The sequence below is a fragment of the Apodemus sylvaticus genome, chromosome 14, assembly GCF_947179515.1.
Source record: "Apodemus sylvaticus chromosome 14, mApoSyl1.1, whole genome shotgun sequence".
NCBI classification, from domain to species: Eukaryota; Metazoa; Chordata; class Mammalia; order Rodentia; family Muridae; genus Apodemus; species Apodemus sylvaticus.
This window is the reverse complement of record NC_067485.1, coordinates 62,866,724-62,938,812: the sequence shown is the minus strand read 5'-3', so window position 1 is coordinate 62,938,812 and position 72,089 is coordinate 62,866,724. Positions and strand designations below refer to the sequence as shown.

General features: G+C 41.7%; 2 protein-coding genes across 5 annotated transcripts in view; both read left to right on the top strand.

Moving 5' to 3' along the window:
* The window catches only part of Bmi1 (BMI1 proto-oncogene, polycomb ring finger), a 9,275-nt gene extending 4,287 nt beyond the window's left edge, over positions 1 to 4,988 (top strand). For all 4 annotated transcript variants that reach the window (XM_052156728.1, XM_052156729.1, XM_052156730.1 and 1 more), the window contains exons 2-10: positions 122 to 252; positions 547 to 643; positions 1,170 to 1,225; positions 1,313 to 1,363; positions 1,508 to 1,616; positions 1,697 to 1,736; positions 2,013 to 2,111; positions 2,340 to 2,420; positions 2,506 to 4,988. In XM_052156728.1, coding sequence (XP_052012688.1) covers positions 141 to 252; positions 547 to 643; positions 1,170 to 1,225; positions 1,313 to 1,363; positions 1,508 to 1,616; positions 1,697 to 1,736; positions 2,013 to 2,111; positions 2,340 to 2,420; positions 2,506 to 2,835 — 975 coding nt within the window. In that variant the 5' untranslated portion in view covers positions 122 to 140 and the 3' untranslated portion in view covers positions 2,836 to 4,988. The remainder of the gene's footprint in view (positions 1 to 121; positions 253 to 546; positions 644 to 1,169; positions 1,226 to 1,312; positions 1,364 to 1,507; positions 1,617 to 1,696; positions 1,737 to 2,012; positions 2,112 to 2,339; positions 2,421 to 2,505) is intronic.
* An 11,783-nt stretch (positions 4,989 to 16,771) lies between these two features.
* Positions 16,772 to 66,768, top strand: Spag6 (sperm associated antigen 6). Its single transcript, XM_052157582.1, has 11 exons — positions 16,772 to 17,077; positions 17,152 to 17,247; positions 27,552 to 27,718; positions 32,702 to 32,885; positions 50,102 to 50,307; positions 51,143 to 51,316; positions 52,612 to 52,764; positions 55,292 to 55,483; positions 61,160 to 61,276; positions 63,539 to 63,684; positions 66,613 to 66,768. Exons 1-11 carry the CDS (start codon positions 17,053 to 17,055, stop codon positions 66,680 to 66,682), a joined length of 1,530 nt encoding a protein of 509 aa, XP_052013542.1. The 5' UTR covers positions 16,772 to 17,052; the 3' UTR covers positions 66,683 to 66,768.
* Positions 66,769 to 72,089: the final 5,321 nt, after the last annotated feature.

Sequence of the window (72,089 nt, the reverse complement as noted above, 5' to 3'; positions counted from 1 at the left end):
AGTGTTAAACAAGTTTTATGAACTGCTTGGCGTTTCAGGGTATCAGTTACTTGGAGTTGTGGAGATAATCTCAGTTCTCTTTTTTTGAATTATAGCCAATACTTTTTTTTGTGTCTTGCAGGAACTTTTATCAGGCAGAAATGCATCGAACAACCAGAATCAAGATCACTGAGCTAAATCCCCACTTAATGTGTGTCCTGTGTGGAGGGTACTTCATTGATGCCACTACCATAATAGAATGTCTACATTCCTGTAAGTAGTGTCAGCCTGCCGTCTTGGGTCTGTACATTTCACAGCTCATCCTGGCCATTAAAACTAGCACCACCCACATTCCTTGGAAATGTTAGTTCCAAATTGTGAGGTTTACTTGCTTTTATATGTAGTGATTTGTTACAATTAGGCAGTGTATAGATGTCAGGTATTAATTGGTTTCACTTTTCTACTTTGAGAAATACCCTGTCATTTCCCATCCTTGAATTTTCCATTCTGACACTATTAACCTATACTTTCTAATCTCACAAAACCTTTTTATGTTCCTATTTGTAGTCTGTAAAACATGTATTGTGCGTTACTTGGAGACCAGCAAGTATTGTCCTATTTGTGATGTCCAAGTTCACAAAACTCGACCACTCCTGAACATAAGGTAGGAAGATGCTGATGTGCCCTGGTGGGGATTGCTACTGCCTCCCTGGTTTTGCTTTGCAGGACGTTTATTCCTGATATGTGTGCTTTATAGGGGGCAGAACTTTAATTTCTTGTTATTTTAATGACTGTGTTTAGACACAGTGTTTGGTTTTATTTCAGTATTTTAAAGGTGTCCTTTAAAACTGAGTTAGTTTCCTTTTTTTGTGCATAGCTTTATTGACTTAATGACAGACAAGATTAGGGTTTTTTTTTTCCCCAACACTTCCATGTTCTTTATTCTTACTAGTGAGAGTTAGAATTCCCTGTGTTACATGAAAGGCCTACCTCTCTTGACTCTTGGCTGTGAAGAGTTAATTACCAACTCCAGAGCATCTGCAGGGTGGAGAACAGCTGCATAGGCCTCACTGGCTTTCTCAGCAGAGCTCTCTGACACTCTGTCACAGCCAAGAATGCCTCAAAACTGAAACACCCAAACTTAGGAACAGTTCTAGTTTTGCTATATTAATTGATTCTTACTTTTTCAGGTCAGATAAAACTCTTCAAGATATTGTATACAAATTAGTTCCAGGGCTTTTCAAAAGTGAGTAAACTGATTTAATGAATTTATTAAGTTGTTGATTTTACCCGCTGCAGCAAATTCCCACATTGCCCTTCTCACATGTTTCAGATGAGATGAAGAGAAGAAGAGACTTTTACGCAGCTCACCCTTCAGCAGATGGTAAACTTGTGGGGGCAAAGGACACTTTATGTGGGGAAGAAAATCTATTTTGTAATTTAAATTATTGTGTTTCAATTATCCCTTCTATCCTTTTATAGGCAAAATATTCAGTTTTTAAAATTGACTTTCAAACTATCTTTGTAGCTGCCAATGGCTCCAATGAAGACAGAGGAGAAGTCGCGGACGAGGAGAAGCGGATGATAACTGATGATGAGATAATAAGCTTGTCTATCGAGTTCTGTGATCAGAGCAGGTGAGCTCTCGGAAGCTACTTCATGCCCCTGTGGGTGCCAGGGCCTTTGTATCACCAGTAATTCTCTCTCTCTCTCTTAGATTGGATCGGAAAGTAAACAAAGAGAAGCCTAAGGAAGAGGTATGTTCTATCCAACAAAGATACAAGGGGGACACTGCAGATGTCATGTTGTCCTTTAGATAGTAAGGGGTTATATGATAGTAAATGACCATGTTGTGGTTGGAGTTTGCTGACTTAGTATTTTTAATAGTAAATCCAAAATGTAGCTAGCTGAGAGTTGTTGCATTTTGGTATATTAGTACCTTTTTTATCATATTTAGGTAATTCAGGCTTTTTTTTTCTACCTGAAAGTTAGGAATTGGAAAAAAAATTACTTTTGTAAATGTGCTCTCCTAGGTGAATGACAAAAGGTACCTCCGATGCCCAGCAGCAATGACTGTGATGCACTTGAGGAAGTTTCTGAGGAGTAAAATGGACATACCTAATACTTTCCAGGTACCTACCTCATACAGTTTATGTAGATTTTCAATTTTCAATTTTTTTTTTATTCTGGACCTTAAGCAATACAGAGACATTTTAAATTTGGTGCCAAAGTTTAAGATACCTCTTAAAATGATTGGTGAAGATGTTTTTTAAAGCATTTGGGATTAGATTTGGATGACAAAAACATACGTATTTATCTTTGTTCTTTTGTCACTGAATACATGAACTATATTTCAATAGATTGATGTCATGTATGAAGAGGAGCCTTTAAAGGATTACTACACACTAATGGACATTGCCTACATTTATACCTGGAGAAGAGTAAGTAGCTCTCTACCCAGAGGCTGTGTTGGTCCAGTGCATATAAAGAATTGAGTGGTTTTTCTTTTTCCTTTTAATGTTGCAGAATGGCCCACTACCTTTGAAATACAGAGTTCGGCCAACTTGCAAAAGAATGAAGATGAGTCACCAGAGAGATGGACTGACACATGCTGGAGAGCTAGAAAGTGACTCTGGGAGTGACAAGGCCAGCAGCCCAGCTGGAGGTGTCCCCTCCACTTCTTCCTGTTTGCCCAGCCCCAGCACTCCAGTGCAGTCTCCTCACCCACAGTTCCCTCACATTTCCAGTACTATGAATGGAACCAGCAACAGCCCCAGTGGTAACCACCAATCTTCCTTTGCCAGTAGACCTCGAAAACCATCAATAAATGGGTCATCAGCAACTTCATCTGGTTAAGACTGTTAAGGAAAAGATTTTTCAACCCCTGACTTAGATACCTTCATCCATTACAGCTTTATAGATGCTAATACATGTGACTGTCGTCCAGTTTGCTTCCTTTTGTAGTGACATTAAATTTGGCCATAAAAGATGGACTAGATGTGATACTTCATGTGGATGTTAAGTGAAAGGAAAGAATCTTTCTCTAAAGTATTGGATTCTGAGAAGGCTTCTGTGTTAGGAAAGATGTGAAATGGTCTCTGTGACCACTGTTTGGATCTAGAGCTGTTCTGCAGTGGACAGACACTGGGCCATAGTTTGTTAATCTCAACTAACGCCTACATTACATTCTCTTTGATTGTTCTTGTTATTATGCTGTTTTTGTGAACCTGTAGGAAACAAGTGCTTTTTATCTTGAAATTCAGCAAATGGAAAGAATAAGCATAGAATACTGCATTCTGTGCAGCCATGTCACTGTGAATATCAATTTCTTGCATATTTAGCCATTTTAATTCCTGTTTGATTTTTACTTCTCTGTTGCTACGCAAAATGATCAAAGGAAACTTGTTTTACAATCTGTATGCCTAAAAAGCGGGTACTACCGTTTATTTTACTGACTTGTTTAAATGATTCACTTTTGTAAGAATCAGATGGTATTGTGCTTGTTGTACAATGCCATATTGGTATATGACATAACAGGAAACAGTATTGTATGATATATTTATAAATACTATGAAAATATTGTTTCATGCATTCAAAACAGTTGTAAACTTCTCCAAATGGGTTCGACCTTTGCAGATACCACAGTGTGCACCCTATGCTGAAGCTCACCACCAGCACAGAATTTGTTTTAATGCTGATAACTAGTTTCAATTTTTTTTCCACTTAGAAGCAAATGGCAGATCTTCATAGTTCTGGCTTTTCTCCAATAATACTTTCAAAATTAATATTGCAGTAAAGAAAAATTTTAACCAAGGTAAATATAGTGTTTTCATTTTCCATTGGTTAAAATAGAATTAATGTGTTTTTAAATACTATTTATCAGTGGAATTCTAAAACAGATTTTAAAGTCAGCAAATTGCTGAAGTAAAGCATTTTATCTACAGTTTTATTTTAGTGTATGCGGCACAATTGTAATTTCAAATTTAAGAGTTGTTTTTATAGTTAAAGGAATCTGCCTTCTATGTGATGTCTGGAAATAAAAGCAATTTATTATGAGTTTCTACAGGTGTTTTTAAATAGAGCGAACATGTTGAATTTAAACTATGAATGACCCCTGCAAGTCTCATTTCTGCTTTGGTCGAACTTAGTGTGTGTTTATCAGCCCTCAGTTATTGGTGAGGATGTTTATTCCATGTGAATATTGTTTAATGTTTGTGTGGAAACTGTCGCTAAGCATTTCATTGTCTGCAGTCTGCAAAAGAAGCACAATTCTATTGCTTTGTCTTGCTTATAGCCATTAAATCATTACTTTTACATATATTGCTGTTACTTCTGCTTTCTTTAAAGATTTAGTAAATGATGTTTTATGAAGCCACAAAATACATATATTTTTATTTTGACCTAAATTTGTACAGTCCCATTGTGTGTGTCATTTCTAATTATAGATGTAAAATTAAATTTCATTTTTAATTGGAAACATTCAATAAAATGATATTCGTTTAGAAAATAGCTATGATCTTTAATTAAAATTTTGCTATGAAAAGCACAATGTGCAGAAGTTTTGGGAACCCTGTAGTGGATTGTAAGAGCTAAAACCTAAGGAAAATACGATTTTGTCTTCAAATGATGTTAGTAAACGCTTTGTTGTACATTGCTTGGAAGCCCAATGAGAGAAGTATCTGTTTATTTACAATCTTTGAGGCAAAAGTTACCAATGTTTGCCAATTTTGGTGAATCTAACTCATTTTTCTAGGCTTTTCTCGAGGTTTTCATGGTGTTATCTAAGACAAAAGACATCTCACCTTCTATGATGGACTTCTGAGAGTACTTTTGTTAAAAATAAGTCAGAGGTACTTAGGGCTTACTAAGCAGTGTGTCACCATACTTGAAAACATTTCCATTTAATGTATCTGGGAAGAGGCTTTTTACCCTTACTCAATTTGAAAATTGCTTAAGCTTAAAGGATATTTCAGTCAAAATTTGTCTTTTAATAAAACAACAGAAAGATGCATCGTGGTTTGCTTCTTAAATGACCAGTCATTGCTGCTCTTATCGTTGAGATTTAAAACCTTTCCCAATTTACCACTTTTAAAATCTTCACCTTAAGAAAGCCCCTATCAAATCTCCTAACTTTGTAATTTACCAAATTAGAGTACCTGAAAAGTTGGCTTTAAAGTTTGACTTTTACTCCTAAAGGTATTCTAGCATCCTAGAATACAAAGATAATAACCAAGTGGTCTACAGAAAGTGCCTAAATTGATCCCACAGATACTTAGCTTAAAGATAGAAAGAGCAATGGGGCCGGCTGCTGTTGTGTAAATAGTGATCTATCTTGTTTTACACATGCATAACACTTTACAAGTACTTTTACCTCCTAAATTGCCGGCCGTTAATTGCCCGGAGTAGAAAGGGGTTGCCCTTCAGTTGACTTAACTAGTTAAGCACATTGCTTCATTTCCATATGCGCATGTTCAGATGTTAGGTTCCCTGGAAGTAAAATACAACAAAAGCAAAACTTTCCTTCATCTTCTCCTGTTTTCCCAGGGGTTGGAATTTCTTTCCACTGTACTTGTTAAGTGGCCTATCAAGAACACATTTTCTTCTGAAACCTTTAAATGCCTACATGAAATACTCCTTGCATAGATCAGCAAGAAGTAAAGACATCATCTTTTTTATGTTGTTTAGAACGTTTAGATGGAATAGGATTCAGAGGCATGTAGCACCAGGAACCCACACAGCATCCTGGGCTGAAGGAAGTTGTTTCAATTTTCTCTTTGTGTTCAAAAGATTTAAGACATTTTCCTACCACTGCTCCAGGAATAGTGCTTACATGAAAGACTGAAACAACAAAAGGCCCATAGTCAAATTGTATTTAAAGTAACTGGATTTCCAGCATGTTAGACCTGTGCATTTTCAAGCCACACACAAAAAACCCTTCTCAAAAAGTGCACATCCCTTTTATATACCTAAAGAAGTGGAACATGGATCCTGACTCTAATTTACAGGTCTTACATATTTATCACTTAAGGAAATTATCTTCATGTATAAAATGAACAGTACAACAGGTGGCTATTTCCAAAATCAGCCCCCTCCCATTCCGACTTCTGTAACAATGGCATCCCCCCACCCCTTCCTTCTTCCGAAGTGTGACCAAAGGATCAGGATAGGAAGAGAAACAAGTCATCACACATTCTGGCTTCCAGTAAGCCTGATGAGAAACAGTCAGGAGGAGTCCTTGAACCAGAGAATCGCCCTGAAAATCTCAAGATAACCCAGCTTTGATTATGAAAGTCTGAAAAATGTTTACACAGTCGAGTGTTTCCTGTTTCCGCAGTTAATTTTTAAAACGTTTTTTCTTTTGGTTCCTAAAACGGATTTCCTTTATTTGCATCAGTTTCTTTTTCTTAGTGTGTAATTTCTGGAGGTATTTGTCACACGAAGAACTTCACTAAAACTGCCTTCACCAAGACAAAAATCATCCATCACTCCAGGATCCTTATGAGATTTCTGAAACTGTTCAAGTAAAGAGCTCATCTTGAAATCTCATTTAGTTCCTTGAAAAAAATAATAAAGCACCCAATAAAAACTTTTGAATTAAATTCCCTTTTCTCTGACCCTTGCCATTAAAAAAAAACAAAAACAAAAAACAAAAAACTACTTCCAGAGATTATCAAAAGAACTTAAAAAAAAATACTGCTGTTCCCTTGGCTACCTACATGTCAATAAAAAAAATCCCTGCTTGGTATTAATTTGAGGCCATCATAAAATACCAACTTCAAATTTTAAGGTTTATGCAGTTGGAAGATCTCCAGCTCTGTTCTAAATCAGGTAGAAGCCAAGCTGACAGGAGTGACTTTAAAAGCTACGGATCTTGGTATGAGGGAAACACGTCGAACGTTGGGGGCGAGAAAGAGATTGCTGCAAACAGTGTTCCGTCCAGAGGACGCAGAAACCGGGGAAATGATTCCAATAAAAGGAAACAATAGCAGAAAATACAGACAGGGACCAGAATGATTGTCCGGATTGTCACACCTGTCCCCTTCCCCGCAAAGTCTCCAGTTATGGGGTGTTGGGGAGCGGGATGCCTAAGGAAACTGCTTCGCTTGGACGGCAGCACCGCGTTCCACGTCAGGGGCGGGTTAGAGGCCGTGTCCCTCCTTCTGTCCCTTTCCTTGGTCTTGTCCTTGAGCAGCAGCCGGAGCTCCGGGTCCAAGCTGGGCGGCGCTCCACCTCTCCCCGCGCAAGCCGGCGAGCGGGCGAGCGCAGGCCCCGAGGACCCGGGAGGCCATTTTGCGCGTGCGCCGCTCGCCTCGCACCGCCCCCAGCTTGGCAGACGCGGCTCCCGCCAAATTTGAATGCGAGCTCTGCAGGCCGGGCCGGGCTCCGGAGGCCAACGGACCTTGCAGGCTTGCCGACCCGGAGCTCGGGGCGACGGGCGGCCAGAGCCACGGGGCTGCAGCCTCGGGACGTGGCCTTCTCCCTGAAACCGTCCACGTTTCGGGACCCCGCAGCCGTCAGGGTGCGGACGGGAGTCCCGCGTGGACCCCCCCCCCACCGAGGCTGCAGGACAGTCACCCCTTTGTCCCCTCCTCTCTGCATACTTTAGTTGCAAAGCCATTGCCCCTTCACCAAGGAGGTGTCCTTGGAGCTTGGAGTCCTGGTTTTGTTGGACGGATTTGAAGCAAAGTTATTAACAGCCTGGGAAGCTGCCCAGGTCCCCGCAGGTGACCAGGAGCGGGAGGATGGCGTGATCGCTTTGAGCGTGTCCATCTCCTGGGTGGATGCCCTGATGGTGGAGCGGGCGAGGGCAACACAGGCGGGCACCTCGGGCTCTGGGCGAAGGGTCATCCAAGGGGACACCCATCCTCTGCAGGGGTCGTGGAGCCGGGGAAGGTGGCGCGAGGACGCGAGGGCACAAGCGCTTCTCTGATCCCTGAGAAGCGAAAGTGGCTTGCCAGGGGCAAGGAGAGCAGGCCGATCGACTCATCCGTGCAGCGGGCGGCAGAAGCCGCCCTTGGGGGACGGATTTCGGCGTGTCTGTAGCACGCTGTGCGGGGCAGCACGGCTAGTTGGCCCACGTGGCTCTGGTTTTTAACCCTCCCCCATTTTAGCGAATGCAAGTTCTCTCCCTGGCTTTCTTCTTCTGGGATCTGGGAGGGACCGTCCTTCGGACCCAGGGACCGGTGTGACAGAGAATGGAGCCCAGCTGTCCTCTGCCCACTCGTGAGGGTCTTATTTCTCTGTTGTTGAGGAGCGTGTCTAGGTCCCCGCCCGTGGTCCCCTTCCCGTTCTCCCGCCTCACACCTTCGAGGTGTGAGCAGGGGAAATGGGAACCTAAACTGCAGGAGAGAAAAGCCACCCACCCGGCCAGTGGTGGCCCGCAGGGGACAGAGGATTTTGCTTGCACTATCGATCGATCCCCCGCCCTCCCCCGTGAAGGCGTCACGGGGACGCCATTCAGACTCCCGGGGCGAGAGTCGGCCACCCGGCGGAGAACAAAGGGCGACTCCCGAGCCACCCTCGGCTTGGTGGCTGCGGGTTGCGGCGGGGGCGGGGGTGGGGGACAGCACCCTGCTCGAGGCGCGGACCCGGGGACAGGCGCGATCCCGGTGCCGAGGGGCTGCAGACAGACCGGGCTGCCATGTTGCTTTCACGGAGGGCGCGGGGATTTTTTTGACGCTTGCGGGGCCGCGCCACCGCCGAGCGCAGAGGCCTCCGGCTCCTCGGCGAGCACAGCTGCGGTATCGCGGGTGGAAGGCCTCGGGGCGCTGGCGGGGGCGACCGTCCCGTGGGCGGCCAGGATTGAGCGCCCGCCGTGCGGAAGCCGCTTCCCTCGCCAACAAATCCCAAGGCTGCAGGCTGCGCTCGGCGGAGGCTCGGTTGCCAGTAGCAACCATGCGACGGCGATTCGCAGCCCGGGCCGTCGCTGCAGCCGCGGGGACCGTCGCCTCCTTGGATGGCTTCAGGATTGAGCATCTGTATCTGGGGGTGGGCTTCGGTGACAGCTCTCTCCCGGACCCTGGCCCTCACCCACCCACCCTAGGCTGGGCTCAAAAGCCAGAGTCTGGGGCTTAGCCCTACCCCCACGGCAGACAATAGGGGCAGCTGCCAACACACACCGCCCCGCAGGGCGGAACCCACACTTTCTTGGAGTTGAGGGCGCTTTCCTGAGCACTAGGCATAGGTTCCCTCTTCTCTGATTTAAGTCAAAATCCCCTTTCAAAAGCCAGTAAAATGGAACAAGGATGGTGTCAAATATGATCGGTACCTTTCTAGCACAGCTGACATAAAGCCGAGGTCATGGTATTTGCTCTTGGTAAGGGGTGGCTTTCCTGGAGACATAAATACACCCACGGGTTTCCTTCTTTATGTATCACAAATATTTAATTACTCGCATTGACTCAAACACTGCAGGCAGGTTCTTGGTTCTTGTTACTTATTAAATGGATAGAGCACCTCTACTCGATTTTATTTGATGAACCATAGGCTTTTAATCAGTGAAGACTCGGGGATTGCATAAAGTTTCGCTCCCCCGCCCTGCCCCTGTGTGTGTGTGTGTGTGTGTGTGTGTGTGTGTGTTTCTAGGACACTGACTTTTCAAAACAAAAATCTTAGTGTTTCACACCAGTATTACCATTACCGAGGAAAGATCTTTAAAGTATGCTGCCTAGTATTATATTTAACTACAATTGTGTAATATACATTGCCAAATTTCTTTGGGTCTTAATGCTTGCCTTGACCTTAAGTAGCGATTTCCTTTAGCTGAGTGGGTTTGCGGATTGAAATTTCACCTAAGTCGCAAATGACGTGACTAAGTTCGGAGTTCCTGGGGGACAAACGCCTGTCTCATTTCCCTTTGTACGCTCAGGAACCCAGTCTATAACAGCAAATATTTGTCAGGTTTCCAGAGGAAATCAGCTATCTTTAGTAGAAAACAAAAACTTAGTATTAAAGATCACAGTCTTGAATATGTTTAATAGACTCACTGAAAAACTCAGCATCTTTCTCAGTTAAAGGCATTAACCAGATTAAACCTCATCTATACATATTTTAACTTAATTGCATTTCAAACGCGGTGGGTTAAAGAGCCGGGATCCTGAGATACCCTGCGAGTAAGTATTTGTAACATTGCTCATTTCTCAGTCAAAATGTCTAAAAATGTGTTTAAATGGTCATTAATACGATTTTAAAATTGGGCTTCATACTTTGATAGTTTCTCACCAACTGTCTCTACAGTTTTATGAGACTGCGCAAAGGGCTAGTACTGTGTATCTTCTAAGACCTGGCACTTTGAAATGCCTATGCAATAAACTTTAAAGTATACTAAATTGCAATGTCTTACTCACATATGATGGTAAATTCAATATATTCCAAAATGACTCAGACATAGAAAGTAGTTCTCATTCAAGCCTCCCAAATGCCAAATTCTTTAAGAGAGTGTACTTCCAAAATAGAAAATCAGCCCTCCTTGGTTCCTAGAGGCAACTTAAACCTGTGTTTTGCCCAACCACTCCAGTCACACCTTAAAAATAGGAAGGCAAAGCTATAATGAAAAGTTCTTTTCTGCCACCCCCTTTCAAGAAAGGAAAGTGCCAACTTGAGATTATCTTCCCTTTTTCTCACAATTGGGTCTCTGAGAGAACTGAAGGATGGGATCAGTGCTTTCATGTTCCCGTGAATTATCGCTTTGGACTTGAATTATGCTGGATTTTACTGTTATATTTACACTATTGCTTTTGAGGCTCTATTCTCACAGCTGTGGGACGTCTATGAGGACTCAAATACCAAATAGTGAGGACTGATAAACCAGGCATTTCCAGACGGTCTGCACAAAGGACTCTCAATAAGACAAAGTAATAAAATAAAACGGAGCAGCTCCATTTCTCTAGAGCCTTTCCATTCAGTGTTGACTCCTTTCCAGCCCTCCTAATAAAACTCCCATGCTCAGCAAGTTCATTTCCCAGAGAGCCAAAGTTTCATCTTAATGGGAAGATGCAATGGCACACCCTTCAGCTGTTCAGGAATCAGACACATTAGTGTTATCAGTAATTAGCTCATGGGAGTGATTCTTGTCCTGATCATGATTCATTACAGTTTGTTCCCCAGTGTAACTGAAGAACTCAAGTGAGTGCAAGCTTGAGAAAATGTGTTTACCAGCTGTTTCTATATATGCCTCATGACGATTTTCTTAAAGTATTTTTTTTCACTTGGGTTTTCCTCAAACTCATCATTTTTCAGAGGAGAAAAAGGCTACCAGATTCAGTGGAACCTGCTTAGTTTTACCAAATGGTCATTTCTGATCAAAGAATTCCTTTATTAGCATACCTTCACTTCAGAGAACACATTTTAGTTAGTCCATTACAATAGAGTAGCCTTACACTGGATAATTGGAGGAATCTTTAATCTAGGCTTAGGAAAACGCATTTTTACGCTCTTTTATATAGCACATGCAGTCTTTCTGAACTTAAAGGTGTACACCAGGGCATCTCAAGCTCCCTCTGTTATCTTGGTTTGCACTGTTTCTGGGAACATCCTTTCCCAGAAAGAGAACTAATGTCACTCTTTCTAACCTTCTGTCCCATATTTGTATTTTACACATTTAAAAAATGGATTTTACAAGTTGCTCTCCACTCTGGACATCAAATGTCCTTGGTTTGGCCAAGATTTCATCAGCTGCTTCTATTTGGGATGTGTCTAAAAAAAATGCTGAGATTATTTGGAAACTTTCAGGAACTGTAGCTTTGCTTTATAAATAAAACGATAAGCAATTCCACATTGTTTCACCAAGAAAGCAAGGCTTGCAGATGATAAACTATTCCTTTGCAATTGTTTTCTTTAATACATTTCCCCTCATCAATGGGAAAGGTAATCATACTTTCTTCACATGAATGACTTTTGTGTTGTTTGTATGAGAATAACACAAATGACGTTTATTCCTTCACTGTAAAATTAAAAATGGGTTAATAGTGGGATAGAATATAAATTTAAATAATTCCGTTTAGAATATTTACATTACTTCTGAAACAATGATTAATGACAGTGTATGTTCTTTGTAGGAATGAGATGTGCTATAGGGTCCTCGGATTCACCCTCTACATTTCAGCGGAGTTCACTGCCTGACCATTTCTGTTAGAGAACCGGACCTGCAGAACTGATAAACAAGAGAAGCTATTTTTACTTCAAAGGTTTCAGAAACCTCGCAAACCCTTTCTGTACGTTTGCAGTGACTTTCAGGAGTCAGCTCACACAGTCAATCAGTTTCTGAAATAATCAGAGTACAGGACATTTTGGCTTGAGACTAGTCACAGAGAAAGAACCGCAAAAGTTAAAAAAAAAAAAAATGGAACCTCGCACATGCGCATTGAGGTGCAGCTGCACCGTCACCCTTCTCCTCCTATTTCCCCCCCTAAATAAGCTACTGTGCCCCGTCCCTGCCTCTGGGACCCAGTGTTCGCCACTGGTGAACTGAGCTGGCTGCAGGGGACCTCGCAGGGTTCTCACACAGTCCTAGCAAACGGACCTGGAGCGCTTCCCCACCCTGCCCGCGGCTCGGGAGCGTCCCTGGAGGAGACCGGCCCGGCAGGCCCAGCCTAGCCGCCCGCGGGGCGTTTCTCGGTTGCTCGCAGGCTGCGGCCTGGCCGCTCGGTTCCGGGCCGGGTCAGCGGAGGCCTCGGCCGCGCTTTTCCCAGGCGCACCGCCGGGAAGGTTGGGGGTGGGGGGCGACTCCTGCCGAGACCCCTCGCGGCCTGCGGGGGAGGCCTGGCCGCAGAACCCAAGCGGAAGGACAGGCCTCTCTCGGGTCAGCCCCGCAGGCTCCGAGGCCCGAGCGCGGCCGGAGGACAGAGCGGGCACCGGAGGCCGTGGAACCAGGCCGGGTGCGCGGCCAGGCGCTTCCGCACTCCGCTCGCGCGCTCCCTCCCTTCCCGGGGCCCCGCGCGTCCCCGTGTCCTCGTGGGTTGTCCTTCCCACTCTGCCCACACGTCCCCGCCCCGCTGCTCTCTTTTGGGCCTGAGGTTCCGAGGATGTTCCTGGGAGCTTGAGAAACTTTGGGCGAGCGAGAACGCAGAGGCCGGGCCTTGCCCTCAGCCCAATCGGGCATGTCACGAGCTGGTCACGAGCCACGGGCGCGCTCCTCTCTTCCTAGACCCTAGCTCACTGGTGGCACTTGGTGACATCCACCGGCAACCCCCACCCCACTCCCATCACCTTGGGTCTAGACGGCACCGCCTAGTCTGGGAGACCTGCACTTGAGTGGTGCATGCCCTCCCATCAGTAGACGCCGGGGTAGTCTGCAGCGAAGCTCCTTCCAGGGTCGTCTCCTGTGTTTTGTACAATAATAAGGTGCGGATTTTAAGCACCGGAGTGCAAATTCCCACACGATTTCAACAATAAAATTTGAGAGACACGGGGCGAGAGGCGGATTTCTTGAGATGGTGGCAGATAATTTTAAATGTAGAGAGTCCACAGAGTTTTCTTTCTAACCATGATGGCTTTGGAGCAACTTTTAATTGAGAAAGCTCACGTAAGTAGGATGCTTACATGCATGTACTGCGCAGCAATAAATTGTTTTGCTCTGCATGTTACAGCATGAGACATTACACCGGTTGACTCCTACATTTAAAACATAGATTTTTAGTTATCACCACTGTGCCCCTTGGTTTTTCCGGGGTGGGGTGGGGGGGGGGACAATGAAGTCATCACTCTGATCATAGCTTTCCTTGGGAGGGAACCAAACCAGATGCCTTGAAGTTCTGCATCCACTCAGACACTTGGGGGTGGGCAGGGGAGCCAGGTGTAGGTGATTCTAGATCTGTCGGACTAGTCACTGTCACCTTGACATTGTACTGGCCTGAAAAGCTCTACTAGGACCCTTAAGACATATGAGGTCGACTGTAAAATATTTGAGAAGCAAAGTCAAATATGTATAAAATAAAAGTACAACAAACACTTAGAAAAGTCAGCCTTCCACTCCCTGGGGAAGTTCTACATCTCTTTTGCTCTGGGGGCAAATCTGTTGGCACACCTGAACGGTCTGCTCACACCGAACTGCAAAGCTCTGGCACTTATACTTCAAACAAGGACTATGCCATAATTCAGATAGCCCAAGGTTTGCTTTCTTCATTGTAGATCACACTTAAGCCCACCAATTTGGCTGCTGCGGACCACACAGTGCTTCTATCAACTGGAGTGAGGAAACTTGAAGCTACCTCAGTGATTTTACACTTGGCAAAAGGATTGTTGAAGTTCACAAACTGACAAATGACAGTTACCAATGGAATGCCTTTGAAAAATGCTAACATGTTTGAAATGAAAAGATTTCATATATATATATAAAGCATATAACATTCTGTTAATAAGTTTTTTCTAGTTTTAAACTGTCTCAATAGTTTGCCAATTCCTACTTTACCCAAACCCTCTCATCTTTGCTTCCCAAACACAATATTTGGAATTATTATAGACCTGAATTCAATGGTAGGCACACACATGTTGAGTTAATACAGACTGAATTACATGGAGAATGAATTATTTTCCTCCTTCGTGTTCTGGAAGACAGGCACATTCGCTCAAGAGCAAAGTGTCTGAAACACAGGGATATTATTATATGTTCAGCTTAAAAGGAGAATATTTGCACACTTCAAGTACCTCAACAGGTTTCTGGAATAGAGAACTTCACCTTGTAGAATTCAGCTATGAACTGGGAAACAGACATGTTAAAACTACCAAAGGATCTTTTACGCATGAGTAGCACATTGCCCCACAATAGTGGAATTTTCTGGATTCACAGAGGAGATTTGTAAAGAAAAACAGAACAAGATAAAAAAAAAACTGGTTTTTATATTTTTGGGTTTTCAGTATCATTTTCATAAATAAGTAGGGAATAAGTTTGAAAATGTATTTCTAGCCTTTCCTGAAAGGAGGCGAAGACTTCCAAACTCTTCATTGAAACAGTTTTTCAAGTTAATATTTCACTACCAGTCAAATGCATAATTTTATTTGGTAAGTTCATGGTACACCTGTAAATTCCACTGGTGCTTTAAGAACAACAATCTTAGTTTGATAATACCTTAAGTAGTCTTTTGAGTAGTTCTTCATTTAACCGTTAGCCTAAAGGTTTATATGTGGTCTTGGAATCTTCATGTAACTATGTAAAACAGAGATGCATTTTGTCTTAAAGTTAGTAAATTGAAAATGGATCAGGAAATCTAGAAAGGCTCTCTTTTCAGTTACATAATCTCTTCACTATATTTTATATTTAAATTACCAACAATTCCACTTATGGGTACATTGTGATCATTATCTTTCTTCATTGAACTTTAAAGGGCTTGGGAAAAATACTGATAAAAACAAAGATATAACTTCTTTACTCCATCAAACTCCTTCAGATATGAAATAGGCATCCTATAATGTGTTTCATCAGGATAATAAATTCTACTAATGGGCATTGTTCATGACATACAGACTTTATAGTTTTAGATATTTTTTTTCTACTTGACTTTTAAAACCATGTAGCATTCCATATGGAGGTTATTGAGTTCCTAACAATTTTAAAGTAGAAAATAAATAGAACATAGTAATAGAAAATGAAGAGCAAAGCACCTACTAAAAAATGGAAGGTGTAGCAATTAAGGAGTTTGAATTATCTAAAGACTGCAACTATGCAACGGGACCTTTAAGTTATGAGTTTTTTGTTTTGTTTTTTTTGTCTTTAAAATGCTACAGGGAACTGAAAATAAATTAATAAATTGAATACACCCCATTAGCAGTTTTAATAATTCACTCTGGGGTTCCCTCTACATCTCTACCTGGGAGCAGACATTTCTTCTTTAAAGGGCCTGTTGTGGGAGAATGTAGAAGACCACTGTGCTGTGAAACTTCAGAGTTAAGTCAAAGGATGTATCACTGGCTGCTGAACTGCAAAAGCCAAGGCTTTCCTAGGGTCTGAAGCAGGGATTATACACACTTCTCCTGGATGGGCAGTCCATGCCCCAGCCTTTTAGGACTCCAGAGAATACCAAGCTTCTTTAGAGAGCTCCTCCTATCAGGATGAGACTTTTAAAGTGACTGTAGTAGAAGATTCCATGCGTGAAAACCAGAGATGTGTGTGCTCCCTCCTGGTGATAGCAAAGATTTCCAGTCTGCCACTATTAGGCGGCAGCTGTGGCTAGTTGCCCATTTGACACCTGGTGGAATGGTAGTTTCAGAGAGAAATATTTAAAATTGACACCTGTCACTGAAACATTTGTTACAGAATTTTCAGAAAGGAGCTATTACTAATGGTGAACTGTAGTGCTTCAATTTGGTGAAAAAGAAAACCCCGCGGGGCTCCATTTACATAAGCTGGTCTTTCCAGGTGAAGGATCTTTTCTTTTGGAAATGTCACCGAGCAGCAAAATAAGGCCCGAATTTAAAAGAAAAATTTTAAAGTCATATTAAAATCTGGAGACAGCAAACTTGGTAGTCATTAGGAAAACCTGCAAGATGGATATCTATCATATTTTCTCTTCTGCTTTTCCACGGTCTCTCTAGGTGTCTTTAATTGCTGTTAATATGTCATAATTCAGTGTGTGGACACGATTGCTGGAGCGTCAGCTCCAGGAAATCAGAAATGCCAGGTAAAGAAGAGAGGCATTAAGAGCAACGCGGAGCAACTTGGTGTTTGTTGCGTAGCCAGTGCTGCTTTGATCTGATGACCTGCTGCGCTAACAAGTCTATCTGGTCCCCTAGAACCCTCCTCCCCACTCCCCACCCCCAGCCCCTAGTCCGCTCCTGGTGCAGTAGGGAAAACACTGCCTTAAGGGGTGGGTCGGCGCAGACCATCCTCCCGGGAGACTCCTGCGCCCCGTGCACTGCCAGCAGGGAAGTGACAATCGACGGGAGTGTCACGAGCAACCCCCGGGTTACCAAGTCGTTCCTCCGCCACTCCGTCTACCATTGTGACGTCATGCCTGGGACCTACTGTTGCCTCGGGACGCCTGCGTTCTGGTTCCAGCTGGTTGCCAGGGAGTGTGGGTACACAAAGCAGTCCCGAGGGACGTCGAGGGGTCGCGGCGAGCGGACCCGAGCACCGCGGCCATGAGCCAGCGGCAGGTGCTGCAAGGTAGGAGCCGTGGGAAGGCGCCCCGACGGGCTGGCTCCCAGGGCGGACTACTCCACTTCACCCCTCTCCCGCAGTGTTCGAGCTGTACCAGAACGCCCGGACCCGGTTTGTGCAGATGGTGGCGGAGCAGGCGACCAGACCCCAGAACATTGAGACACTGCAGAATGCGGGTGAGCCTTCACAGCGCACGCACGGGCCCCCTGAACTCACACCTCGTCCCGCATCCATCTTCCTCCTTCATCGCCCTGGCTTCATCACTCCATCCCCACACCACCTAGCGCCCCAGCCTCGCCAGGTCCCCGTCCTCTTTCATTCCCAGCTGCCCGCCTCGTCTTCACGCTCCCTTACTAGCTCAGATTTTGGGGAGCTAAAGTGGGCTAAAGTAGTGCTAAGTTCCTCCGGACTCCCTCCCCTCCGCGGGATCTTGTGGGTGAGGCAGTGGCGGAAGCCTGGTATCATTTCCATCTTCGTTGCAATCGGCCTGCCACGTGAACTGCCTGGAAGTTATTTTCCTGGTGGGAATGTACCCTAACCAGACCCAGTCCATCCCGGTGCCCTCTCTTGTCACTCTTTGATCACACTCACTTCCTAGAAGCAAAGAAATTCCAGGCTGCTTTCGCCGGTCTCCTCTTGGCATTAATGGAAGAAGAGTAGCGTGCTTGAATCTTTTCCAAGAGATTCGAAGTAGGCAGTATGGACCTGGTTTTGTGAATTCTACAGGGCGCCCTTTTCCCACCCCCTAGTCTGAAAGGAAGGAGGGGAGAGAGGAGAGAGTTCAGAGTTAGTGAAATCCAATTTTGTTCCATCACCGCGTGTGTGTGTGTGTGTGTGTGTGTGTGTGTGTGTGTGTGTTTCTGAAGAGACAACATTTATTTCCCCCGTGTGGGGCACCAAACACAGACCACAGAAAGGATTCCATCTAAATCTAATCCTTAGCTTTAGGAACTAATCTACCAGAGGCTACACCACTGAAGATAACTTTGTCAGTCACCTTAATCACTTAGACATCCTGGAGAGGATCCGGACTTCATAAGCCTCTCTCTAGACTTGAGGCTGAAAGACAGAGAGACAGAGGGACACACACACACACACACACACACACACACACACACACACGGAGTTCAAGAGGCCACCAGCATCACCCAGAAGGCAGCCATCCACAAGAGCCTCTGACTGAACTGTAAGCTTGATGCCACTTAGTAGATCTTAAGAAAACCCCAGGTTACGGGATACGATTTTTAAAACTAGTTTAAATGAACACATTATTAAAATAAATTAAGAACACATTGCCATGATCACAGCATTTAGACGGCATTTACTCTGGGTTTCTTTGAGAAAACAACTTCTCTTGATCAGAGTGTTTGTTTCCTCACTGAATTTTACTGTTTATTCCTTAGGTGTTACCTCTGGTTGTGACAGGGAGCCATTTATAATAAAGTATGTTTCCAGTATTTAAGTATCTGTGAGATAATTGTAGAGTTGACCTCCTTGAGTGCCATCTTTCAAAACCTTAGTGCAGATTACAAGAACACTGAGGCAGAAATTCCTTGATTCTAATTTCCATCTTTTCAGTTTTGTTTTGGGCTATAAACTTTTTGTCTCTAGAACCTCTGCCATAGTCAAGATACTGTATGACAATGATCTCTTGTATTTTTCTTTTAAATTTTAAATTAGCATGTATGCGCATGCCAGGTGACCAGGTACCCTGACAGAAGAGGACAACTTGGGAGGTCAGCTCTCTCCTTGCACCTCATGGGTCCTGAATGTTGAACCCAGGGTGTCAAGCTTACCATCAAAGATGCCACTATCATCTTGTCACCACAGAGCCACCATGGCTGCCTTGTATAGTGCTTCTAAATTGCGATCAGTTCCTGCTGCTCTCTCTAACCCTGCACAACCCCTGATCTAGTATCTATTTTAAAATGTTGTCATTTCAGAACTCATTTTGTCCTGTAATTCTTTCATGTATATTAATTTTCTTTATGTGCAAAAATTGTATTAGGGATTTTACATTTTAAAGACACAGTTACTTTTAAATTTATTTTTTCTCAGTCCTCCTCAATGTACTCCGTGAGTAAGTGCTTGTTATTTACAAGGATTTACTGCTTGGACAATGTATATGTAGGCAAATTAATACTTTTTAAATAAAAAATACTTAGAAAAATTAATACTGAAATATTAAAATAAATATAAACAATACTGAAGATAAAGAGTATCTTTAGGAATCTTAATGATGAGTTGCCTCTTCCCATCAGAGTACAAGGTAGAATACATTGTCAGTTTGTCTTTTGTTTGTATTGTTTTGTTTTTATTTTTAAGTCAAGGTTTTAGCCTTGGTGCCCAGTTTGGTCTTCAACTCTTTGGCCCTTCTGCCTCAATTCTACAAAGTAGCTAGGGATATGGACAGGAGATAATACTCCAAGCATATGGGGAATTTAACATAAACTAGCTGGCTAAGTGGTCACAGAATAGAAAAGAGGGTTTGTGTTTCAGGCCTGTAAGTCTCCTTTGTGAAGAAATGAATAAAAGGGGGATATAGAGTCTTTGAAAAATTATCCACTTTTGATTATCATCTTAATGGCAAATTAAGATTTTTTTTTCTTTTCTGGGGAAACATTTTTAACATACTTTAGTTTATCTAGATCTCATAATTCCAGTAGTAATTTGAAATCATGAGCATTTCTGTAGTTCAAAACAAGCTACAAGTTTTATTCTGAAACCTTTTCTTCCTTTCTAGTGAATAAGATTAACCATTCTAATGGTGTATTCTTTAAAACATAATCACCATGGATTAAAACATGCTTTTGAGTGAGGTTGAATTCATATTACAACCAAGTTTTGACAGTAGGTGCAGGTGCATTTTACTCTTGACTTTGATACATGGTCTATGTATCTGGCAAGATTTTGTTTTGTTCCCTGTGTCCCAACATATTCTTTAATTAAACATGCAGCATGAATCTAGAATAATAAGAATACATTTTTATATAAGCATAATGAGCAAAGCGTAATTCCCTTGCTAAGGATTTTTAATCACTGTATGTGAAAAGAATTTTTAAAATGAGGGTTATTAAAAACTTTGACGTTAACTGTTTAAAGAAGTTCTCTGTCTTCAGGTGCTACTGGTGGTTATCAAATAATAGTGAAGGTTGTCAGCCTGAGATCCTTGGGAACCACCAAGGCAATTTTGAAGTCAGCCTTGGAAAACCTTCACAGATAAACCCCTAGAGGTTGGGGACTGATAGTATATTTAAGCTGGCCGCATTGGGAGCTTTAGGCTTCTCTGGCCTAACACAAACAAACCAACAAAAACAAAAAACAAAAAACAAAAACAAACAAACAAGCAAAACTCAGTCTTATCAAACCAGAAGGTCTTTAAAAGTATACAGAGAAAAGTCCAGAATCCTATAGGAACTGAGACCCAGGATAGTAGTTCACACAATTGGACTGATAATCTGCCTGGATCAAGGCAGGTTCACAGAGACCGGCTTCAAGCCCATGACAGTCAACTGATCAATGGTTTACTGACTGGGAGAAGTAGAGGAAACAAGAGGTGGTATTTGCTATTGTTTGGTTGGTTTTTAAATACACAATGAACACTTTATTTTTTGTTTTATGGCTTTGATTATGCTTTGTGTAAGTTGATTTTAGCAAAGCACAACAGGGATTTCTGCTGAACAGTTGTGTTGGTCCTAGGAGAAACGCATGGCTACCTTCTGGGAAGAATGTTGGCCTTGCCTAAGAGCAATGGGCTGGCCTGTGAAGATACAAGTTAGCTGTGTTAGTTTCCAAAGAGGAATGTTGGCTTTGCTACTTGCTTTATGCCTCCTGCCATGATGAGCATTCAATATTTTTAAAGATTTATTTTATTTTGTGCATATGAGCATTTCATCTGCATGTATGTGTACTGTACATAGGGCTGGTACCCATGGAGGTCAAAAGAGAATCCCCTGGAAATGGAGCTACGGTTGACTGGATGGTTGTGAGCAATCCCACCTCTTAACTGCTGGGCCATCTCTCCAGCCCCTTGTTTAGAAAACTAGATTGCCTAGTTTTCTAAATAATCTCAGCTTTGTGCCTGTCAGTCAGTGTCAATGTGTGCAGAAGACTACATTGTTTTACCACAGAAATGTTTTTTTTTTTAATATAAGCTTAGTATTACAGACTTAGTTTAACAGCATGCACCTTGCTAAAGTCATCCAGAACTCCTGATTTTCTCACCTCAGCCTCCTGAGTGTTGGGATTGCGGTTGTGCACACCACACAAGCTTATAACATGCATTTAAAAAAACCTGAAGTCTAATTTTAAATGAAATAGATTTGAATAAAGATATTGGTCTCTTGCCAAAAGAATCTGTCAAAAAATTACTTATTTACTTCACAGTTACTTGTTAATTATTTATTATATGTCAAGTTAGTTACTATATATGATATTTCTGGTAGAAAACTGTTCTTTTTAATTTGTAAAATATTATCACTCTTCTTTTGGTGCCAGGGAACTTGTGTTCAGTCATCAACTACAATAATAATCTTAATCTATAATTCTGATATAGTTATCAAGTCCCTCCTTTGATACATAACTATTGAATGTTACCATTTTAAACATATCATTTTTGAGTGTACTGTGGATTCAACCCAGGGCCTCTAACATGCTAAGCATGTAGGGTACCATTATACACATTTTTTTCTGTAATGTGCATACCATAGAGTAAACTGTCCAAATATTTTAAAATGAGTGTGTGCAATAAGGAATTAACTATGTGAAGATTGTGTGTGTGTGCCTATGCACATTGTGTCTTTCAGACATTGAACTCAGCCTCATGTATGTTAGCCATGTACTCTACCTTTGATCTATGCATATACCATAAGCCTCAGACAGCTTTCTAATGAATTGGCTTACAAATATTTTTTCTGTAGATATTGCCCCCGAAACCTGAAGCAGCAGCTAGTCTTTTGGTACAGCCCTTATTACTTAACATTCTGACTTCTCCCTAGATATTTTAATTGTCTGTAGTTTTATAATTATATATATTGCAAAAGCGCAACACATCAGTAGAAGAAGACAAGATAAACATCAAGATTTTCAACTGTCTACATGACTTTCGAATCATACGGAACTGTGTCTGTATGGTGTGATTTTAAGGAAGGGAACAGTTTAAATGACCCATGAAGTCTTAAAGTCTTATGAATTTGTAATTGCATTATTACTATACTTAACATTGTATGAATAACATGAAAATAACTATCACAGAAATATTTTTTATTTTGTTTATAACTAAAGTCTACTTGAAATGAAATTAATGTGCACAGTTGGCTCATTTGTCATCTGAATATTTATAGCATGCAGACGTGCCCGATGGACACCAAACACATGTGCTGATCATGCAAACATTAAAAGGAGCAGTTCCTGCCCTTCAGTGGCTTGTTGGCTAATATATGTAGTTTATGCAGATAATATCTATTATACACATATAGCATGCATAATATATAGTATATATTACATATGTGGAATATATAGTATGTAACATTTTATATATGTGTGTATATAACTGTTATGTATCTATATATTACTATTTATTTGAAAGACACCTAAATCAAGATTTGGGGATGAGAGGCGCTGTACAGAGGATGCATCCTGGTGTAGGTATTACCTCTGTTAAATTTCTAGAAGGTAGCCAGATGCAACTGCTTTTAGGCAGAGAAAACATTATGTGTAAAAACAGGAACTCGAGACAGAGACAAGATGGCACTGAGCAGGAAGGCCAGCACTGAGGTCTGGCTGGATTGGGGACGAGGGCAAGGGTAGGCGTCAGTTGCAGCCACAGGGGAAAGCAGGCCTGCTCTTGAAGTTTACATTTCTCTTGTAAGAAATGGACAACCATCACAAGTTTGCAGGCAGAGGAATGACCAGGCCAGTGTTGTGTTTGGGAACATGATTTTGGGGTTAGTGTGAAAAATAGTTTGGTAGGGTGTAAACAGTACCACAAAGAGCCAGTGCCTGCCCCGTGGATAAGATGTGCCAAATGGGTGACATCTGCAGGATGGCGTGACTTAGAATGGAAAGGTAAGGACAAAGACAGGTGGGGAGATAACTCCCAGAAGTCTTGTTGCTTGGACACGCCAGCACCTTTCAGAGATGGAGAACACACCGAAGCAGAAGGACTGGCTTCTCCCTCTGTAGGAACACAGAGGGAGGAGAGTCAGTCTGAGGTACTGAGCAGCTTGAAAACAAGAGTGAAGCTTAGAAAGGAGATCTTAGCTGGAAAGAGGTTTAGACACATGAAACATGTCTTTATTTGAACATTATGCAAAATCCCATTTAATGTTTCCTCATATAATTATGTTCTAATAACTTTTCCTCCAGTATAATACAACTTAATTGGAAGTAACTTTTTCACACAGTGCTAGGGATTGAATCCTTGCTAGGTGTGTCTAGCTCACACCATCACTGAGGTATATGCTTGGCCCTGAAGTAACAGGTACGTTCTCTAGTGAAGTCTCGTGGACAGGATGGTAGCGGTGTTGGTCAACTCAAGGGTGAGAAAGATGTGCTAGGAAAATCAGGGGATCTTTTATTTAATGAATAGAAGATAACTACAGAAACGCTAATGGCAGAATAATAGGAGTAACTCCTTGGCAGTCCAGAGGCTAAACACACACACACACACACACACACACACACACACACACGTGCCTGAAGAAGCCAGAAGAGGGTCCCCTGGAAGTGAGTTAGTGAAGTTACAGTGTAAGCTGCCTGGTTATGGGGAATTGAATTTAGGCCTTGGGGAAGAACAGGAAATGCTCTTAACTTTTGAGCTCTCTCTCCAGCCCTGTCTTAATATTTTAGGAGTCAGATGTATTTGAAAACTGGAGAAAACATAAAAGGAAAAAAATTCCTCTGACTATGTGAACTGGTGAAATAAACAGTGAAATTTCCCAAATCGGGAGACTTGTAGTTGGTTAATTGTTACTAATAAGCCATTAGTAATAAATAGTTACGTGAAATTTTATAACATAACAATTCACTTTAAGCTTATTTTATTTTATTTGTTTTAAAGATAGGGTCTCACCATGTTGACTTGGCTGGACTGGAAGTTGCTATGGCAAACAATCTGGTTTTATACTCACAGAGATTCTCCTGCCTCTGCCTCCCTACTGCTGAGAATAAAAATGTGCACCACCATTCATGGCTGTATTTTTACAGTCTTAACAGGTCAGAGTTCCTGTGATTTAATTTTAAATGCAATCCAATATGAATAACCCAGTATTAACTTTACTCAACTACATATTTCAAAAGATAAGCTGCTGCCTTCACATACATATATCAAAAAGAAAAGGAAAAAATATCAGAATCATCTGAATAAAGAAAAAAACACACTGTTGTTCTTAAAAACTTATGGTTGTGGTCTCAAAAGTGCATTTGTTGTGATACTTTACTATGTATGTCTTGGTCTCTTTTAATAAAATTGTCATATTTATTATAAATATGTCAATCAGTACTTGAAAACAAGTCAACCCAAATGAAGAGGTGGGCTAAACCCTCAAATACATTTCTCCAGTAATGATGTAGACCAACAGGCACATGGGAATATGCTCAGCATTCTTAGCTGGGGAAATGCACATCAGCCACAGTACCGCCGCCACACCGTGCACCGTTAGGATGGTCCCACTTGGATGCAGACACTGGGCCCTCCGTGGTGTGGCTGCTGTTGAAGACAGGTAGTTCTTAGCTGGGGATGGTTAACCACCACTGTAAACAGACAACACCTGCACACAATTAAAAAGGGTACAAAGGTAAGTTTGCTATTTGCATTTTAATCACAGCACACAGACAAAAGGAAGTGTTTAAAAGAAATAACTATTTTTTAATATCCAGAAACTTTCTAGTGGTAACCTGTGTCCACATTTGGTAATTACTGAAAATCTTTATTTTGTATTTTAAACATTTTGCTGTGAGACTTCTGAAGTTATCTCTCTTAGAAAGTCTAGTGAGAAGTATAAACAGCATTCATGAACATCAGGGCTTGGTTAACACGGACCCTGAACCACATGTGAGCAGGCAGCATCTCCCACACAGGCAATTGCCTTATGGAGCACAGTCCAATCTAGCCAATTTAAACACAGAAATAATAACCAAATGAAACTCGAAACTAGGAAGACTCACAGGCTGTATAATTAAATACATCTTTACACACAGTTGTTTCTAGCTTATGCTATTTCTGGTCTGATCTCGTGTTACTGTGAATGCTATTTTTTTCTCTTTCAAATGTTTCCAAATATAGAGTGATGTAAGGATATTTGGTTGATTTTCAACTATCACCATATATATATATATATATATACACACACGCATATACATATACACATACACATAGACATACATATACATTCATTATATAAATCTAACTTTTTAAATTATATTTTTACTTACTTTTTTGTGTGTGTCATGTGTATGTGTGTGGGTGTGCGTGTGAAACAGCTCGCATGTAGAGGTCAGAAGATAACTTGCAGTAGTTCTTTCCATGTGAGTCCTGGGGATAGAACTTAGGTAGGTTGTTGGTGACAAGCGCTTTTGCCTGCTGATTCATTGGTCTCTACCAGGACATAGTTTTAAGGAATGGATGTAAGGATGCCAAGTTTAATATATATGTACGTAGAATAACATTTGGAAAGCTAAGGGCACTTTGTCCCAGTTTGAATGCTGCCATTGTTTCTTGTAATGTTAGACTTAAGTGGTGACCTGGAAGCAGAAGCAGCATGTGGATGATAAGTCTGGAACTAGGAGTTAAACATCCTGCGAGATAATCAATGAATTTATTACTGGGTTCCCTTCCCTGGCCTCCTCAGTTCTCAACAGACATTTTTTTTTTTTTTTTTTTTTTTTTTTTTAGTAATTATCAACATGGAATGTCTGAATTCTAATCTCATTCCATCGGTTCTTGATTGTGAATGATTTATGTAGTCCTTCTCGGCTTCAATTCCTTTATTTGTAAAAGAGGCCTAAAGAGAGGGTCTAGTTCTTAGGTTTGTCATGAGAGTTAGGTGAGTGACTATGGAGCGAGGCCCCTAGAGCAAGGCTTTTGCATCAAACTCCTAGTCCATGTAAATGAAGTCCTATGGTGGGATGACGGCCAGATGGCCATTGTGTATTCAACCCTGGCAGGAATATTATGGGAGAGCTAGTGATACATTGTTTCCTTAGAACAAGGGTTTGTTTAAAGATCCATGTATCTGGTTATTGCTACATTGTGGGCTTTTCTTTCTCCTACTTTTCCCCACCTCCTTTCTTTCACCCTTTCAATCTCCTAACACTAGATAGGAGAGAAAAACAGGTAAAGGGGAAGGGGGGCAGGGAAAGACATTTTCTATTGTTAGACTAATTCCTACTGATTAGGGCATCAAGTTTCTTGGAGCAAGTTTGATCTTTGCAACAATATATCTAATTAGTTCTTCTTCTTCTTCTTCTTCTTCTTCTTCTTCTTCTTCTTCTTCTTCTTCTTCTTCTTCTTCTTCTTCTTCTCTCCATCTTCCTCTTCTCCTTCTTCATCTTCTTATTCTTCCTCCTCCTTCTCCTCTTCGTTTCTTCTTTGAGCTCCATTACTTAACAAACTGCAAACAACAGCATCCAACCACCAACCACCAACCCTGTATCATTTATATACCCTCTAAAAGATCCCCAGAATTCAAAATGTCACACAGTCGCAGAACCTATCGGTAGCTGTCAAAACCATGCCTCTGCTGCAGCACAAGACAAACCCTTGTCAGCTGCAGTGGACTATCTGAAACAGACTCTTAACCCTTACCTGGAATTAAAACAAAAACATATTCTTACATAGTTATACTTGTGCCTCTTGAGAGTGTGAGCCCTGGCTGGTGAGCAGTGTGGTTCTCCTAGCTCCCTCAAGTGTGAGATAGAGCCTGAAATTTTTTCTGTAAGAAAATGTAGAAAAGACCAGATAAAACAAAGAATCTGGAATAGTCCTTGAGAGGACTGGCAAAGATGGCAGGGATGGGGGCTGGGCTTTGCCCCAGATACTCTAACCTTTCTCTGCCTCCCTCCTGATGACATCATAGGTGTTTATCTGCTGAGTAAATTTGAATTTTCACCCAGCTCAAGAGCTGGATTTCCCCTCAGCATGTGTTAGTAATTTTGGCAGCTTGCATGATTTTGTGTCTTGACATCAGATGTCCAGTTCATTTTCAGTGGGTACTTTATGTGTGAGTGTGTGTGTGTGTGTGTCTAAGAGAGAAAGAAAGTGCAAGAGATTTAAACTCATGATTCTTCTGCCTCAGCCCCTGAAAGCAGGACATTACAGGCATGTACCACTATACCTATCTCTCAATTGGTATATTTATTTGTTTTACTAATTTTTTGTTTATTTTTAAACCTCATTTTCTGACCAAATATGTGCTGAATCACATGGTTTGCTTTTTAAAGTAAAATTTGACTGAGTTCTGTTCATTACCCTTTAACTCAGGTATAATGTCTTTGCTGAGGCCTCTTCTTCTGGATGTGGTCCCAACCATTCAACAAACTGCTGCCTTGGCTCTGGGGAGGCTGGCCAACTATAATGATGACTTAGCAGAAGCCGTTGTGAAGGGCGACATTCTTCCACAGCTTGTGTATTCATTGGCAGAGCAGAATGTAAGACTTTTTAAAAAACCTTTTTTGTCTTAGATTTTACAAATTGATAGCTATAAACTAGAAGGCATTAGAATCCCAGAATGCTAGTACAACCTTTGATCCCTATATGCACATGAGAATATCTTTAGGAAATTTTGCTTTGGGACTTAAAGGCATTTTTTTTCTATCACTGCTAACTTAAGAGGACCACGCAAAAAGTTCAGAGGATAGACACACACAGTGTTTCTTTAGACATCAAAGTTCTAGATCTACCTCAGGGAAAAGGACAACACCCTGATGAGAACATAGCTGCTTTCAGCAGTACTCACAGGCAGGTGACAGAGAAAGAGCCAGCTTAGAGGGAGAACCTGTGGTAAATTGAAAGTTTGATCAGGCATGTTTCTAAGTAAACAAGAGTTCCAGCTCTTCTTAAAGAACTTTCCAGGAGGAAGGGGGTTAGAGAGATAGTCTTTTTTTTTTTTTTTATGTTACTCCATAAACACCGGTATCTGTGTTCAGTTCCCAAAATCCAGGTGGGCAGGCATAGTGGTACATACTTCTAATATCAGCACTGGGATGCAAGGCAGGAACAGAAGGGCCTCTGGGGTTCACTGGCTGGTTGGTCTTGCATAATTGATGCTCTAGGCCAAGGAATGACAATCTCTCATGGGAGCAGAAGGCTTTCCTGAGGATGACTCCCAAAGTTGGTTTCTAGTCTACACACACATACACACAACACACACAACACACACACACACACACACACACACACACACATACACACACACAGAGAGAGAGAGAGATAGAGCGAAAGAGAGAGAGAGAACTTTGGTGTTATTCTAAAGAGCTAACTATTTGGTGTCTGTAAGTAGGATTTTAGACTGCCCATCCCCCTCTCAGTGTATCATAATGCAGGTATGCACCTTCCTTAAGACTAGATTCCTACTTATATAATAAAAAGATAAATAAAAACTGAAGAACGGGCTTCAGAGAACTTGAATTGATACTTCCCTAAAAGAACATCTCCAAATGGTGATAGACACAAGAGAAACTAGGCAGCACCGGTAAGAGGTGCAAACCGAAGGCACACTTAACGGGGTGACCATAACAAACAACTGCAAAGCAAGGAAGGTCATGATGAAAAGCAGGGACCCTCAGCGACTGCCAGAGGGATGGAGAACAGCATGGACGCCACGAGAAGTAGTGCAGCAAACTCCATGGTCGGGATGCCAATGAGCAATTCTAGCGAAAGTCATGTGCAAATGTTCAGAGCAGCCACAGCATGGGATGAGAGGACAAACCAAGTCTATCAACAACGAGGAAGAAAGCACCATCCCTCCCATGCCATGGGCTGTTACTCTGTCATAGGAAGGGCCTGAGCACTGATAAATGCCACCTGGACGATTCTTAAATCATTGTGCGTAATGAACGGTGCCAGACACCAAAGACTGTATGGGATCATTTATAGGAATATAGAGAATATGCAAATTTGTGTAGATAGAAGCAGACTTGTGGGTGCCGAAGGCTCAAAGAATAAGGGAGGGAGGGAGTGACTGTATATTTTAAGGGATTCTCGGATGGTGAAAATACTTTAGAGATAGACAGCAGTGATACCTGCCCCATCGTGGGATGCATCACAACGAACATGGGGATTTTATGATGCATTATGTCACCAGACTAAAAACATCTTAACTGTGCAAAAACCTGTTTCATTTGATAGGTTTACTTTTTAAATGCCGTTTCAAGGAATTATAGAAACTTCATTTTTCTGTGAGCACTTCTGCCTCATATGTGCTTCCAGGCCTTCTCCCTCTGGACCATTTGGCCCTTCCTTGGAGAACAGGCTCTGTGCTTTTGCATCCCACGTGGAAAGTCCTGATAATTTTCTAAGCATGACTGACTGTGTTCTAGTTAGAAGCACTAGTGAGAAGTGAGGTGGGGACTTGACTACCAGCAAAGCAAGGATGGGGAGAACATTACCCATGAGGCTCTGCGGCCTTCACTGTGGCTGACGCCTGTGCCCTCTTTGTAAATGAACATTTTGTGTTCATTTCTTTTGGGTAAAGGAATAAAAACATGAAACATTAGAACGAGGCAGGAGAAAGTGAATTATAGGCACTGGTAGTTAACAGGGAGCTATTAATAACTTTACATTGTAAATGTGATAATTCTACAGAATAATAAACCAGATTAGTTTAAGGTAATGACAAGAAATGTGCCATTATTTTTTATAATTATAATAAAGTAATACTTAGAAAGTTATTTTAAAGCTCTACTGCAGTGGACACTTCTAGTTTCTTTGGAAAGTTATGTCAAATGATGTTTTGCTGGGACACACAGGTGAAAGGATGTCTTGCTAAAGCAGACACATGAAAGAGTGTTTTCCTGAAGCAGACACAGGTAAGAGGATGTTTTGATATAGCCAACCCTTGAAAGGACCTGTGATGGAGGAGCATAACAGTGGGGGATGAGCACCGAGCGTCCACTTGGTTTGCTCCACCTCGTTATTCTTTGATAATAAATAACAAGCGTGTATTAGTTCGCCTTACATAGTTGAGCTCAACTTGTGGAGACACAGCCACAGAGAGACACTCACCCAAGAACTGCTTGGAAGGTTCTTGCAGCAACTCGTGGATTCTTCCATAGCCTCACCTCAGGCCAGTTGGCGAGCCTGGCGGTTTCTTCAGGGTTGGACTACAGCTGCTGATTTGTGCCTGGTGTCTGCCTGCCGATTCCTATTTGGTGTTGGCTTCAGGACTGAACTGCTACCTAAGAAGATCGAGCTCACCCCCCCCACACACACACACAAAGAACTATTGGTGAACAGGTCCACCCCCCCCCCCATATCCTAATAACTTTTCTCTTGCACTACCTCAGCTGGGTGGTAGGGTAGAGGAGAGGTTGAACCCTTATTAAGAGTAGGTTGCTGTTGGGAGGTGGTGGTGCAGGCCTTTGATCCCAGCACTTGGGAGGCAGAGGCAGGCAGATTTCTGAGTTCAAGGCCAGCCTGGTCTACAGAGTGAGTTCCAGGACAGCCAGGGCTACATAGAGAAACCCTGTCTTGGAAAAAAAAAAGAGTAGATTGCAAAAAAGTTACGCCTACACTTTACCTTAATTTTGAAAATAAAGTTTGGGTTCTTGATATGATTTAAGAAAGTAAAAGGAAATATGTCACATTAAAGCACCAGACTAGCATAGTATATTGCTTACATTGTCATGTATTTTTTTAGATATAGCATGTTAAAATACCCTTAGTGTGTTTTCTGTCTCTTAAAATTTTTATTGTTTGTGTTTTTAGTCTAAGTGACTAGAAACCCTTCAGAGAAGGTACTGTAGTTGACTGGTCCTTCCTACTATGATGGTTTGAATGACAATGGCCACAACAGGCTCATAAATGTGAATGCTTGATCCCAGTTGGTGAAACTGTGAAGAATTAGGAGATGTGATTTTGTTGAGGAGGTGTGTCACTGGAGGGGAACTTTGAGGTTTCAAAAGCCCATGTGTAATGGTTTGTCTATGCTTGGGCCAGGGAGTGGCACTATTAGGAGGTGTGGCCCTGTTGGAATTGATGTGTCACTATGGGTATGGGCTTTAAGACCCTCAACCTAGCTGCCTGGAAGCCAATATTCTGCTAGCAGTCTTCAGATGAAGATGTATAACTCTCAGTTCCTCCTGCATCGTGACTGCCTGGATTCTGTCATGCTTCTGCCTTGCTGAGAATGGATTGAACCTCTGAACCTGTAAGCCAGCCCCAATTCAATGTTGTTCTTATAAGAGTTGCCATGGTCATGGTGTCTGTTCACAGTGGTAAAACCCTAACTAAGACACCGTGCTAGCCATTTCCGGTTCCTTTTCTCTCTGCCTCCTGGTTGTGGATCAGATAGAAGCTTTCAGTTGCTGCTGCTCCTGAGCTGTACCTGCCGCCTGCCGCCTGCATTATGGTGTCTCCTCACAGCAATAGAAACATAACTTAGTAGTCAATATACAAAAGTCAAAACCAATAATATCAAGTAGGAGATCAATTGGGTTTTATTAATAAGGACTGTGAGATCAGCTGAAAGTGGCGATGTATGCCTTTGATGTCAGCACTCAGGATACAGAGGCAGGCATGTCTCTGTGAGTTCAAGACCAGCATGGGCTATGTGATACATTCAGGGTCAGCCTAGTACACACAGTGAGACCTTATCTTAAACAGACAAGCAATGAAACCAGCAGAGAATTATGAAATCATCTTTATATTATACTGTCATATATCAACTGTGTTGTAGCTAAACATTTCCTATATATTTGTATAGTAACATGAAGAGAATAACATGTTACTCCTGTGTTTCACTTCCATTTTTCATCCTTTAACCAAATGAAACTTGTATGTTGGGCGTACTGTACATATGGAATGGCATTCACAAGTCACACAATGACTGACAAGGTTTTTTCTTTTAAAAAGCTCTTTCTGGAATAGAAAAATAACATATCCTTTTTTTATTCATTTATTTTTTAACCAGGAGTTTTAGAAATGTTGTGAATGTTTTAACTTAGCTACTATTTAGTGTGGTTCACTGAGGTCAGGAAAGCCTGCCATGCTTAGAGGCTGAGGGAAAATAACAGAAAAGAGGCAGTCAGTCAACAGAGACGGCTAATACAACAGACGGCTGATATGCTAACATCCCAGGGTTCCCCCAAGTCAAACAGTACCTTTTAGTATCAAGCAGATATAGAGAATCCAATTATTTTATGAATTGGCAGAAAGTCCCATGTTTGTGTTTGATTTTATACAATTTCCGAATGCATGCTTCAAAGTAAAACATCTTTTTAGCGCGATTTAAAACGTACCTTGTTTCCAGGTTAGTTACTGAACAGAGGCAATGGGGGAGATAAAGAATCAGCATGTTCCCGACTGCTCCCATTGTCTGTATTCAGAGGCGGTTTGTGCTTTTGTATTAATGCCATTTTTGTGCTGCTTTGGGGCTATTTTAGATTCTGGGTTTGTTCTCTTTTGCCCTGCAGTGCGTCTACAAGAAAGCGGCTGCTTTTGTGCTGCGAGCTGTCGGTAAACACTCTCCTCAGCTGGCACAGGCCACCGTTGACTGTGGCGCCCTGGACTCACTGGTGATATGCTTGGAGGATTTTGACCCTGGAGTCAAGGAAGCTGCAGCCTGGGCACTTGCATATATTGCAAGGCACAATGCAGGTACTGGGGTGTGCTTGAAGATAGACTCGAGTTTAACTTTTCTGGATAAAAAACAGTTCTGTTTAATCATTAACGGAGTTTTAAAGGTGTTGGTGGACACTAGGAGAGAGCCATCTTGAAGGATAGCCACACTCTTTTGGATCACATATTTACAAAACACTTCTACATTTGGGTCCTAATAGAAGGGAATCTGAAGGAGACGGGTGGTGTGACAGAGGGGGACGGGAAGGGTGCATGCCTGTAATCCCAGGATTCAAGAAGCAGAGGCAGAAAGCTTAAAGTAAGTTCTATAAGCCTGGGTTACACAGCCAGATGCTGTCACAAAACCAAAACCAAACCAAGCCAGATAAACACAGTTCAGCCTGCCATGCAGATAAATATATTCTTAGTAACTCGTCAGAAGATTGTTACTGGTTTGTCATGCTCTGAGCTCCTTGTCATTCACGGCAGGACATTTCAAGCCAGCCAAGGAGCCAAATCACATGGATGGATGATGTGGTAAGATGATACAAAATTTTAGAAAAATGTTTTATGCCCCTATCGTGGCAGCCTCCTGCTTACTGACAGGGCAGGACAGCCATGTGGTAGGAGCTAGGTTCTAGGACAGGCACTGTGCTCAGCTGCTGGGGACCCTCAGCCACGCCCTCATCTGAACAGAGGGGCGCCGACAGTCCAGAGGTTTGTAATAAAAGTGGTGATGCCACAAGCAGAGAGCTCGTACCCGTGCCTGGCACGAATCTGATGAATGCAAGGTATCCGTAGTATTAACTACCGGAAAGGACACCATAACACTCATGACTTTAACTGGGTGTGGTGGCATTTGCTTGTAGGCCCAGCCACTGAGGCCAGCCTGCAATGCACAGTAGGCTTGAATTCTTTAAAAAAGTAAAAAAAAAAAAAAAAAAAAAAAGAATGAAATGACATTTATTGTATTTGGGGGAGGAAGTCCAAATTGCATAACCTAATGAAAATCAGTTTGTCAAAATTAGTGGCAGTCCCAGAGAGGCTTACTCCAATACCTGCTTCAGCCACTGGTTCTGATGAAGGAATATTACAGAAGGAAAAAGCTGTATTTGTGGAAATGTTGTTATAATATTATTTATAGTATCAAAATGCCTCAAATGTTTGACGGAACTTGAGTGACTAAATTATAGTAATCCGCTTAATAAAATCTCACGCCACAAAGTAAAAAGTCATTAGGGTCCCTACAAGGTAATTCGGAAAAGTAAATATAATACTTAATTGGGTCAGTGAGCGGGGTGTAAAGTGATTAAGTAAAAAAAAATTTTTTAATTAAAATTTAAAAAGATAAAAAATACTAAAATGGAGAATTGTATATTACGATTATATTAACTGTAAAATGGGCTTTCCTATGGATGTAGACTATGAAATGCACATTGCATTACTACGCTGGTAGAATTAAAGTCTCTTTGCTCCTAGATTTTCCGTTGTGTACGCAGAACAGCAGTTTCTGTGCCTGGAGTCACTGTGTCATGACTAGCTCTGCGCCGAGGCTAGCTCTGCGCCTTCCAGTCTCCTTTTGTCTGTAGCTGCCGTTAGCTGCTTCTTTCTCTCCTTTAGAGGAGCATGGCTTAGAGAAGAGGCCTGGGGTGATGAGAAGGGAGGCAAGAGAGCCCGTGTCTAAATCTGTGTACTCCCGAGTCCCTGTTAGCTGCTGTACCACACGGCTGGGCTGACCACTTCCTGACAGCAACGCTGGAGGAAACCCACAGAAGCAGGCAGAGGCACTCTCTCCGGTTATGTTTGGTCCTTAATGGGGACAGGATAGAAATAGAACAGCAGGAAACTAAGCTGAGAAAGAAAACCCTTATGTTTAGAAAGGTTCGTATTAGTTTCCATTCCATTGTATCTGGAGTTTGGGAGTTGTTAGCCTGTCATATGATGCATTGAGAGAACTCGGTGTTTCTAGTCAGAAGCTTAACACTTCACAGTTGGCTTAAGTAGGTTCTGATGAGTCGGGAGACAGGTTACACACTCTGCTGGGTCTCTCTGAGTAGTTCACGGAGCTGGGCAGACACATCGGTGGGAAGGTGTCAGAGATGTCCTGCCCATCTTCCTGGATCGCCCAGTCTGGGAGATGTTACTGGGGTTCATAAGCAGGACCCAACGAAGGGATCACACTCCACTTTCTTTCAGTGACTTGGATCCTATGTGGAATTCCCACTGCAATCTAATATTTCACTGTTGTTAGAGGCCTCAGGTCCTAAAGCTCCCCAAAGAGATCACTGCCGACTTCTCAGAAGGAAAGGGAACTGCTGTGCAGTCCCATAGAAGTCACCAGTCACAACCAAGTCAAAGACAGTGGAACATTTACCCTCAAATAACAGGTCTGCTGTTCAATGGTTTCCTTAAAGTGAAACATATTGAGATCACTAGGAAACACCCGTTCACTGTTCTCTTCTTGATACTCGTGCAAAGTCGGGAGATGGTTTTAAAATGTTTTAAAGATCAAGTGAGATGCCAGAGGAGGTTTACCTTATTTAAGGGCAAGAAGAAGATAAGTTTGGAGGTTTGGAGGTCTGAGGTCGCCTCTCCTCTCCCCCCACCCCCCCACACACACAATGGTCCCTTCTTCCTTCCTTCCTTGCTAGTCTTTTCCACTTTGCTAACTGGTCATTTACAAACAGTTTAGCTAACAAGTCTGTTACAATTTTCAGGGCCTCATCTTGCTTTAGGAGACAAAAGTTCCTGGCCAGAGGCATGAAGGATTAGGAAGAAAGGGCAGTAGGATTGTAGCCCGTGGGCAATGGGGCAAGCAGACACAGAGAGATGCCTCAAGAGCACCCCAGGTTGCAGCCTCAGGACCTCAGGTGGCCTAATTAAAAGTGCAGACTGAGGCAAAGGCCGACAGGGCTTGATGTTTTGAGGGAAACCTCTCTACAGATGGCCTCAAACATAAGTTTTAAGTGTTGAGCGCTTTAGTTAAAAATCAGGCTATCTTTCTGTAATAAGCTTTGGTTGAACTTAGTGTAACAAAGAGGAGTACATTTGATCAGACAATCTACAACACGTGCATGATTCTGGGCCAGAGTCCAGCTGAGGAAGGTGTGATGGTGTGGCCAGAGGCCACTGGTGGTCACCAGCAGTTTCCGATGGGACTCTAGGGCAACCAATAGCTCCTCAGCCCCGCCTCTGTGTAAGGAAGAGGAATGTCCAGGACACTGTCCTGGTTCTGTTCAAGCTTCCCAGGACACTGTCCTGGTTCTGTTCAAGCTCCCCAGGATGTAGGCACTACTGTCTCTAATTGCCAGGGCTGGTTTCCACACATGTGCCCGCTCCCTCTCTTTAGCTCTGATTTATGTGTGGCTCAGCCGTGAGATGGAGTTTCTTCAGCCTGGGGCCTGGCTCAGGCCTGGCTGCTGTAGACACTACAAGAACATTTGCTGTCAGTGGCATGGAGAAGGTGGAATAGCCTAGGAAACTATAATCTATTTTAAAACTCACGTATTTATTTATGACGAAGCTACCTAAAATCTAATTATCAATTTTCAAAGTAATTAACTCTTAAAGTAATTCTTTTTTTTTTTAAGATTTATTTATTATTATATGTAAGTACACTATAGCTGTCTTCAGACACACCAGAAGAGGGTATCCAGTCTCATTACAGATGGTTGTGAGCCACCATGTGGTTGCTGGAATTTGAACTCAGGACCTTTGGAAAAGCAGTCAGTGCTCTTAACCACTGAGCCAACTTACCAGCCCCATTTTTTTTATTTTGTTTATATGAGTACACTGTCATTATCTTCGGCCAAACCAGAAGAAGGCATCAGATTTCATTACGGATGACTGTGAGCCACCATGTGGTTACTGGGATTTGAACTCAGGAAGTAATTAACTCTTAAATGTGCAAGTTTTGATGATCAGTATTGGAGACAAGTGTTAGCAAAGTGTTGGAGTGAAATTAGATAATCAGCAGAGGGCCAGAGCCCAGCAAGGAATGCACTCCAGAGGTCATGTCTACTGTCCCAGGTACCAGGGAGTCGAGGGGAGAGCATCCTGGGGCTTAGAGAGCAGCCCAGGGAGCAGAGTGAATCTTGGCATCTCAAAAACACTAGAAAAGCCCTGTAGAAGGCTGTCTCCACTGGTCTGGTGACTGTAGACGTTTCTGGTTTTATCGTAATATATGATATATTATTCATTTTAATATTCATTGTATATATTGGAGTGCTTGTGGTACACACAGGCAAATGAATCTTACAGGATCATAATATTGTATGTCTATTTGGCCTTGACACTTATTTTCAAAATTCCTTTCCAATGACCCAGGTGCTAGGGAAAGGGGAACGTGGAAAATGAATGTCTCTTGTATGTTTTAGGGGAGTAAAGGCCAAATGTATTAAGATATTATTCTAGGCCGGGCGGTGGTGGCGCACGCCTGTAATCCCAGCACTCTGGGAGGCAGAGGCAGGTGGATTTCTGAGTTCGAGGCCAGCCTGGTCTACAGAGTGAGTTCCAGGACAGCCAGGACTACACAGAGAAACCCTGTCTTGACAAAAACCAAATCCAAAAAACCAAAAAAAAAAAAAAAAAAAAAAAAACCAAAAAAAAAAGATATTATTCTAGTTAGATCTGTGTTTCACAGGCAGATATTTTTGCTGGTCATCAGCATGGACGTAGGTAAGAAGTTCATTGTGATTTTCCTGTTGTTCTTAAATCCTTGTGGTTTTGCTGGTGTTGTTACTAAGTATTCAGTAAATAAAATCTGATTTTTTTTATTACAAAAATAATTTGGAGTGTGAAACAACAAAGTGTAATTATTTAACCTTGGTTTCCCAAGTCACCTGGCCTATGGCATCCCAAGTCACCTGGCCTATGATGTCCCTCGTCACTCAGCCTATAACAGTGGCTATATGGCTTGCTTAGTGACATCCTTATCATGAAACCATGAAAAACTCGGGGGACTGCAGCATGCATTTCCATATCTTTAAAAATATTTTAATAATAAACGTTATCTGCAAACATTATCTTCCAAATAAAGAAAGCATCATATGCCTCAATCAACCAGGCTTACGTCTGCACAACTTCTGGACTTTGGTACAGTTAGAACAGACATTTGGAATGGAAGCTGTGGGGCTTCACGTTAAATTTACACTTTGAGTACTGAATATATCTTCTGCACGTATCTACCACTCCAAACAAACAAATCTGGGATGAAACCAGAATTAGAAAACGATTAGCTTTACACCCTCTTTCATAACTCCTGTCCAGCGCACACATAGGCCCCTCTTCATCTCATGTTTCACCTTTCTTTCCCCCTTTCTACATGTTATGCAGCACCAGGTGTACGCTCATCTACATACATACCTCGCTCCCATATATGAAAGAGTACGAGGGTTTTTTAAAAATTTATTTCTGAGATTACCTGATCTCACTTATATTATAAAAGCCCATTTTCCTGCAATTCTTTAAAATTCATTGTCCTCCAGTGCTAAGGACTGTTCCGTCATATATCCCATCCCTTGCTCTAGAGAAGAAAGCGACCATAAATATGGGGGTGTGAATATCCTTATGGCAGGGCATGTGCTCCTGGGCACATGCCCAGCAATTAAATAGCTGGATCATATGGTAGTTCTCTTTTTAATTTTTTTTGAGACATCTCCAAACTGATTTCTTCAGTGACTCTATTAATTTGCACCACAACCAATAGTAAATAAAAATTTTTTCCCTTCACATCATCTTCAATATTGGTTATCAGATTTCCTGACAATAGCCTTTCTGACTGGAATATCAAAGTACTTTGAATTTGCATTTCTCTGACAACTAGGGTACTTTTAATAATAGTTACTGACCATTTTATTTCTTTAAAAAATATTAATTCATTTCTCCATTTGTGGATTGGCAGTTCTGCTTGCTTAGTAGTTGATTTCTGTAATCCTTTGTAGGTTCTGGAGACCAGTTCCTTGTGTAAAGCGTGGCTGGTGTCTGTTGATTCTATGATTGTTTCCTTTGCTTTAAAGAAACTTTTTATTCTCATATCACTGTGTTTTTTTCAATGGACAGAATAAAATAAATTGACTAAAATCTCAGCCCTGGGGCGGGGGGGGGGAGGAATAATTGCTACAAATGGGCATAAAGGCCATGCAGATGATGGGCCTAACGCTGGACAGGGATGTCCAGAACTACACTACTGTATTAGAAAGCACGCTTGAGGATCAGGATGAGGGCTGGGGCGTGGCGCACTTAGCACAGTGTGTAGCTGGTCTTTTGCTGGTTTCTGGGTTCTTCTTTCTTCCACCCTTTCCTCTCCCTAATACTAGATAGGAGAGAGAAGCGATAGAGAGTAAAGGGCAGAGATCTCTGAATAAAGTCAGGGGTCCAAAAGGGACATTATCATGATGCTTTCTGTTGGTCAGGGGCATGAAGTTCTTTGGGGCAATGTTGATCTTTGCTGTCAGAATATCTACTTTTTTTCTAGCTTTTTCTTTGCACACAACTACTTAACAAACCTCAGCCAACAACAACCAACAATGACTAGCAACCAACAACCACCCACCTCACCTCTTGGAACCCTAGTGTTCATATACCCGTTAAAAAGTCCCCACAATTCCAAATGTTATGCAATCACAGAAACTATGTCTAGCAGGCAAAATCACACCCCTGCTAGAGCACGAGGCAAATCCTAGTCAGCTGCTGTGAACATCCTGAAAGCAGCCCCACATCCCCACACCTGGGATTAAAGCAAAAGCACATTCCTATTCTGGTATTTTTAAAAGAAACCAAAATTCTCACTATACATGTGTGGTTCTCATTACCACATAGCATGGGCATGATATCACATGCATGCATGTAACTCCATCACTGAGAAGGTGAAGACAAGGAGGATCAGAAGTTCTAGGTCGTGTTTCCCCATGTTTCTGAAGGCCAGCCTAGGATACATGAGACTGTCTCAAAGCAAGCATATACAACACATCTCATAGGATACACTAGGAAAGTGAAATATAAGGAATGGGGTACAATATCAAAAGCCAAGGCCAATAGAACCCCAGTTTAGGCCCGTCTCATTTTCTTCTTAAGGACCGTTCAGGTGAGCACTTTGGGAATTGAAATGCAGAAAGAAGGCAATGACGTGAGACACAGGAGAAGGAGGAGCGAGCCCTCTGACCCCTCTCCTTGATAGTATCCCAAATTCTTGTAGTCTAGGATTCAACTTTTGGTTTTATGTTAGTATTTGTGGGAGAAACATCTGTGTGTGGGGGGGTGGATAAAGGAAAGGGTCTGGAGGGCTTGAAACACAGTGCCGTGACATCCCACAGAGTCACCCGTGACGTCCCACAGAGTCACCCTGCTACTTGAACTTCATTTATTTTCCAGTTCACATAACACCTTTTAAGTATGGAGGGGGAAACATTTTAATTTGCAGCTGAATTTCTTGGACTACATTAGGCATAATGCATTTGAAATCTGAAAGTATTCCGGTTGGGCATTTCACAGCCTTCAGGAGAGAAGTTAGCTATTGAATACTCAAGACTGTCGGTGTAGGGATTGTGCATAACACCTAGTCTCACCATAGAACTTAAGGCCATTTTTTTTTTCAGGAAATGGCAAGTATCCTATGCTCGCTGACATATTTTGGGGGCCTTTTGTTTTCATGCGTACTCTTAGAGGAATGGCCCAGCTTGCTTTCAAAGTGCAGAATAAGTTAATTGCATCAAAGCTATTTACTCAAACAGTGTTTCTAAAGTTGTCAGGGTGAGATCCTGGGCCCTGGCAGCCCTAACAAGCTAGACTCTGCCACCCATCCTCAGGAGGCCAATTAAGCAAATAAGTAATAGTGAAAGCAGAGAAAGGAGATTTATTCCATGAGGTCACACTGGGAGGGAGAACAAGAGGTCCTAGGACCCCTCTCCAGCACTCTTAGAAGCCCTAGCAGGAGGTTTATGTTTAAATAGAAGGCCCAGGTACACACAGCTAAGCAGGCAATCCCCAGAGCAATCGGCCAGCCAAATTAGTCAAAATGCTCAATAAATAAAGTGAGAATTCTTGGCGTCCATCTCTGATCTCCACACACATGCATGTGTACGCATACATAAACGTGCATCCACACATTAAGTATATAAACATGATAAGACTATAATCACTATATTATGTGTTAAAATAACAATCGAGCTAAGCAAGAACAAATGTCTACCATAGGGCCCGACCAAGGAAATCATGGCACCATGCACACAGCGGGATTTCAGACGAACATTAGAAAGGTTCGGTGAGGATTTGGGGGCTCGGTTGTTCTGAGTGGCTACTTCCAGAGGACCTAGGTTTAGCTCCCAACCCCAGTGTCAGGGGGCTTGCACCTGTGCAACTTCTGCTCCTCTGACCCTCATAGGCTCTATGTGCACATACCCACACTGATGACTGTCACACAGACTGGGCTTTTCCCAGTCTCAGCTGCAGAGAGTCAGAGGCACCAGTGGTGACAGTGGTGGGGCTTAGGGTGCTTAAAACCCCCTACTTACTGTCCTGCAGGCTATAGCCAGGATTCTTCTTTTTCTGCTTTGGTCTCCATTTCTTGACTTTTCCACACCATGTTGTCAGGCCACTTTATATATTTTTATATATATAAATATAAACAAATATATATAAACAAGCAATATATAAACAAAATATATATCATATATCAAATATCAAATTGCAAATATCTATCATATATCATATACCATATATCACATATCATATATCACATATCACATACCACACATCACATATTATATTACATATTACATATTATATATTATATATATTATATATATTATATATATTATATATATTATATATATAGTTGGGTTAGCTCCACCTTCAGAATTAAAATAGACAGTGAAGCAGGCAGGGTGCGTGGTTGGGTGGTGGTGAGGAGGCCCGGCCCTTTTAGGAGCCACTCAGGGAGGCTCAGCAGGAACTCAGAAACAGTCCTCTTTTCTACGAGCCTGTGTGATTTTTGTTTAATCAGGGCATTTTTTTGTAGTCCTGGCTATCCTGGAACTCATTATGTAGACCAGGCAGACCTTGAACTCACAAAGATCTACCTACCTCTGCCTTCTTCATGCTGGGATTAAAGGTGTGCACCACCATGCCTGTCATCTGGTGTGACCTTTCTAGTCCCTAGTGTCTTACTGTTCTTTGCCTTTCTTTGCCTTCCTCCTTGCCCTGGTTCTGTAGAGAATTCCGTCAGAACCTTGTAAACTTTGCAGCCTTCTCCGTCCCCCTGGGTTTCTATAAGGCAGGGACTCTACCTAGTGCTGGGCAGAAGAAAAAATGAATACCAATAAAGTCTGAGTGAAAAACATTGGCATTTCCCATAATAAGGATTTTGTTTTTAGCCTTGTTTGGCTAAGTGAAATCCCAACCTCAGGTGCAAAGCTCTATCAAGCAGGCCAATAACATGAAAATCTGTAGATATGAAAAAATGCATTTTGTAAAGCTCGGATTTCACTTAATTTGCTGTGCTGGCTCCTTTTGCACTCGGGCACTCGGGACCTGCTCAGAGCTTGGCTTTGCCCAGGCTCAGCTGCAGAGTCAGAGGCTCAAGTGGTAATGGCGGCGGGCCCAGGGTGCTTACTGTCCTGCAGGCCAAAGCAAAGATTCTTCTTTTGCTGCTGTGGTCTCCATTTCTTGACTTTTGCATGCCATGTTGTCAGGCCACTTTTTATAGAAGCCCACGTAAATGTTGCCTGCTCTGCCCAAACCAGCTGACCGTGATTTCTAACTAAAGCCCCATTTTCTGCAGATCAATGGCCTGATTGACTCGAGTTTTTAAAGGAGCCTGAATCCTTTTGCCTTGGAAGCAAAAACTATCTTCCGATCGGTATGTTAGGGCTGAACGGATGACTATGAAGATCTAGCAGAGGAATGGGGAGATGGGAGTGATGGAAAGGTAGTAGCATTTGTAAGTGGGAGAAGGGAGAAAAATTATACCAACCTTTTTCACAATGCACAGAAAATTCCTCTCTGTGCTTTTCCAATTTCTATGTGCCAATTGGGATGTCAGCCAATCAGCTCAAAGTTATAGCCTAAACTGAGGGAGTGTTGGCTCTGGGTGTGACATCTCTCAGCTGTGTTGGTGAAGACCAGGTTGCCATGGGAACCTCCCCAGTAGGTATGCTTCCTACTGTGTGCATCCTGTGTGGTCAGCTCCAACAGACATGATGTTTTGTAACTTCCAAGCTCTGTTATGACAGAGTGCAGGGTTTGTATTGGATCATGTGTTCTGGGTCATCATTTTAGGTATTCCCACTGTGGATGGCCTATGAGAAAGACCATACTGGAAGGGGGAAGTTCCTCCCAAGACTCATGAGTGTACTTGAGTGTACTTGGGAGTAAATTTCAGTTGACTGAAGCAGCAATTCGGTGAAGCTTGACCCTCAACTGTAGCCTTGTGAGAGGTTTGAGTCCCTCAGCTAAACCATTTCCACATTTCTGACCATCAGAGATTACTAGGGAGTAAATGCTTTAGGTTTCTAAGTTTGGTGTAATCTCTTTTATATATATATAGTAGTAGATAACAAAAAAAAGGTAAACAGCTGGGTTAGATCAAGACTAAGTTAATTTTGCTTGGAAGAGCTGTTGTCAAAGCTGTACTGAAGCTTTGGAAATAAAGCTTGTTTTTTTTTTTAATTGTAATTTAATCCAATTATGAAAAATTGGTCAAATGGGCTGTCAGATTATTATCAATGTAAGAATATGTTCTCAATATATTTTCTATATTTCTTTCTTCAAAATTTTAATTGGGCTGGGGATACAGTTCAGTTAGTAGTGGACTTATTTAGCATATGTCAAGCATGAGGTTCAGGCAGGAGAATCGGAAGTCTAAGGCCATCAACATCGTGAGGTCACCAGACTCACAAGGCTGCACAAGACTCTGTCTCCAAACAAACAAAAACAAACAAACAAACAAACAAACAAGTAGATAAAAGTTTGGAAATGGTATAGCCATGTATTTCATTTTTATGGCTAGAGCAAAAACCAGCCAGCCCAGTTGAAAATTGAAATAGAGCAAGTTATTGGATCATGACTTCTGGTACTTAGAAAACAGGTTAAAATATATCTTTACAGGGCTTGGAAATAAAATAAGAAAAGTTAAAGAAATTAGGTTTCCAGAGGAGTTGCTGAATTTGTATGCTAATACATAAGTGTGTGTGTGTGCGTGCACATACACACACACATGTACATGCACACGCACATGTACACGCACAAGCACATGTACACGCACACGTACATGTACACACGCGCACGCACACATACTTTCTCCTTCCTTTACTTATTTTGAAAGCCTCTTCACTTAGTGTACTTTTTAGCTTATGGGTTCTCAGAATCGCTTCATTTTGCTCAGATACTTCTTTATGTACCGCGCGTGAGCAGGAAAATCAATGAGTGTTCATTTTTAGATCAGCCCCGCCCCTTCGTTGGCTAATGCTCCTTCATTTCTTGGTTTTTCCCCTTAATTTTTTCTTATGTCACCACTGTGGTGAATCTTCCTTTATGAGCCCCTGAACATAAACGTAAGAAGTAAAGGCAGAAAGATCATCACGTTTCCATATCTGGAAAGCCTCTGCACGGGTCGTTTAAGAAGGCATAAGGCTTAAGCCTGAGGTTGTAAAATGCTGGTTGAGTTTGAAGCCTGCTTCCAGGTGGATGTGTTTTATTTGGCTGGCATTATGTTGTTCCATACAGAGTTCCTTAAAAAAAATAATAAAGTTGCTCACACTTAAAGGGCAAGGCCCTCCAGTTTAGAACGACCTGACAGCAGCATCCCTATATTATGTCATAGCCACACAGGGCTAAGGTAGGGAACTGCATGACTTCCCCTTATCCACTGCTCCCAAGCGCCCTGTTTCCCTACTGCTTCAGGCTTTATTTATTTTTATTTTATTTATTTATTTATTTATTTATTTATTTATTTATTTATTGCCTGGGCCCCGTAAGGCGCTGCATTTACCACCTTGGGTTCAAACAGACAACTTCTTAATGCATAGTTAAGAAGTGAGACCAGGGCTCAGTGTGTATCCCAGTATTTCCCAGCTGGGTGAGTAAGACCTCAATGCCCTTTCTCCCCCAGCAGTGTGCAGAGCATCTCCTGGCTCATGAAAGCTGGCAGGGAAGAACAGCTTCTTTCTAAGTTAAATACACAGACTAAGAGACGCGAAGCTAGGGTCCTGTGCTGGCTGCGCGTACGTCACCCCGACATAAGCTAGAGTTGTCTGAACGGAGGGAAGCTCAGCTGAGAAAACGCCTCCGCAAGACCCAGATGCAGGACGTTTTTTTAACTAGTGATTGATGGGGGTCCCGGCCATTGTGGGTGGTACCATCCTCAGGCAGGTGGTCCTGGGTTCCATAAGAAAGCAGGCTGAGCAAACCACAAACCGCGGTGAAGAAGCCTTTGAGCATAACTTCTCCATGCCCTCAACTCCCGCCTCTAGGCTCCCGCCTTGAGCTCCTGTTCTGACTTCCTTTGGTGATGAACAATAATAATATGAAAGTAGAAGCAAAAATAAATCCTTTCTTCCCTAATTAAGACAGTTTATATATGAGAGAGCACATAAGGTGTTTATTTGTTTGGTTGTTGTTGTTGTTTTGTTTTTGAGATATGGTCTCTCTATGTAGCCCTGGCTGTCCTGGAACTTATATGTAGACCAGGCTGGCTTCAAAGTCACAGAGGTCCATTTGCTTCTGCCTCCCAAGACTGGAGTTAAAGAAAGGTATGTGCCACCAGGCCTGGCGGAAGGTGTTTGTTTTTATTTGTCTGGTTACCTTACTGAATATATTTTTCCAATTTCACACAATAACCTGCAAATCCAATATAATGATATTTTGTATATGTTATATTTTCATTATCTATTCAGTGGATGGACTGCTAGGCTGCTTCTGTTTCCTAGCTATTATGAATAAAATGGCAATAAACACAGAATTTCATTTAGTCTAGGCTAGCCTCAAACTTGCTATAGAGCTGAGAGTGACCTTAGACTAATCATCATACCTACCCTCAAAATCCGCATCACATGAGTGCACCCCCATACCAATAAAATATATATAATAATGAATTATATGATATTATACTATTATATGTTTATATTATATAAGTATATATTATTTAATAATTACATTTACACATATATAATAAAATATGTTTGAAAATTAATTTTGAAGATTAACGCTTAAGATGAGGCTAAGATATTTTCAGTTACTAAAGATACATTTCTTGGCTACTCTTAAAAAATTGTTTGGAAATAAGGTTTTATTATGTAAAGCCTAGACTTCACGGAGCTTTGCCCGCCTTTGCCTCCTGAGTACTGAGGTTAAAGGCATTCCCTAGCACACTTGGCCTTCTTGCTTATTTTTGAAACAATCTTCTTGAGCATCTGTGTACACACTGTGGCTTTCATAAGCATGTTAATTGACTATCCAAAATCTGGCTTCTAAAATAGTTTTAATATGAACTCCCCGAGGCAAGATGGCTCAGGAGTTACTGACTGCTCTTCCAGAGGACCCAGGTCTGAGTCCTAGCAACCCAACCACATCATGGTTCATAGCAAACAACCAAGTGATTTGACATCCCTTCCTGGTCTCCTTTGGCACCAGATGTGAGTATGGTACACTGACACACATGCAGGCAAAACACGCCCACACAAGAAATAAACAAACGAGCTTCCTGAGATTTCTCCTAGGAGAAGTTTTAGATGTACATAATTTTCTGAATGTTTGGTTCTCACTGCTTTTTTTTTTTTTATCTATTTTTACTTTTTTGTAGAGTAGACAAGCAAAGGAAAAGGAGAGGCAGGGGAGGAGGGAGTAGGTGGGAAGCCTCTGTACACATCCCCTCGGTGTGCCACAGACCCAAGGCCTGGCTCTGCTCTGAGCTTGTAGTGGTCTCTTCCTGCCTTCACCTGGAGCGAGTTCTAGTCTAGAACAAGGATTTCATTCTGTTCTACTTCAAGTCCAACTAGGGTTCCAGCTGGTAGCAAGCACTCTCTGAACACCTGGCATATATAGCAAGCATAGGAGATGCAAGACTTGTATATCTGAATGTTTTTAGCTATTGGTCACTAAGCATTGACCACAGCGACTTAAGCAATAAGAACTTTTAAAAGAAGTGTATGCCAGAAGGCATAAGGTTCAGAGTCAGGGCAGTTCCAAGATGGGTCCTCCAACATGGGGGACCCAGATATTTTTCCTTTCTGTACTCAACCATCAAAATATCGGCGGCATCATCCACAAGACAGGGTTGATGTTCCAGATGTCACTTACAGACATGCTTACCCAGCAAAGAAACGGTGCTGTTTCCTATTGTGACTCTCAGCGTACTGCAGAAAAACTTTGACAAAGCTTCCAGTAGATGTCAACTGAGGTCCTTTGGCCAATATGACTCCCTCACTGACAAATACTGCTGAGAATTCATGCTGGTCACTGGTCTGATACACCAGCGAAAGCGATGATTGAACAAAGGAGAAAGACGCATCACTGAATAGAAAGAGAGGCTGAAGACAGGATGTGTGCACATGACACAGTGGAATCCCCAGGCAATGTGCCCTAATAGAGACTGCATGAGTGAAGGTCATAGGTCACATTATTTCTAAGGAACACCATGTGGCACTCAAGCGCAGCCCCCAGCACCATGGGACCATATACACTTGCTGATGCAAAGGATCTAGATAGTGAATCTAAGGAGAAGGTTGCCAGACCTGGTGCAGGTCCTTGGAAAGGTCATCTTTTTTTTTTTTTCAAATTGCAGATTTTGCAAATCTTTTTCCAGGAATCTCCCAGTCTCTCCCCATTTAACAGCGCTGCTTTCAGAGGTTGCGGCGGGGGTGGGGGGGTTGGGGTGGGGGGGAGATAGTAGCTTTTCAGGACAGTCTGCGTTATTAATGGTTCACCATTTGGGTGATGGATCGTGGGTCACCCGAACATTCAATGAGAAAATAGGTATAAATCTAACAGATGCTTTGAAGAAAGGACCTTGAGATTTTGTAGTTAATGGCTTATTTACTGAGCTATGGGTGGCTTAATATTCCCATTAAAGAGTTGAATTATATTCAATTATATAAGCTGTATGCTCCTTACTCCTATAATCATGTGAGAGTGAAAACTCAGAAGTGAATTAATCTTTCCACCTTCTGTAGATAAACATCGGGCCTGTTGCCTTAGTTTCTTTTCTGTTGCTGTGAAAAATGTTGTGAGGGGGAAAGGGTTTATTGGGCTCCCAATTCCTGGTTTCAGGCATCCCAGCAGGGGAAGCACAGTGACAGGAACTTAGGAGAACTGGTCACAGTTACACCCACAGTCAAGAGCAGAGAGGAATGAATGAAATCATTTGTAGTGGTGCACAGTTTGAAGACTCAGTCTTATAGGGCTCACGGAATCCTCCTGCTCAGGGAATGGTATTGTCCACCATCAAACAGATCTTCCCACACCAATTAACTTAATCAAGACAATCATTTTCAGACATTCTCAGAGGTTAGCCCTAATGTAAACAAACCTTCACCAGTGTGCCTGGAGGTCTGCCTCCTAGGTGTCAAGTTGACAGTAGTTAACATCACGGCCATTATATTCCAGGATGCACATATCAACTGATATTACCAACTGATATTACCAAAAACACCTGTATAATTTGGGTTAGGTTGAATTTCTCAGGAACCTGTTAATTATTAGGAAATTTGAGCATTATATTTTGAAATGACACACACTGACACTTTATATTGTCTTTGTCTCCCTTGGGTGTGGGTGGGTATGGGAGAGAAACTGGGGATTGTGTCTTCTGTGCCTGCTGTCCTGTCCATCTCCTGGTAGATACAGCAGCAGACCAGAGAAACTTCTGAGGAACCTGCTACATTGCCATGTGATATCCAAATCTTTCTGATATTATATTTGTAAAAATAATTCCTTTTATTTCCTCAAGTTTTTTTAAGATTGCATAGAAGCTTCCCATTTACATTATATTACACACCAGTTTTTTTTTAAAAAAATGAAAACATTTGCTAATGAACATAGTGTTAATTTGTAGACATGTGTCACAGGTTCCAGAATTAAATAAGCTGAACACATAATAACCTTCCATTAATACCTGTTTAGTGAAAGAATAAATAAAATGTTTATACATTATTGAGTCTTCTAGGGTAATTTTGATAATTTCAGGAAAACAAATTATAGACGCTAACCTGTTTCTGCTAACATTAGTTTCTTTTAGAAAATGTAATATTACCAATCTTTTGAAAAATTAATTTTTTTCCAAATTAAAGATTTAAGTGATATGGTAAATAGCTATTTTAACTTTACATTAAGATATATACATATATGGCACTAGAAATATGGGGAAGTAAGAGTGTAATTTGGAAGGAAGAAATTAGAGAAATGATGTATTTCTCTAATACATCAATGCGGCCACATATGCATCAGGAGTCGAATGTGTTACTGGACACAGTTTTCCTCTTCTCAGACGGTGTTTACTACATGTGCATTATAAGGTTTTGCTCTAATAGATCTCATTCTCTGAAGTGTAACATTATTTTATAGTTGTTATTCTTGGATATATGAGTAAATCAGCATTATATTTGTTCGTTCTCTGCATAGCAAGGTTAAGATAAATATATCCCTTTACCTAAATATTAGTATTAATATGATAGTATGTTGATAAGTTGTAAACTTCATTTTGGGAAGTATTTTAGAATACAATGAAAAGATGGCCTTTCATTTTGTATAAAGTATTTTTGAAAATATTTTCAAAGTATTGGAAGATGAAAGGAATTTAACAATAGATATTATTGGTCCACGAGTCGTGTTAATGGTTATTCACATAAACAGCACAAAATACTGCCTCATTAGTGTGGTTGGTAAATTTTTGGTACTTTAATTTTCTATGTTATTGTAAGCCATGCATAAAATGTTTGTCTATTGAGAAGTGCAGAATCGCCAGAGCTTAAACAGCTGACATCTGCTTACTCTCTTAAAAAAAAAAAAGAATAACAAGCCATTTCAGCCTAATCTACCTCAAATGTGTTCATGTAAATGGAGGTCCGTCTATTGACCTGCGCTCTTTTCAGCTCAGGATTGGTCCACATGGTTTATGAAACCAGAAAGGCTGATTTGAAATGCAGATGTCGAGAGAGTGAAGTACACCCTCCCCCTTTTCCTTTGCTGTATCTGTCAGGGTGAAAGATGGTTTGCACAAGGGTCAGTCACCCATGCTCACTTAATTACTTTTCTTGGACCCACAGAACTGTCACAAGCTGTGGTGGATGCGGGAGCTGTTCCTCTTTTAGTACTCTGTATCCAGGAGCCAGAGATTGCTTTGAAAAGGATTGCTGCCTCCGCCCTCAGTGATATTTCAAAGCACTCACCAGAGTTAGCGCAGACGGTGGTGGACGTAGGAGCTATTGCTCACTTAGCCCAGATGATCCTCAACCCTGATGAGAAACTGAAGGTATTTACAACTGAGGTCAAGAAATAACAGACAAGCCAGTGCTCTAACAATCCAAGACAATGAAGATGTGTAACGAACTAACGTTATAAGGAAAAACAATTAGCAAATACTGTGGGAAGCAGACACGAATATATCATGTTTTGGGTCTTTTAACGTGGAGATAATGCTTTAGGCGTCAAATTTAAGATGTCATTTAGAAATATGTGTGCAATGCTGAGGATTCCAGGTAGCATTGGTATTAACATTATTAAACTAAAGCATTGGCCTGTCCCAAATAACTCAGTTGGGATAGTCTTAGACTGCAAGTAGGGCTGAAAGGCTTTCTAGCCCATCACTAGAATATTTGAATTTCTTATAAAATTTTCCATGCTTCTCAGTCCTCTGGTAGCTTTCTACACTTACTGGTTACATACAACTACATATGTATAGTTCTTAAAATATTAACATTAGCTAAGCAGATGGGGAGTTTGCCATAAATTCACTAATTCCGCTTGTTATTGTACTAAATACCACACATATCAAATTAACAGCCTTTATATGTGTAATTAAGAAGGGATATTTACCTAAAGGTCCTATGTTTTAATTACATGTAAAAGATTTTTCAAGTACTCTGTAGAGAACTAATGGAAAAATCTTAAAAAAAAAAAAAAAGAGTTTGTGGCTAAGATGTGAAAGTCTCAAGGCTCAGAAATCTTGGATTGTGCTAAATATCTATGTAACTCTTTGTTTTTCCGATAAAGAAATTAGACTACTATAAAGCTAAGTTGCATCTGAGCTCTGAGGTGGACTAGTGGATCTGTATCGTTTTGCTCCTCTTTATTTCTTTGCTTTTTAGCAACAGGTCCTCTCTGCTCTGAGTCACATTGCGAAGCACTCTGTGGACCTGGCAGAGATGGTCGTGGAGGCAGAGATTTTCCCAGTTGTCCTCACCTGTCTGAAGGACAAAGACGACTTCGTGAAGAAGAACGCTTGTACTCTGATTAGAGAGATCGCTAAGCATACGCCGGAGGTAAAAGCGAAGCAACCCAAACAAAACGCAGGCCCCAAGATGAAGTTAAACTCAGTTTTGATTTTTTAAAATCTATCACCAGTTTGTCTATGAGGTCTGAGCTTGCTCCATGCAGTCCTCTGAGGCCGTTGCTCCTCGTCCTCAGCACCACAGACTTTTGGATGACGTCACTGTCCGTGCATGGTAGAGTGGATGCTCACCGGCGGTCCTGGCCTCTGCCTACTCGATGGCATCCCTGCCTCTCCCCCATGAGTAGAAACAATGAAACCTGACTCCAACTGTGGTCAAACGTTCTCTAGAGTAGAAAATCACCTCCATTTGAGATCCACCGAGTTGTAATCCACCATTAGTGACATTTGAGTTTGAAACGCAGTTTCTAATTATTGCCAGCTTTCCATTTATTTCTAGATTGTGGGGAGACTCTAAACCTCAATCATCCTTATCATTTTATGACAGCTGGGAGCATGGGAATGATATTGCCTCTTTAGGTTGGGACCAACCGCAGAGGGTCCCTGGCCTGCTGTGGCACTCAGATAGCTAGCTGCTCTGAGGTGATTTTCTGCTCTGAGCTTTTAGATTTGAAAGAGAGACAAGCCGGGCGGTGATGGCGCATGCCTGTAATCCCAGCGCTCTGGGAGGCAGAGGCAGGCGGAATTCTGAGTTTGAGGCTAGCCTGGTCTACGGAGTGAGTTCCAGGACAGCCAGGGCTATACAGAGAAACCCTGTCTCGGAAAAAAACCAAAGCAAAAAAAAAAAAAGAAAGACAAACCAAGCCTGTGCTGATTTTGAAGTTGTCTCCTTTTTCCTGTGTGTATTTTGACTAATCTATATTTTTATTTCCTCACACGTTAAAGTAAATTTCATCTGGCATCTCTACGTAGTTGAGATTTTCCAGAAGTGCACCCAGCTAGTAATCACGGTTTGCTGCGTGGGTAACTAGGTCAGATGTCAAGTCTTTGGACATTGATTCATCCTTGTACTCAGGCATTGTGATTGGCACTTCTGTGGCTAGCTAGGTCTGAACTAGTTCTCAGCTTAGTGTCTGAGAGAGGAATTTTGAAATTCATTACAATAGGGACAAAAGTTGTATCTTTAAAAAAAAAAAACACAGAATAAACTTTTCCACTGTGAATATTTGGGCATTTGAAACGGCGGCTTATTGTGCTTGCACAATTCTTTAACAAATGCAGTGCGGTATTCACCCTCACCAGGTGGTTTAAAGTACTAGGCAGAGTGTGGCAGAGCCATGCCTAAAGACCATCTTGTGCTGTCTGGGTCTTTCTCTGTTCTTCCAGCTCTCCCAGCTGATCGTTAATGCAGGAGGCGTGGCCGCTGTGATTGACTGCATCGGGTCCTGCAAAGGGAACATCCGGTTGCCTGGCATCATGATGCTGGGCTACGTGGCTGCTCATTCTGAGAACCTGGCCATGGCGGTGATCATCTCCAAGGTCACGTGGCCTGCGTCCCTTTTCTTCAATTCGTGGTAGAACCGTAGGCTGACACCAGGGTAGCGAGCATCACTGGGCGCAGTATAAGAATTGCCTCAGTGTGTCCAGCTGTCTCACTGCTTATGCAGGTCAGCGTTGATTAATGTGTTTTCCAGAGGGGATCTTTAATGGAAGGTGTGAGTTATAAAATATGTAAAGCTTTCTATAACCAGTATCGACCTTTTATTGAACATTACTGTAGTCTGTCTTTAGATAGTATCTATATGTATATTTTGAAGGACTAACTGTGCATACTTAAAAACACTCTAGCTAAAAACTTCATTTAAATGACTTGCCCATTTATCTCTTCCACACACCCAGAGGTCTGTGTATTCCTCTGTCGCTGCTGTCACCCGGGTCAGGAGATGGTGCTGGCTAGCGCTCTTTTCAGATGCAATCGGGCGTTCAGAGGGCACAGCAAACAGCAGTACTTTTGTTGTTATGCTCTGGAAATTTAGCCTTTTCTCAACTTACAGCTTCGTATGAGCCCTCTCTACGGTGTAGCCGTGGCCGTAGTAGGTACTCACAAATTATGTTGAAACACAGATATGGGTTTCCTGAAGACCACTTCAAAGACCGCGCGCTCACACTGTGTGTGGCAGCCCTCTAGGGGGCAGGGCTCTTATCTGCATAGAAAACCTGCTGCTGTTTGTTAAACAGAAATGGGGATTTTTTCCCCCCTTGCTAATCCTCCGAACACAAAAGAGCCCCAGATCTTGATTTTCTACCTATTCCACACTGATGCTCCCTACGCTGAGTCCTCTCTGGCCTGCGTTTCTTTTGTCCTTCTGTTACTGCAGAGTGACTAGGGCAGTACTGGTGCTTTGGGAGGGGTCAATAGGGATGTGCCTGGGCTTTCGATTCTTGGTTCCTTTGTCAGGAAGACGCCTCATCAGAATGAAGAGAGGGGCTGCAGCTGTCTGTGCATCCTACACATCCTTCTGAATCTGGCCAGGACACTCTCCCCTTCTTCAGTGAGGGCTGCTGCCGTCTCTCCCATTGGCTTGGCTTTCAGTTCTTTGAGCACTAAGGTGGAAGCAGAGGTCTGAAGCAAATCACATAGCAATGAGAGGCGTTGCTTGTCCTCTGCGGGGCTTCAGGACCAGTTGATAATATCTACTATTCCTGGCTCTCTGAAGCACATTTCTGTTCCTGGTCTCATCTGTGCATTCACAGTTGGGGGGCCAGAAATGTGGAGCTTGGGGTGAAGGGCAAGGGCCTGCTGGTCCTCTCCTCATTCCCTGCTTCTTCAGTCTTTGTCCTAAAAGTGTGGGCTCTCTACCAAGTCACTCCATCCTCACGGGATATAGAAACATGGTGAGTTTTAGGAAACGGAGCCAAAAGACAGACAGAAAGGAAAGGAAGGGAAAGGAAAGGAAAGGAAAGGAAAAAGAAAAGACAGGTTAAGAGGCTATGAGGAAGGCACACGTGATAATCTAGACCTTTGCCACGGCAACATTAACATGTGACACTGATTCTCACAGTGCTCCGTTTGAAACAATTACTATTGTCTCAAATTAATTATAAAATCATGTCCTATACAGAGTCTGGAGTTAAAAATTGATATGTTTATTTTATTTTTAGAATGTACTTATTTTTATGTGCATTGGTGTTTTGCCTACACTTATGTCTTTGTGAGGGTATCAGATACTGGAATTACAGACAGTTGTGAACTACCGTGTGTCTGCTGCGAATTGAACTCAGACCCTCTGGAAGAGCTCTTAACTACGAAGCCATCTCTGCAGCCCCATAATAGGTTTCTTTTTTTTTTCCCTATCTCTATAAACTTATTTTGAGGACTTTTGATAATGTTTGTATTATTTAAACAAAATTAGAGTCTAAATTGCAAAATGCACACACATGCCACCCACGTAACAAAAGCAACCTGGTCACATCTGGCCTGTGACATGAGCAGAACTGTCATTATAAAGTAGACCAAGCCTACTGGAAATGTAGGATGTGCTTCAGGGAAGATATTAGTGAAGAACGGTCCACTTAAAAGGCTCTAAGAGTGGATTCTTGTTCATAGTCCTCTGATTTGATGAATATGTAGTAGTTATTTTACTTTTAGATTCACTGTACTCGGGGTAAGTGTGTCGCTGAGGATTGAACTGAGAGTTGTCTCCAGTCTTAACTTCTTAAACAAAGGAAAATAAAGTTTTCAGTTTGCCCCAGTGGAATCTGTTTTTGCCTGGTCTGAGGCATCTCTGTTGTTTGCTTAAATGCCCCTCTATTTGAGGGGTAGAAGCTAGTAGAGACATTCTTCTTTAAGTTGAATTGTTACAGGTAATTAAGGTAATTTAGCTCTTGTCATTCTATTGACTTAAGAAATGGCTGCCCTTGCTATGGGAGCATTTATTGAACCATTTAGGAAAAGAAAAGAGAGAGAGATCAAGGCTGAAATGATTTCTTGTAATGGCTGAGAGACAGGGAGGACTTTAATCCCACTCTAGATTTATAACACTTGGTCTTTTGATCCCCACTGCAGGGTGTACCCCAGCTGTCAGAATGCCTGTCAGAAGAACCGGAAGATCATATTAAGGCTGCAGCTGCCTGGGCTCTAGGGCAGGTTGGGAGACACACTCCGGAACACGCACGGGCTGTCGCTATCACAAACACGCTGCCAGTGCTGCTGGCTTTGTACATGTCCCCAGAGAGCTCTGAGGACCTGCAGGTGAAAGTACGTGCTTGCTTTTAACAGGATTAGGGAGGCTGGGTTGACACGTTCTCATTCTTTAAAATATGTGGTTCAAATAGCATGGTTTTCCTGATTGATTGTGTTATTTTTCTCAGTCAAGAAATACAAAATCTGTCAGGATAATGGGGTATCTTATCTCTGAAAACTGCTTACCCTTGTGACCAGGATTGGTGATATCTTTTCAAGGAAATTTTGTACAAAAAAATACTTGGATGTAAAAGAACGTCTGGTTTTTGCATTCTATATTGCTATGGACATATTTGGCATGAACACCTGAATCACAGAGTATGCAAATATGTAGCATAAAATGCATTCAGAAATTTGATTTATTCTTGGACTGTACTCTTCGCATGGACTGGGAAGTTCTTTTAAATCATGCTGTTATGGCGACCATCTTTTCTGTTGAACTGCAGTACATGCTGTAGATGACTCAGATCAAGTCTACTCCCTCGGAGGGTTTTCAGCATCAGCTGATTGAACTCCGGGCTTCCCAGCCTTATCCCTGTAGAGATCGTCTTTCCAGTTCCTTGGGAAAATGTGAATGCGCCTCGTTTTGTTTTGTTTTGGAAAAAATAAAACAAATGTAGAAAACACAGCTCATTAAAATAAAATTTTTGGATTTCAATTAAAAAAGGAATGAAAGAAAAACAGAATTTTTTTTGAATTTGCGTTTGCTGGAGAACATTCTGTACATTTTACAGTAAAAAAACAAAACAAAACAAAACAAAAAACAAAAAAAAATGAGTCCAAAAGAATTTAAATTGCTTTTCAAAGATATAACTAGTTAGAGAATATTCCTGAAGCTATAATTTACTTCTCCTAATTTCAAGGTTGTCTGATCTTTTAATTCTGTGTCTTTCTTTTTAAAATGTTTAAGATTCACAAAATTAAAAATTTTTGAATCATGTATCTTTTAAAAGGAAAATTAACAGTTACTGGCTGTGAAGATGATTCGTGAAACTGGCATATTAAGTAGGGTGGATTATTAATAATTCTGCAGTTTCAAGGAAAGAAAATATTTTCTAGAATACATATTAGGAAAATATGGAGGCCTTTTAACTAACTTGAGAGAAGTTACTTACAGCAAAGACAGTAATTCAAAATAGGATAACATGGCCAGCCTGGTGGCTTGGTGGGTAAAGGTGATCTCTGTCCAAGCTGAAGACTTGAGTTTCATCCCCGTGGAGGAAGGAGGGAATCTAACTCAGGCCATGCTGTGCACTGAGGCCCACACACTTGCTTCAGGCATGAGCCTGCAGCCCCCCCCCCCCCCCACACACACACAAGGAATGATAAATGTAATTAAAACCCCAAACCAAAATAATAGTATAGTGCATTGAAATTTAATTAAATGTGTAAATTAATGAACAGTGAAACACATGTGCTGACACGCAGCTTTGGATAACAAGGTAGAAAGTCTCCTTTTGTAAGCTTTATCAAGGTGACTTTATTTGGTTCTGTTTGCATGCTAGTTTTCTGCAAATTGGTTGTTCAAGTTGTGAGACTTTCCAGGTGAAAGCGATGCTTACACAGATTCGGGGCTTCCTTCCCAGTACCATGGCAGTCAGGTAACCTGAACAATCAATACCTGGCAGACAGAAGGAGGTGATCATTGGGACCTTCCGGTCTTCTCCAGTTAAGCAGGTGTCTGGTTCTTTGACTTTGTGCTGAGAAATCCCAGAGCCATTTACAGGTCTGATTTGTTCAGGTCTGACTGATTAACAATGTAATCAACAGTAAGGATAGCTCAAGAGACCCTGGCAATGTGGCCCTTAGGTGGCACTGAATAGTTTTTACAGTGGCTACAATGTATAGATTACAATGTATGGTTTTTACTTCTAAGTGATGCAGAGATTAACCCTGCTAGGCATGTAAGCCCTCAGTCACTAAGCCAGCTCCCCTGCCCATAGACTCTTTTTTTTTAAATGAACCACTGTGACATTAAATTGTACAAATATCCATGGAGAAAAATTAATTGAAAAATCTTACTTTTAAAAGTAAGATAACCTTTATTGTGTTTAAATTCGTCATAGGTGGTTTTGTTAGGCTAACTAATAGAAATGAAGTTTCTTTTGATACAGTATTTTGATACAGTATTTCAGGAAATACACAGGGCATTAAATGTAAAAAGAAAACCTTGAGTGATTTCCCTGGCAGCAAAGTCTTCCCAGAGCTTCGAGTTCATCTTAATCACACCCTACACTTGGGACGTCACTCTTGCTCTTCTCCAGGGTCTCCTGGCGTGTCCATCAAGCCTGTTTGGTTTAACACTAGCTCCCTGAGGAAATGTGTATCCAAAAGCATTAGGAACTGTCTAGTGGCATTTCCCACCTGCTACTCTGTGGCAGCTTTCAAAGAATAAAGCAACCTCAAGGTTCATTTTGTCTCAAAGGCATGTCAGCTTCTGTAAGCACTGGCCCATTGGTTCTAGTCAGGGAGAGCCAAAGAGCAGCCTCTTGTGTGATCACTATTTGCTGCCCCCATGTTATTCTAATGCCCTAATAAAGAGTGAAAAATCTGTTATCTGACTACATCACCCAATATACTTTCTTAGAGCATCATGCTGAAGTGTTTTAGTTTATGTTGGCATATGAATTCTTATGAAACTGTCCAAGGTGTTAACCCCACGTAGGTCTCGTGTTCTCAGTCATACTTTCCACTGCATGTTAGTAGGTGTATTAAGATATAACTTACGTATCTTACCCGCTTAAAGTATAAGATTCAATGCTTTTTAGTCTACTTACAGATAGTGAAATCATTACCACAAGCTCATTTTCAAAGTTTTTCTCTTCATCAATTGTCCCCCTCCACATCTCTTCTGCCTCCAGGGAACTGTTAATTTTCTTCCTGTCTCTATGGGCTGATTCAATATCTGTGACCTTTTGTGTCTGGTCTGAGGAGTTTTGTTTAATATGTATATATCTGTCTTGCCTGCACATGTTCTGTGTACCATGTGTGCCTGGTGCACATGGAGGCCAGAAAAGGGAATCAGATACCCTAAAACTGGAATTACATCCATTGTGAGCCATCTTGTGGGTGCTAGGAATCAAACCTGGGTCCTCTGGAGGAGCAGCCACTATTAACCACTGAGCTGTCTTTCCGGCCCCTAACCTGACTTATAAGACTCTTCCATAGTGCGTATCAGCCTTTTGTTCTTCTCTGTTGCTGGATAATATTCCATTGTTTATCATTCACCAGTTGATGATAGACACTGCACTACTTAAACTCTTTCTCTATTTGCACATGTTTTTGTGTGGATGCATTTTTTTTAATTTGTACAAATTTATCAGTAGTGTGTGTGCCCATTGCATGCATGTGCACATGTATGTATGTGCGCATGGTATGTGTGCATGTGTGCCATATGGAGTCTATTCTCTCCTTCCCATCTGGAGCTCAAACTCAGGCTGCGTGGTGGGCTTCAGCAGCAGGCACAGTTACCGCATCTCTAAGCTAGAGGCATGCCTGCATTTCTTTTGGGTATATTTCCAAAAGTGCAATTGGTGGGCCACTGCTAATGCTTTAAGATTATAGATTTTAGGAACTACTGAACTCTTTTCTTATAGAACCAACTTTTGCACATACTTGCTGATGAATTTTATTTATTCATTCTATTTTACTATTCTTACAGCTATCCTAATGCATACTTTTTTCATTGGCTTAATGGACAATAATATTGAAAATATTTTCATATACTTCCTGCCTGTTTGTGCATTTAAATTTGAATTTAAATCATTTGTATGTTAATTTTCACAGGTCAGAGGCAGGTAAGCAAAACCTTAACTAATATTTCTTTCATGTAGAACCATAGAGTTGATGATTATCATAACATCCATTTCTATCTAAGAGAATAGTTATGAAATAAGTGTATGCCTTTCAGACTAAGGAGAGGAAACTCGACTAACTTCTGAGGTCATTGGATTTCTTTTTAGAGCCCTTGACTAATGACTTGATCAGTCACCATCAGCTTGAAATGACCTGAGTTGAACAGGGCTGTCTGTGAGCTGTGATTGATATAATCTACACCATTACAGCTATTTGGCCTTGTTAGCAATAGCAGTTAAGTTAAATTTCTTGGTCTGCTAAGGTCACCATAGTCTTAAGATGATTTACAAAGGGGCAGAATAACCAGATGTGTTGGAAACTGGAGTTTCTTCGCAATTCACACTGCCTGTGGGCTATCTTTCTCCATTCTTTAGTTGACTTCTGCAGCAATGGAGGCTGTATAAGACTCCTTAGTCTGGCTTCACTAAAGAAAGCCTAAAATCCAAGAGATTGTTTAGTGAGAGCACACACAGGACAAAAGCTTTGCTAACTACTACCACCATTTATAAAGTCCATGATGCAAAATCAAAGTGGTTCTTCATTTCAAGAGCATTGCCAGGCACACAGTAACAGAAGCAGAAGGGCAAGTGTGATGTGACTTCAGAGGACTAAAGGGACTAATGTAGTCTGGATGCTCACCACACCCAAGGTGTGGGATGCTAGAGAGGACTAGCTATGGTCAAATAAGGAGTTGTACAGGCCACACGAAGAAACAGCATTAGACCCCGCCATGGCTGGAGCAGTGCTCGCTCTCTAGCCATGCTCGCAGCAGGGGACAGCAATCAGTTTGAAAGCAGGGAGAGTGCTAGTGGGGAGTGGAGGTGGGAACAATACGTGTGGTACCTATGTTTTGGGGAGTGGTTCTCAGTTGACAGTTGATTGGACAGTTGAGTAGATTCTGTTTTGCATCTATTTGAAAATGGATCAATTTCTATCCATGAGCTATAGCAGTGTCTACAAATGCACACTGAGTAATTCACACACTAGACATTTATCAATGCATCTATGTGAAATGAACTCATTTAGACAGTATGGAGTACCTATATCATATAGATATTATACATAGCTGTTTATATAATATGTATAGATTTATATAGAGAAATAAGTATAATTATATATAATATAATATAACATAATATAATATAATATATAATTGTATAAGTTATTATCTATGTGATAATTCATATAATTATATATATTATATAATATATACAATATATATTTTATATAACTATAAATGTATAGTTATATATTTATTTATTCTAATACATGTTAGTTTGCAGTAAATAAGTACATTTTATAGTTTTTTAACTTTGTAGATTTTTAATATTTATTTTTATGTATATGAGTGATCTGTCTTCAGACACACCAGAAGAGGGAATCAGGTCCCATTACAGATGGTTGTGAGCCACCATGTGGTTGCTGGGAATTGAACTTAGGACCTCTGGAGAAGCAACTAGTACTCTCATCCTCATCCTTTGAGCCATTTCTTCCCCTCCCCCTTCTCAACCTCTCCCTCCCCTCCTCCCTACTTTATAGATTTTATGTTCTGCTGTATATTTAATAACTCCGCAATTCACTGCATAATTTAAAGTTTAACAGAACGCAGTAAAACTGATAGTATCAGTCAAAATAGTCCTTCATCGTTGACAAATGGAGACCTGTATACCCTGTGTATCTGACTTTAAGATCCTTACAAAGGGTCTACAGGGGTTGGGGTGATAGCTCAGCTGTTAAGTGGAAAATTGTTTTGAACCTGATTTCATTTTCAAATTCCAGAAATGTGGAGACATGAGTTGCCAAGATTTTTATTTATTTTGCTTTGTATTTCAACAGAGTAAAAAGGCCATAAAAAATATCATCCAGAAATGCACTTACCTCCCAGCTCTTGAGCCGTTTCTCTATGACGCGCCTCCCAATATCCTGAAGTATGTGGCTGGACAGTTCAGTAAGGTGAGAAACACTCTCATGGCCTGGAAAAAGGGAAGAGCGGGAACAATACTGTGGGCTCGCTTTTCTGTTTCCTTCTGTAAAAGTGGCTCTGGGCTTTACTGTTTAAGACTCAGTTCTCACCAATCTCAGTCGATATAGGTCACACGGGTTAATAAGACTCACAGACAAATGAAACGCTTCATCCTTTGTCACACAGTTCTCAAGCTCGGTACTGTCTCCTTAAACAGTGTAGAAGACAGCACTAAGCCGACACGTAGGAAAGCTTGCTCTCTAGATGGGTTGTGCTGGAATCTATCCTTTAGACTTTCTAGGTCCTTTAGTCTTGCTTTTAGCCTAGGAACATCTTTAGAAAAGGAAACCAACCGGTCTTTAAGCCACTGAAACACATTTTAGAAGCTCTGTACTGGAAATACTCTTGGTGGCTTCTTATGGGCATTGCAGACTGACAGTGGTGCAGAGGTTGAGCTGCCAGAGTGCAGAGACAATAGGCAGATCTTACGGCAGGGGATGGAGAGAGCGATGGTGTCACAGTACTAATGGTCAGGACGGTCAAACTGTACTCTGCACATCTAACTTAAAGCAGGGTCAACAGGGCTGTGGGTATGCCTCAGCTGTTAGGAATACTGCCCCTTCTTCCAACCTGGCCTCGATTTCCAGCATCCACACGGCAGCTCCCAACTGCCTATAACTCTATTCCCAGGGAATCCACGGCCTCTTCTGGTCGCCATGGTATCTTCTGTGCATGGTACACAGAATTAAATACAAGATGCTATACACATTTGGAAAAATAAATTATTACCATGTAGGCAGAAGCAGGTGGATCTCTGTATATTTGAGACCAGCCTGGTCTACACAAAGAGTTCCAGACCAGACAGGGCTGCAAAGTGAAACCTTCTTAAAAATAAAGCAAGCAAGCAAACAAAAATAAATAAATCAAAAGAAAACCCCCCAAACAAATGAAAGAATCGGGGCCTGCACAATTTAGGTACTAGAGGGCACATGCGCAGACTCCATTCCGCTTCTTCACATCTTTCGTTTTTGCTTTTGGTGCTGAGGCATCTACCTTGGAATATAGCTATTACTGTATTCCAAGTTATACCTCTAATTCTTCAGGAAAGTCTTGACCCTCTAAACTTTAATTTGACTACACATAAGACTGGATTAAGGGTACATCCAATACAGATGGAATGTTAAAACAACCGCCCACATGGAGGCTGGCGAGCTGTCCCCGTGAGCGCAGGCACATGCCACCCAGGCTTGACCGGAGGGTTGTCCCTGGAGCCTGTGTGAAGATGGAAAGAGAGAACCAACTTTACAGAGTTGTTTTCTGGTTCCACGCACACATTGTGGCACATGTGCCCACCCCCGACAATAAGAAAGCAAGCAAACAAAACTTCGTGTGTTTAAAGCCATCTAAAGTTTCCTTAGTTAGAGAGAACAAACTCAGAGGAATAGTGAGTTTCAATGCTATTGATTATTAACATGGTCATTTTTTCTGCCTCCTTCTCCCGTCCATCTCTTCTTCCTCCTTCTTCATACCCCCATCTCTTTCTCCAGTGCTTGGGATCAAACCCAGGGACTTGTACATGCCTGTCAAATGTTATCACTGAACTGCCTTAGTCTTTTAAAGATAGGGTGTCATTCTACGACCTTAGATTGACCTTTAGTTCATAATCCGATTAGCTCATGCTAATCCTCTGGCCTTTGTCTGCTGAGATACAGGTGTATGCCACCATACCCAGCCTGTATTTTCTTAAAGGGGGTAATTAATATTCAAGCTGAGTATTAAACAGTGGGTAGGAGCTAACCAGGCAAGGCGATGGTTCCTAGGTTGGACAAGCAACTAATCACGTAGCTCTCATGTTCCGATGTTCTGGAGACAAAGCTTGGGATACAGACGCGTGAGTCTGGAACTTGGAGATGCTTTTAGGAGATGATGGGAGAGGCCCTTCTCTTCCTTGTTACAGAGCTTGCTTTTCACTTCTGTGGGGAGCAGGAGACCTCAGATCCTCGCAGCTTTAGGTATGAGCAGGTCTCCACCAGCTTTGTTCATCACACCCCTTTATGTCGGCTCTACTACACGAGGGTTAATGCACTTTGAAAAAGGAAAGTATCTTACTGCAAATCATCAGCTCTTTAAGTTATAGGTAGTCTACTGAGAAGTTCTCTTCTGCGTTATTGCTGATACAAAATAACTTTTGAAGAGAAATAACCTGACTTGGAAAAGTAAAGGTTACGTTTGTATCTCCTCCTGTTCTGCAGGTGCTGCCTCACGATAGCAAAGCTCGCAGGCTTTTTGTAACAAGTGGTGGACTTAAAAAGATCCAAGAGATAAAAGCGGAGCCCGGGTCCATCCTCCAGGAGTACATCCACAACATCAACAGCTGCTACCCGGAGGAAATAGTAAGGTGGGGAAAATTGATGTTGAGCAGTTCCACATTCCAAACCACTTTTTTGGTTTTCATATTTGTATTAAAGTGTAGACTTTGGGGGCTGGAGAGATGGCTCAGTGATAGGAATGCTTGGTATGCAAGCAAGAAGGCTTGAGTTTGAATCCCTACACCTGTGTAGAACCTGACCCACACATAGCCTAGGTATTATGGGCAGAGACAGGTAGAACACAGGAGGCGTTGGAGATAGGTTAGCTTAGCACTGACTGACAGCTACCGGAAGGAATTTCTCCCTTGGCTGTTGTTACTCTTTGAGGAAAACCACCCCTTGTGTCAGACAGACCTCAGTTCCTATCTCTGTTCTAATTATTTCCTAAGTGATCTGGAAGACAATTACTTCATTCTTTAAGCTAGAATTTCTGTATTTGTAAATGTTATTACCTATATCATACCATTAGAATAAAATGACATCACAACCAAAGGGCTTATTAGGTGATGTGTCTCATTGTCCCTTTTGGGAATCTCTGTTCTCACTTTTTTTTTCCTCTTGAGATTAGGGAAGTAGCATTGTTAAAGGTAAATCAAATTTAATCTTATAATCATATTAGAGACATTTTATAGTAGTACCTGGGTCCTTATTTTTTGCTACTTGTTTTGATAACAAATCATAGCAAGTGAAGTATTCATTTTAAATTTACAAATTTGAAATTATTGCAATGTATTTAAAAAGCCTTTTATTGTTGAGCTGGAGATACATAGCTTTTCCTAATAGGAAGCTACTTTTTTAATTCCTTACCACCATAGTAGTTAAAATGAGGTCTTTCTCATAGTAGATGAATAACTTGGCATCTTTATTTATGGGCCTGTAGTTTGAGACACATGAGTTGGTTGCAGCTACGAGGGCCTGGGAAATTCTAAGTGCCTACTCTGTTGATGATCTGAGGATGTTTAATCCCTTCTTGGCTGCTGGGAGTCCTGGAGACTGTGAAGTCTCTGAGGTCTTTGGTGAAGGGCATTTGGCAGTGGCGGTAAGCTTGGGAATGAGTCTAGTAAAGCTTCAAGAATTATTGGTACATCCTCATTGATATAGTGTGACTTTTATTTAACAATGTCCAGTAAAAATATGAGCCACACATATAATTTCCAATTTTCTGTTAGTCACATTTAAGAAAGTAAAATGAAATGGCAAATACATGTTAATATTTTTTTAAGACTCCAATTATCTAACCCTTATAATTTTAACTTGTAATAAATATAAAAATCAGTGATTTTACATTTGCGTTATATTTTGTTACTTCTAGCGCATTTTAATTCAGGTGGTAAATCTCATTGGAAATATTTGGGTTAAGTTTAGATCATATAAAACTAATATGGGAAAAGGCAGACTCACAAACACGTTTGGTGTTTTCCAAAAGTTGATTTGTCAGTTTTGAAGTTAAAATTTAAAAGTTAGTTTCCTAAGCATAGTAGCTGTATTTCTTGTGTTCTTAACCTTGTGTGACTAGAGGTTATCATTTTAAGGAGCACATTTAAAAAGATCTAAAAACCCTGCCTCCTAACTTTTATATAAAACCTGAGTGTCTTGTGTCCAACACATTTATGCAGAGCCAAGGAGAGTAGGATCAGCTTAACAACTGCACTACCTCAGACTTAGGAAGACAGTGGCCAGGTCCTCAGGGCCAGACTAAGAAGCTCATTTGGAAACTAATTTTTCTAGATTAGGTGCCTTTTTTGATGATTTTTTTTGAGACAAGGCCAGTGTCTTGCTATGTGGCCTTAGCTGATCTGAAACTTGCTATTTAGACCAGGCTGGTGTTAAACTCACAGAGATCCACCTGCCTCTACCTCCTGAGTGCTGGGAAAATCAAGTCATGTGCCACCACATCCAGCTAAAATTTTTTTATTTAAATATGAGTATGTATGTGTTTGTACACATGAGTGCAAGAAGAACAACATTTCTTTGTGTGTGTGTGTGTGTGTGTGTGTGTGTGTGTGTATGTTCTGTTTGACTTTGATTGTGAACAAGGGACACTATTAAAGAAAATACAGTTCTGTTTTGCCCTCCTAACTTGAGAAAGACCTAAAGACACCTGGCAGAGGACAAGTCCCAGTGGTGATATGTACCAGATCTTATTTGGCTTGTTTTTATATAAATCTTCATATACACTATTCATATATTAAATATTTTATACTAAGTATTTTATGATATACTCAATTTAGAAATCTAGAAATGTAAATGTATGTATGGTACTATGTATGCCCAAGAAGCAATGAAGGTGGTTAACTTTTTATTTAATATGAGTGCTTATTAGACATTTGTTCAATTGTTTTCCATGTGAATTATGACTAGTTCTGACCCAACTACATTAAGACATGATTTCTAAGGCAATTGGAATGCAGAAGTTGATTAGCAATTACAGACTATATACTCTAATATATGAAAGATATTTATTAGCTGTGATCCTTAAGTACCACCACTCATTTGATATGATAACAAGGATGTCTCTGAAATATTACCACTGGATTGAAGGTATGCTTGGAAAATATCTCCTTTGTCATGACGCTTACAGTCTTCAAGTGTTTCAGTATCTGGTATAACACTGTGAGCTGGGGGTCTCTTTCTTCACATTCTAACCTTATTCGTTAGAACTGCCAGAGCCTATGTGAAGTTTCACTCATACAGTGATTTAGTTTAAAACATATTGTATTTGTTTATGAGTGTGTGCATGTGCACACACCACAGCATGCATGTGAAGGGCATCTTGTTGGGTAGATTCTCCTTCTACCACATGGGGTTCAGGGATGGACTCACCAACATTCCTGGTTGAGCCATAAGTTATTTCACACCAGCCCCATAAGTTATTTCAATAAGTTCTTTACATAGACTCTTCGGTTCCTACTGTATGAAAATTTTCCATATATTTGATAGCCAATTTCCTTTTTCAGGTACTATTCTCCTGGATACTCAGACATACTTCTGCAGAGGGTGGACAGTTATCAGCCTATGCCTAACTGAACGGAGTATAGTACAGTGCTCAGACTCTCAGGACAGGAAGGATAACGGCCGTTAAAGCTCTTTCTAAAATGTCTGAACCAAGTAAATCCTAGTTTTCTTCGATGTGAAAAATATTAATGTTTACTATATTTACATAATCCTATAGAAATTATTAGCTGCAATGTATAAAAAGACTAGTTATAATCATTTACATGAATAAAGAAAAAATTGAAAAGGCAATAAAGGGTTTTAAGGTATTTATTTTTCTACGAAACATACGAGCACAACACAACACACACATCATTGCGACTAGATGTAAATGAGACATGCTGTTTGAAAACCTAAGGAAACCTGACCTTGCCAGTTACACAGAAAGAGAAGAAAGAGAGTGTGGAGAAGAAAGTGATGACGGGTGTGTGAGTGAGGATGGGGTGAGTGGGAGGGGGAGGGAGGGGAGGGGAATGGGGAGGGGGTGGTCTTTGCCAGGCCCTGAGAAAGTTGTGCATGGCCGCTTGTCTGTTTCCTGAGAATCTAGGAAAGCCGTCCTCTTTGATTCCTGGTTCTGGAACTGTTTTCTCACCCTGCATGAAGAGCTTCTGGCCTTCCATGCACTCTGACAATCCAGCTCTCATTCTCACTGAGGGGGTCTTATCATGATTCATGTTTAGGGTTGCAGACACGGGAAATACGTCCTTAGGATTCCCTTGTCCCAGGTTCGATTTCCCAACTTTCAGAATTTACGTGTTCAGAGATTTAAGGTGTGGCTTTAGAATAATCGCAGTAGCCTCAGACTTAACGGAATTTCACTTAGGAAGCTGTAATGGGGTCAAAGTGGAGTCCGATAAAACACTAAAGATAGTGTTGCAAAACAATTTGTTTTTCTGATTATTCCCTACCTAGTCAATATGGCTCTCACCTTAGGAATCTTTGTTTAGAGTTGCACATCTTGGATGTTATGCCTATATCTTTGGGTATAACAGGATATATCTCTTTTGATTAACTTATGTGTATGAGTGTTTTGTCTGCATGTATTTCTGTGTACCAAGTGCATGCCTAGTGCCCACGGAGGCCAGAAGAGGACTTCAGATGCCCTGAGATTGGAGTTACAGATGGCCACAAGCCATCATGTGGGTGCTGGGAATTGAACTAGGTTCCTCTGGAAGAGCAAGCGGCCAGGGCTGTTAACCACTGAGCTATCCTTTGCTAGCCCCTAAAGGTTTACTTCTTCAGAAGGACTTCTTGGAGGCCTGAAGAACAGAGAGGGGAGGAGCAGGGTAGCCCAGGAAGACCCTACGCTGCAGTGGTCCCTGAAAACCTGCCTGCAAGTTTCCTTCCTGGACTCCATTTAGTTTCCTCAGAGGGAAAGTGCCCATTTCCTGTATTTACCTCTGCCATGTTTATTTTTTACAAGCAAACAGCTTTATTGCATCTTTCAAGACTTCCTCACAAGCAGCAAACAATCTCCCATCTCTCTCTCTCTCTCTCTCTCTCTCTCTCTCTCTCTCTCTCTCTCTCTCTCTCATGTCAAGCTAGAATAAGGAGTGATTTCCTTTCTGGTGGAGGTGCTGAGGATCGAACTCATGGTCACGTGTGTACAATGTACACCCTGACTTCATTAATGCTTTCTTAGTCTGTTTTGTTTCTTTGCAGCAATGTCTTAGACACATTACATCAGAAAATGCAATTTTTTTTATTCCTAATTTTGTAGCTTCCCTTTCTCTTTCCTGCCTGTCTAGTTTGCTTTACAAAGCCATTTAAGGACCCGAGGAAGGGAAAAGTAGCTTTGATCATTCTTAAGAGTATTTTTAACTCTGTGTGATGTCTCAGCACTGGGAGCTGATAGCAACAGGGTCTTAGGGTCTCTGTGGCAGATTAAGAACCTCTGTGACACACACAAAGCAAACCAGCAAAACCAAGCACAGGAGCAGCCCCTCTCAGATGTCCACCATGGTGATAAAAATTAAGTTACCTGGGTTACAGTATCTTTAGATATTGGATGGTGAGTTCCCTCTCATTTCTTGTTACTCCATTATACCTTGCACTTCCCACTTTATACATCATTTTCTCCTTATCAAGGAGCACTACAGCAAGAATAAAGCAATACTGTCCTTGCAGATGTTTCTAATGTGATCAGATGGAATTAGGACATTTTATATTTCTTTTTTGCTTGTTTCGTTTGAGGCAGGGTCTATCATGTATCACTGGCTGTCCTAGAACTCACTGTGTTGACCAGGCTAGCCTCCGACTCTGAGAGGTCTGCTTGCCTCTGCCTTCAAAGCGCTGGCTCTAAGGGATATGCCGCCACACCAGGGTGCAGAAAACATATCTTTACAAGACGCTCTAAGCAATGTAAAACTTTTTTAAAAGTAGCATTTCGAAAGCCTTTGAAGCAAAGATAATGTCTGCCACTGATGATCGTCTCTGGCATTTTCACTACTGGTTTGAGCTTGGTCAACACCAACTGTCTGTGCAGACTAAGTCCTCCCTGCTGTTTCCTGCAGTTTATTTAAGTTTTAATTTTTTATAGAGATTCCTCATGTGTGAGGATTAACTACTGCCAGAGCTTCAGAAATGGAATTGGCCAGACTTTTTGTAATTAATTAATTTATTTATTTTTACACTACATATCTTATTCCCTGCCCCATCCACTCTCCGACTGTTCCACATCCCCTATCTCCTCCCCACCCTCCTGTCTCCACATGATGTCCCCACCCCACACCTCACCTGACCTCTAACCTCTCTGGGGCCTCCAGTCTCTTGAGGGATAGGTGCATCATCTCTGAATGAACACAGACCCAACAGTCCTCTTCTGTATGTGTGTTAGGGGCCTCATGTCAGCTGGTCAATGCTGCCTGTTTGATGGTCGATTGTTTGAGGGATCTCATGGGTCCAGATTAATTGACACTGCTGGTCCTCGTACGGGGTCGCCCTCCTCCTCAGCTTCTTTCAGTTCTTCCCCAGTTCAACAACTGGGGTCAGCTGCTTCTGACCATTGGTTGGGTGCAAATATCTGCATCTGACTCTTTCAGCTGCTTGTTGGGTCTTTCTGAGGGCAGTCATGATAGGTCCCTTTTTGTGAGTGCTCCATAGCCTCAGTAATAGTGTCAGGCCTTGGGGCCTCCCCTTGAGCTGGATCCCACTTTGGGCCTGTCCCTGAACCTACTTTTCCTCAGTCTCCTCTCCATGTCCATCCCTGCAGTTCTTTCGGCCATGAACATTTATGGGTCAGAGTTGTGACTGTGGGATCGCCCCCCACTTCCTCATTTGATGCCCTGTTTTCCTGCTGGAGGTGGGCTCTATAAGTTCCCTCTGCCTACTGTAGGGCATTTCATCTAAGGTCCCTTCCCTTTGAGTCCTGACAGTCTCTCACCTCCCAGGTCAGCTCCCTCACCTGTTGTGGGAAGAGTTTAAGTGAATAGTACCTTTCTGAAAGGGATCCCGAGGCCTGGGTTCTAGTCACTAGAAGGTTAGGGAGTAAAGGTGAGGACCCACACTCGGCCTGTCCCATAAGATGCTCAGGAAACAACCTATAAGGAAGCAGGTAACAGTGCAGTGACTCTTCATTCCACATGCTTCATGTGATCTGTGGGACCAAGCTATACATTGTGACCAACAGCTGTGCAGTGTCTCTAGTCCCCATTCTCAGTTGTGTGGGGTTAAGCCCAGTGATTTGTGATAGAACAAAACTACATTTCCTGCCGTCACAGAGTTTTCTGACATGCACACTTCCCCAGAGGAGCAAATCATCCATCAAACACTAAGCACAATGAGTCCTATCTACTGTAACATGTGAAAAGAAGTGACACATGTGTCACAGCCACAGACACTGGCCTGTTTGTCTAACTGCTCCCTCTCCAAAAACAAATCAACAACAACAACAAACCAACCAAAACCCTTCCCCTAATGAATCAAAGATTTGCTGGAAATTAAGCCCTTAACATAAACCCTGTCATTAAATCCCAAGGTGAGGCCATCTCTCTAAGAAGTCAAGTTTAGAAACTGACCTTGAAAAGATGAAGAATTTTCTGTAACCATCCCTTTAAGATAAATGCTAACAAATCAGCTGCTTACAGATCTTTGGGCTTACTTGGCCACTGACTTGGATGTGTGGAAAACTTAATTGGTAGTTATCTTCCCAGAGATGGACAGGGTCGGTTAAGTTACAAGTCTGTATCCACAACTGTTGTATTGTCCAATTGCTTCAAAACCTTCTGAGTTTTGAAATTAGATTTTGGTAAAATATGAATCCGTCATTTTGTTTTTAATCAGTCCTGGAGGCTATAAGGTTAGACCAAGTCGGTGGTACTGCTTTAAAGTCTGCTGGGCTTTGTTTGTAAATGTCACTGGTGGTGTGAAAGGCAGAAGGAATGGAGTGAATGCATTCCACTTGGAAGAACCCAGGGAGGCCAATAGGAAGGTCTGGGAACTTCAAGTGCTTCCTGAGCCCTGTCTAGTTAGAAAAGGTTGGGGAATGTATTCATGCTATTCATGAATTAAAAAAAAATATTCCTAGAGGCACAGCAGTTCCTTTGTTTTATAAAGCAGTTTTTATTTTTTATTTTTATCTATCTAAATGGGTTTAGGGGAAATCCTCAGTGATTAATCCTTGGTGATGAATTCAAAAAAGTTGAATTTTTTAATTCATGATTGGCATATTTTCTATAGTAATTTTAGCTGAATGCTGGGTCAAGAATATTACGAGTTCACCATCATAAAATGGTCTAGTACAATAAACAAAGCCTGTTAGTTTGTCCATGCAAAGAATTTACTTAACATATTTTTGAAAAACTTTATACTAAAATATAAAATGTATATATTTCTGATGGGAAAGGTGCATTCAAAGTATGCTGCATATAAAGATGTTCAACAGCTTGTGAATGGTTGCGACCCATACTGAGTTCTTCGTTTGCAAACTTCTGTGGCAGGTATAGAGTAGTTTAGGCCAGGTTATTGCTCTGTTCTCTGCAGCTCCCAGTGGCCAGCACTGTAGGAAGCATGCACGAGGCAGAAGCAGCAGCAGGCTGGGATGAGGGCAGCAGGGCCTCTGGTGCCAAGTGGATCTAGGCTGAGTCAACTTTCTCACTATGGCCAGCAAAATCTCTTCAAGTTCTGACTCTTTCCTTTTTCTGAAATAGTGTAGTGTGGAAGGGACCAGAATTTTAAGGAGACCAAGATTTACATGAGAATCCCCAAACTGCTGTTCTCCTAGTGAGGCTGTAGACAAATTAATAACAGCTTCCCCCCCCCCATACCACTCTAAGGGTTAAAGGAGGCAGAAGAAACATAAACTTGGTAGGGCGGAAGCCACCATCACTCTACAGATCATTGGAGTTGAAAAGGCTGACCAGTCAGTCCTCAAGACATTTTCTTTCCATTGGCACACCTTGTTATAATCTTATTTTGTTTTTTTTTTTTTAAAAAAAAGACA

Bases quoted from the DNA above. Each gene is read 5' to 3' on its own strand.
- Spag6 (XM_052157582.1), top strand. From the start codon at position 17,053: ATGAGCCAGCGGCAGGTGCTGCAAG. The intron at 17,078-17,151 runs GTAGGAGCCGTG...CCTCTCCCGCAG, and splicing joins CCAGCGGCAGGTGCTGCAAG to TGTTCGAGCTGTACCAGAAC. The intron at 32,886-50,101 runs GTACTGGGGTGT...TTGGACCCACAG, and splicing joins TATTGCAAGGCACAATGCAG to AACTGTCACAAGCTGTGGTG.